The sequence below is a fragment of the Psittacula echo genome (assembly GCF_963264785.1).
Source record: "Psittacula echo genome assembly, chromosome: 6".
Lineage (NCBI taxonomy): Eukaryota > Metazoa > Chordata > Aves > Psittaciformes > Psittacidae > Psittacula > Psittacula echo.
Window position 1 is genome coordinate 57,381,571 of NC_137743.1, and position 72,089 is coordinate 57,453,659.

Here is a 72,089-nt window from a genome sequence, read left to right on the forward strand (position 1 = left end):
TTTCCTCCCCTCCCACTGCATCTAATTAACACACGGAACTCTCAGTTGCAGTTCACGCTGTGCAGGAGATCAGCTCACCTGGGCTGTACTCAGCCCAGCCATCAGCTTTGACAAATGCCGCTATGGGAAGAGCAAAAACAAAGGAGGCATCTGAACCAAAGATGGTGTGGGAGACAGAGTAGCTCCAGAGTAAGCTGGTGGCCATGCAGACAGAAATGGATCACCTCACTGGCCACCCATGAGGCAGCTCCCTGGCTGCCAAGTGATGTTTACCTGTGTTAGCCAGCCTGGTCCTTGGCTTCCTTCCCCTGCCTTTCTGATGAGCTACTCCTGAACACCTTGCCTCATGTCTGCTCAGTCCTGTGCGCTCTTTCCACCGACTCCAGCAAGGTTGCACAACTAAGTTCCTCCCAGTGGCTGTTTCGTGGTCTTAGTATCTAACAGTATCAGAACACTTTCTGCACCCCGGACTGGTGTAATTGTGTTTCTTCTAAATTCAAACCACAGACTCTTGTCCTATCAGGTTCTCCTGATTCACTTTCCTAATGACAGTTTAAAGAAAAGACATTACCTTAGAATTATTTGTAGCATCCTGATGATTCACATGACTCCTATATCTGCACTTTTGATGCTTCTTACTCCTTGAACACATGCAATAAGCTCTCTGTTCGCCTTCCACTTTTTTTATTCTCTAATATTCTATTTTCCCTTTTCTCAATATTAATTAGAACAGACCTTAGATAGTCACCATTGTGAAACAGAAAATTATCCTTTCATTATTGTGGAGATGGTGAAAAGTAGTATCCAAGAAGGGAAAGTGCAGAATGCACTTGAAGAAATAAAAATAAAAATTACATAAGCAAATATCTAATTAAAAATAATATTTCTGTTATTCTTACAATGAGTTGCAGTGGTGGGTCTGAACTAAAGAACAGTTGGGACAGATAATTTAAAGCATTTTACTACGTTTGAACAGAGTATTTTAACAGATATTTTAATACAATTAGAGCCAACTGGTCTCTTAAATCAAGGGAGGATGTCCTAAAATCTGGCTTTAGAAACAGCATCCATGCTACCCTGATTTCCTGCAAGAACTTTCTTGCAGGTGATAATTCTTGCTCTTATTTGTTTCATCCTTAACACTAACTAGAATATCCATGCAGATGGAGCAAACTAATAGCAGGTGTAACCACCATCAGCCTCCCCCCCCAAACAGATATGGAACTGAACACACTTTAATGATCTTGTTAGAAAAAATGTCAAAATAAGGGGTAGAGGACAAGAATCCAACAATCTGAATTAATGCTTTCAGAGCTTGTGGCACAGGCTAATCTTGTTAATCTATTAATTTGTTCATACACTCACAATGTTTTTCATGCCTTGGATCAAATTATAATAGAGATCTTTTCATGGGCGCTTCTCTTCCCATTCATGATTACTCAGTTTCCCTCTGGCAACTACCACAAATTCTCCTATTAAATAGAAGCATTCTGAATGTATTTAAGTTGTCTTTTAATGCAGTTTTGCAGCTGGAATTAAAGAGATAAGAAGCCAGTACCAAAGAGTAACAGCTAGCTGTGCTGTTGGGGAATCTTGCTGGGCAGGACCTACCATGTGATTAACTACACAGACAGTAGGATGAAAAAGATTGTACACACTCTTGTTCAGTCTCTGCCTAGAATCATGTGTTGGAAGTATGCTTGAAAAAAATTGCAGTTAAAGATATGAGTGATCTGTAATAACAAAGGAACTACTACCATCCTGCTACGGTATTCTATTTCCTCCAACAAATATTTTAAAAGAAGTCCTAACCTGGGATTTTTACTACATTGGCTTAATATATTACGTGCACTTTAATTTTCAGGATGGCAGAGGAGCGATTAGCTTGGCTTCTCTTTCTGGCAAGTTATTCTTTCCCTTGCATCTGTCCATGACCTTGTGGTAACTAAGAGGAAAGGAGAATAGGTTGACTAGTAATCAAAAATGGGATTTATATCCAGCTGTTTCTCTGATTCACTAGGCCCTTATATGGTAAATATTACCTGTATTCAAAGGCTTCATATTCATGGCTGATATACTGCCTGATGGAGAAAGGTATACAGATGTTAAGTAACAAAGACTTCTGATTTGCTGCTGTTTATCATGACTCGTGCTCAGCAAGGTGTTATTCAGCAGATGAATAGCTTCTTAGATATTAGTTGCTCCTTCATAGAATGAAAATGTTGGTCCAATTTTGAGTAATTATCTCATTTAATTGGTGTGTTTTGCAATATTGATTTACTAAGGACTGAGTAATTCTAATTTGGGAATAATCAAGTACTTCCTCCATGAGTATTATTTTCTCAAATATTATCTGTCATGGACTCACAGGTCTATTTCACATTTTTATGTGACTCAAATGGGTGGATGTAAAGTTATAACAGCAAGGGGATCCAGCCTTCTGTAATACAAAATGTAGCACATATTATCAGATCACCATGTGTGCAATATAAAACTGGGAGTCAAGAGTTTCTTGCTGAGTCACTAATTTAGCTGGGAATATAGTTAATCCAGCTTTGTTAAGACAAAGCTTTCATTTCTCTGCACTGGGCAGGTGTGTCACATACCGTATTTCCTAGAGGTTTCAAGGCATGGCCAAGCTTCATAAGATGCGTGAAATCTGTCAAATGAAACAACCTAATAACTGGTTAAAAATACAAAACAAACAACATTGTGCACCAGTATTCCATGTGACCCACCTTTTCCTTCAGTTTTCTGATTCAGTTTCCTTGCAGATGATTGCTCAAGAAGCTGAAGCCACAGATGCAAAACAGCCTGAAGCCATCGGATGCTTACCTAATGATGGCAAACAGAATGCAGCCTAGTATGTTGACACCAAGATGACACATTAATTCCTGCAGCTGACTCACTGCTGGCTTTAGGTGTAGTACAAAATGTATTGTTTTGTAGAAGGCTGGATCAGTTGTCTGCTCCATGACACGTAAGTTAGTTAACTTCTCCAGGGAGGGTACAATTAGAAACAGAGCTGATCTTTACAGTGCCTCATATCATCAACCATGTGATAGATTTTTTTTTTTTTAACAGTGTCAAAGACCACACCTTTGTGACGATAGCAGGAGAACTTCACACTTTTTTATGTCCCTTGCAAATCAGTATAGTAAACACTAGTACAAGTCGATATGTAGCAGATACGTAACAATCCCTGGAGAGGGGATTGCACTGTCACAGAACCTGAAGGTATTCACATTGAAGGCTGCAGCACACAAGACCTGTAACACCAACTGAGGCTATCCCATGAAAAACCTCAGTGGAGCTGTCAGGGATGTGGTGCTAAGAATCACTACTATCGAACACTTTAAATGGCAACATCTACTTCATTCTGGTGAAATCACAACTACAAGAGGCCTTTCATCTGTTCACCAAACAGATGTACCAGTTGCAGAGCAAGCTTCTGCTTCCCTTAGGAGCAGTACACAAGCTCCATACCTGCTCTGTGGAAATCAACCCCTCCAGGTAACAAAATTCTGCTTCCACATCTATTCAACTATTGTTTCAACCCAGCAGCCAGAAACTAAGTAAACTGACTGAAAATAATGTACCTCTTCTAAAAGGATCACGAACCAAGCCTCATTTTACATAAGGTGTTCAACAGCCTCTAAGTTGCAAAAACTTTTGGTCATGAGCAGCTAGGAGACATTAAGCTTGTGACAACAGCCCAAGGAACCTCCAGTCTTCAATGGACACAAATCTTCTCCCAGGGGCAGATAGGCAGGACACAAACCTTCTCCCAGGGGCAGATAGGCAGGACACAAACCTTGCACTGATTTCATCATCCACCAGTGTTAAATCCAGAAGAGAGATAATTCTGTTTCATTTCTTTCTCTTCAGTGTAAGGCGCTTCCCTCTTCCTACAAGGATGAGTTTTCCACTATATTTTTGTTCCCTGAAGTTATCTCCACTTAATCTTAACTTCCCTCTGTCTCACTTATAGTCCCACAGGACTGCAGTACAGTGCACTCTAGTTTCTGCCAAGTGTATGCTCAGCTATATCGTCTGTCAGCCCATGCTGAAAAATTTCATGCCCAATAACAGTATGATCTTTTTCATGTGGCAAATTTCCTCTGCTGACACATGCCTTTGTTTATTCTGTTCCTTCATCCTATACACTGTGAGATCACTGTGCACTTAATTATTGCTTTTGCCAAGCATTTGGGTAGTCCAAGAAAGAGATACAGAAAAGCTGTGCAAAAAAATCCCAAACCCACTCCCAAAATAGACTTAATCCTTATGCTTGCTCTCCCTTTCAGCAGACTGATTGCTGGCAAACATTCACATCCTTGTTCACTGGTATGCTTTCTTTGGCTGCTGGTATCTTGGGAACATCTCAACAGCTGGATTTTATGCAAACCTACTTTCATATGATCTCATTATATTCTCATATATGGACATTTCCACAATGAATGTGCTGAAGAATGCTTTCTCTGATAGTAATCAGTTACTGACTAACTTCTCATAGACAAATAGGTTTGTATCATGTTCTTTCTGCTGCTCTCAAATCTTGTCATGTGCTGAAAAAGTCTGCTTTGCAATGTAACGATTCCTGTCACACTCTGGACTCTTTTTACTTTATGTTCTCAGTTGTCGTCATCTGTAGCTTCATTCTGAGTATTTATAAATAACAAAAGTAATCTTAGGAAATTAACTAAGAAAATAAAAATTCTCAGGACAGGTAGCCCTACTGAAAGCCAGAATCCTACTTGGCAGAGGTATTCTTTTCTGGCTGCATTTCTGTGCAGTGGAAAAGACTTCTCTCTCATTACCGAAAACAACCCCTGGAGTACAATACTAAAGAAAACCCTCACTATTTTGTTTAGTTCTCCATGGCTATATTACCAATACCTCACTATGGTAAAACATAACGCAATATATAAAAATAAAAATCAAGTGCCTTGGAGGGACTGAACTCTTCCAGGGGCCTGAGAGCAAATCAGGAGAAACCTTGAGGAAATGTGTTGTAAAGGGGGTGAGTAACCTCAGCAGAGGTGGTCTGAAATGGAAATTGCCTTTTTTTTAATAGTGTGTTGAAAGGAAAACCAATTCAGTGAATGTTCACTGCTTTTTAACAGTATGGCATAGATGACGGCAGAAAAGAATCCACAAACAGGCTCCCTTTGCAGTACAGAGAATGCTGAAGAATGAGGTGATTCTGCTTAAGAAAGGACAAAGATAAAGCACAAACATATTCAGAAAACAGCAGGCAACTCTTCATAAATGTTCTTCTTCCACCCCTCAGTCTACTCTCTCCAAAGCACAGACAACATACAGATAATCTCTCACATCGAAAATCATAGCTTACCACATCAGCGTCGCATACTCAAACAGAATAAAACAGGGAGTGGACTCACTGTCACCTGTCACAGTTCCTCTCTAGCGACCTGTTTGCAACAAAATTAAAATTTATGTAATTTTTCAGCAGGAATGATCAGATTTATTCCTAAAACAACAGTCCTTTACAATTGCAGTATTGAGATGTAGCAATTTAGGCCAAAACAACCAGCATTCCCATAGCCTATTTCATTTTTATTTTATAAAAATGTTGGCTCACTAGCACCAGCCCTGAGGGCTCAATACACACCAAAGATATTCTGTGCCCTGTTTAGGTTAGGGCCTCAGCAAAGTTTCTAGCTAAATTCCAATCACAGGATCTTTATTACTGAAGCTATTTTGCCTTGCAATTAAGCTTAAAATTGAACTTGATTTGGAAGTCACTGAGGATTACTATACCTTGAACTCCGTGATAACACCTCTATAGGCTCACTTTCAGATATTTTGTACAAATAACTTGATTTTCTGACTGCTAGGGAGGTGATAAAGACCAAGGAAATCTATTCTAGTTTGCAGGTTAACATTTTCAACAGTGAGAACACTGTTTATCCTGTACAATGGCTTTTAGGACACTTAATGACTTTTCAGCTTTTACTTGCAATAGTCTGGAAAAAGGTAACTCAACTAAAGTGAATATGAGGAACAATACTAGGAAGGAGATATGTTAAGTCTTTGAACACCAGTCTAGTTGGGTTAAGGACTGACACTTATCCAGTCAGCACCCATGAACACTCAAGACAATTAACATTTAATTAAGATCCTGCTAAAAATCACAGCATTGTCAGAATACCATTAGCAGAGCTATTTTTGCACGTGATGTTACCAAGTCAAACCTATTTCAAAAACCTTCCAAACTGAGAAGAGCTCAGATGGCTCCTCAGGAGTTCCTATGATACCATGCAAACATAAAGCATCACAGACAGTTGCCACTTGCCCCAGCACCGCTACGCTTTGTACTGCCCAAAAAAGGTGTTTCTGCAGTCTTCAAAATGAACAAATAACAGAAAAAGCCCTGTAAGCTCACAAGATCTAAAGATACTGTGTTCTGCAGCGTTCCTGCTTTCCTCACCCTAGATGAAATTCTGGAAAGAAACATACAGCACCCCTTCCTCCTCCTTTCTCCCTTCCTTTTCTTGCCCCACTTCTGTATTTACAGGACCCAAAGCTCTTCAGCACGTTTCAGTTGTAGTCTGCATAAATAAATACAAGGGTAAAAAATGTAGCTTTGGGGAGCCTGGATAACTGCCAGCTTGCCTGGGTAACTGGACTTCGCATGGAGCTGGAAAGGGTGTGTTTTTAAAAGGAGGAAAAGCAGAAGAGAACAGCTCAAGAATCTTGGCTCGGCCTGGGCATATTTCCTCCTAACTCTGGATAAACCTCAGCACAAACGGCTGGACGGAGGAGTCGATACGAAGCCGGGAGGGAGGCTGCAGATCTCTCCACTAGGACTACAGCAGAGCTTGGAGAGGCTGAAACCATGCTTTTCCTTTGGGCGCTGGCATTCATTTTAGTCCTGCAGGAGCAAGATCTTTTAGGTAAGTGATTCCAAGCTTGCAAAGCAGAAACTGTACCTTAACTGTAGCTGGTCAAAGCCTTTGAGTACAGTGGGAGGGAGAGGTAAAGAAGTGCTTAGTGTATAGGTTTTATGTGAAGGTGACACAGGTATGTGTTGCAATTCTGTGGGAATATTGCTTTCAATAGGAAAAACTCAATTTTTGTGCTATTAGAGTCTGTCCTGGAGGCATATTGCTTTGGTCGAGATTTTTCACTTCTCATGGGAGATACTATCACTGTATTTTCAGAAATCTAGGAGCACATTCAGGTGCTGCAGCCAGTACCCTGCATTTTTATAATTAGTGTTCCAGCAGCCTTATTAACATACACACTTGGAAATGAGATCAAAGTTCAAGGTGAACAGAGAAACATTTTCCCTGATTCAAACCCTTCTTTTGAGGTTTGTTGGTAACAGCACCACGTTTTCTCTTTTCTGCTTTGCATTACTTATTCCTGAGACTGAGGCACATAACGCCTTCTTCAAATGCCTTGGGAGTACAAACACAGAACATCTGATAAACTTGCATCTGAATTTTACTTTCATTAACAACAGATTAGTGATGGAATAATTTGTAATCATGTTGTAGCTGAGAGTGTGGCTGAAAGCTATTCACTTTGGCTAGTTCAAGGGTTTATAGTCCCCGTGTAACCACAAACCTGCCTTCCCAGCCTGTTTGCATTACATGTTTTCTGCTAGCTGAGGCCCAGCTTTATTTTCCCTCGGCTCTTGCCTCTTGACAACGCACAGTGTTTGTATTTTGTGGCGGGGTCATAAGTTTCCATTACAATCAAAACGTTTCCTGAAAAACTGCCCCCAAGTCTTAGTCACTCTTCCTTGCCTTGATTCCCTCCCATCCAACTGGCTTTGTAATGTTTGTCAGTGATGGACTGAAATATCAATATCATAGCAAGGACACTCTCACTTGTTTTCACTCCACAAGTACTCGCTATCCTCTTGCGAGTTTTGTCAGCATCACATAAAGAAAAAAATAAAATAAAAAATTGTGAAATTAAAGAAGAAAAATAAAAAATGCTGGAAGAGCATTTTTGTTTATTCCCAAAAGTATGGTTTTAAGCTGAAATCATTAGCAAAATCAGATAAAATCCAGCCAAATGGAATAGTACCTGAATAGTAACTGCAGTGGAGACTAGTAACCAGTAACACACCAGGTGGTAGCTATTCAGTCAGGGAATCATTTTTAGTGTCTCAGGGGTGTACTGAAAAGAGGGGAAATTGTGCCTGTCACAGACAGGGCAGTATCCTGTCTAGCTGACAGGCTTAAAAATAAGTCATCCCCACTTTCCCTTTGCTACTTATGAGCTGGGGAACCTAACTTTTTATTTCCTTACAGGTCCTCCCTCCCAGCCCTCATGGGTTCCTCTTAAAATGGTTCACAGTTGGCCAAAGCAGAATCTATGTTTTAATTCAGCCATTAATATGAATAGTCTCATTGTCATAGAGCTCAGTCTCCAAACAGCTCAGGAGGAGAGGCTGGTGTGAGAGCCCTTCTGGTTGCAACCACATGCTTCTGCTTAATGGCTGTTTTTTGCTGTTGTTGCTGGGTTAGTTTGTGAGGTGCTGCTCTAATGTAGCATACAACATAGCCTCTAGCACAGAACATAGCCTGTAGCACTGGAGCATTCAATGTCTGCCCCATTTAAATATGTTTCCATTCTTACAAAAACATCTGGGCAAATTGTTCTGTCCCCAACAGCAAAGTCTTTGCTGTATGATTATGCATGTCAGAGAGGTGACCTGGAGTCCTCAGGTAAACAAATACCTGGCAAGCAGGCCAACAGGCTGGCCCCACTGATGTGCTCCATTTAGCTGAGCAAACCAAATACTGAGCATGCGACTAGGGAAACAGCAACAGAGGAACTCCAGTGGAGACATCGCTACTCAATATTCCGCACTGTGGCGTGATTTGGTTTTAAACAGAAGATGTTTCCTTCAGTTTTAACTACAAATTAAAGTAAACCAAGTGTGAGAATGACTTTTTTATTCAGCTAACATATTATGATTTCTCAGACTATTTTTGGATGCTCTGATATCAACATGCAATATCAAAGCTGAGCTCTATAAGCTAGACCATTGCTTAGAAACTGGAGAGAAATAATCCTTTCAGAACATCTTATTTTTGCCCAAAATTGAGGACTTGCACTCTCACAGAACAGCATTTTGCCTCCAGAAGATTAAACTACTGCATATAGAACTAAATCCACAATAAAAGCTTATGAGAGTTGTCCTATCTTAAATCAGATGTGAACTCATATTTCTCTACTAATAAACTAGTAGTGCTTTAACCTATACCCCATGTTACAGGTATTTTCTGTCCTTACAGAAACCTGCCAGTATCATTGTTGCTAATGCAAGGATTACAGGCCTTGCAAACGCTTGTCTCTGAGCTCCACCAAGGAAGAATCGAGAAAGTTTGTCAGAACAAAGTGTTCCCAGATGTAGGTGTGGTTTTTAAGACCATGAGGCATCTGAAGATAGTGGTTCTGTGCGGAAATGAGTCTTTTCATGGATTTAAATATCTGTAAAACATTATGTTTTGTTATTTTTAGTTAAAATGAATTTATTAAGTTCTGTAGATGTGATGGGTTGACCCTGGCTAAACACCAGGTGCCACCCAAAGCCACCCTCCTCAACAAGACAGGGAAGATAAAATACAATGAAAGGCTCATGGGTCGAGATAAGGACAGGGAGAGTTCATTCACCAATTAGCATCCTCGGTAAACTAGACTCAACTGGAGGAAATCAGTTTAATTTATGACCAATCAAATCACAGTAGGATAATGAGAAATAAACCCAAATCTTAAAAGCACCTTCCCCCACTCCTCCCTTCTTCCTGGGCTTAATTTTACTTGTGATTTTTTCTACCTCCTCCCTCTGCCCTCATCAGCACACGGGGATGGGGAACGGGAGTTGTGGTCAGTTCATCCCACGTTGTGTCTGCTGCTGCTTCCTCCCCATTGGGGGACTCCTCATGCTCTTCCCCTACTCCAGGCTGGGGTCCTTCTCATGGAAGACAGTTCTTCATGGACTTCTCCAACATGAGTCCTTCCCACAGGCTGCCGTTCTTCACAAACTGCTCCAGCAGGGGTCCCTGTAGCACCATCACCCCCCTCAAAAACCTTGCTACACAAACTAAATACCTCCATGTATAAAGCAAAGGTTAATATCAAACTCAAAAATGTTTGGAAACACAGGACTACTTCTGTTCATCTGCAGGATGCAGCTATATTTATAAACGCAGCTGATCGGCTTTGGTTGAAGCAGTTGTGAGTCTTGGCCATGAATGCCAGGATCTAATATGCATGTATATATCTGTGTGTGTGTATATCTATCTCACTATTTTGCTTCCTGAGTTGTTGCTGAATACATGAACTAGCTGCCAGAGGAAAATATGTCTTCAAACAAGTTCTTAGACTTAATTATTAGAAAAAAACTACAAGGATATTCTTTCATTGAGCTATCATATTTCTTTCTACTACCATAACTGACTCATATGCAAACTACATAACCACAGAGCTGACTAATAGGTCACAGCCTCACCTCACCAGCTCCCCATGACTGCATCTCATATTACAGACCTATTACAGACCATTACACAGACCAAAACCCATGTCCTCATAAAATTGAGAAACTCTTTATCCCCTGATACCAGTGGTCATCCTCAAATTGATGGTGGCATCAAATACTCATGTATCTCACATCCTCCATTCTCAAACTGGACTTGAGGTCACTCATTTTACGTAACTTATATTCTTTACACATGCTATGACATGGCTGCTTTCTAAAATGGCTCATCCCTTTCACACACAAGCGTGTCCTACTTTAACCTACTGGTTAAAATCCTCCTAACACTTTGCCTTAGTTTCCAAAACAAATATATATTCACACAGAAACAAATACATTATAAATGGAGACTTTTTCTGCATCCCAAAGCATCAAGGTATCCCTTTGTAAGTCACGGCACAAATTAGCGTAACCTACCTGTGAATTGCATAGCTCATATCTCAGTTTAGTTCCCTGTAGTCATTCTCCATTGCAGCAGCAAACAGGAGAGGCTATTCCCTGGCTGCTGGAAACATAATCCAAGCCAACAGCTCTCTTACAAGAACATTTTACTGTCATCTTCCTTCCTTTGAATGAAAATACACAAAACTTAAGTGCTTCTTATAATCACAAATATGGTAACACATCAGAAGAAGAAAGTGGTTTTTCAAGTTGTAATTTTGCTTTTGGCAGATAGTGATAGTAGGGGCCTCAGATTTTTCTGGGGCTGAAAAAAGAGTGCCCACTGGCAGCATGAGCTACCTCTGGCCTTGTACACTCCCTCTCAGTCTCCAGTGCTGGGTTAGTGAGAGCTGAAGCTCCCTTGTGAAAGCAGAATGAGACAGATCATGATAGCAAAAACTTCATCCAAACAAAGTAGTTTTACACAGAAATACATGGCAATTATCTGCTAATCAGGAAGAACTTTTATCAAGTCCCATTTCTGATTTTGCATATTTCACAGGCACAGGTGAGGCAGGGTATGAACAGAACACAGCACTATGTTACACCTCGTGTGTAGGTTGATAGGACAGACAAAGTAGAGAAGTGAGAACTGGTAGGTTGATATCATCATCCACCTTCTTGAATGCAATACATCCCACATCGCATGAGATTTCCTCTTTGGTCCTTCTCCTTCAGGGAAAAAAAGAACTATAGTAAGTTCAATCTTAACTGATCTAGGATCTCAAATAAAATTCATGGTAGCATATTTTACATCTTGATAAACAGAGTATGAACTGAGTTTGCAAGTTTAGAACTTTACTTTCTGATCTGGTTATTTAGCTTCTAAAATGAATGTAAAAACAATTAATTTCAAGGAAGAAACTTATTTCAAGATACTTTCATTATTATCAAAGGCTCATGAATCTTGGATACCAGAAGAATTCCTTGGATTTTGTTCCATGTTTGAAATTTTTCCAAAACTTGGTATTCAGGTAGCAGCTGAAGTATACTGTGAATGTACACATAACAGATTGATCTCTAAACAGATATTAAAAACTTTAAACATACCTTCTTGAAATCATTAAAAAAAAACCCAACAAACTGCAAACAAAACCAAAAAACAATCCCTCATCCCCCAAATTCCGGAAGAGCTTTTCTACTGATAATTCTTTATCTGATATACAATGCTTGTTTTCCATCTCCCACTTCAGATATTCCACATTTGCCCTGTATGGAATTTGCAATATTGTCCTGCCATAAAAGCTACAGCCTAATAAAGGTGTGATCTCTGTTTATATATCTACACATGTAAATATATAAGCAAACTACTGCAGTTGCCTCAAGTGTAAAGCATAGTAAGCTGTGACAGTCTATAAACAGCAAATAAATCTTACATATACATTACAGTTACTGCAGTCTTTACTGCAATCACTGAAGGCAAGTATTCCCTTATCTGCCATATTTGAAAAATCATGGCAGTCAGGTGAAGTTCCCGACGACTGGAAGAAGGGAAATATAACCCCCATTTTCAAGAAGGGGAAAATGGATGACCCGGGGAATTACAGACCAGTCAGTCTCACCTCTGTGCCTGGCAAACTCTTGGAGCAGATTCTCCTGGAAGGCATGCTAAGGCACATGGAAAACAAGGAGGTGGTTGGTGACAGCCAGCATGGCTTCACTAAGGGGAAATCCTGCCTGACCAATTTGGTGGCCTTCTATGATGGGGCTACAGAGCTGATGGACAGGGGCAGAGCAGTTGACGTCATCTACCTGGACTTGTGCAAAGCATTCGACACTGTCCCACATGACATCCTTGTCTCTAAACTGGAGAGACATCAATTTGATGGGTGGACCACTCAATGGATGAAGAACTGGCTGGATGGCTGCACGCAAAGACTTGTGGTCAATGGCTCGATGTCCGGCTGGAGACCGGTAACAAGTGGTGTCCCTCAGGGATCGGTGTTGGGACCGGTCTTGTTCAACATCTTTGTCGGTGACATGGACAGTGGGATTGAGTGCGCCCTCAGCAAGTTTGCCAATGACACCCCAAGCTATGTGGTTCAGTTGATACGCTGGAGGGAAGGGAAGGGTCCAGCCATCCAGAGGGACCTCGACACGCTTGTGAGGTGGGCTGATGCCAACCTTATGAAGTTTAACCATGCCAAGTGCAAGGTCCTACACCTGGGTCGGAGCAATCCCAGGCACAGCTACAGGTTGGGCAGAGAAGAGATTCAGAGCAGCCCTGCAGAGAAGGACTTGGGGGTGTTGGTCAATGAGAAAATGAACATGAGCCGGCTTCAGTGTGCACTCGCAGCCCAGAAAGCCAACCGTATCCTGGGCTGCATCAAAAGGAGCGTGACCAGCAGGTTGAAGGAGGTGATCCTGCCCCTCTACTCTGCTCTCGTGAGAGCTCACTTGGAGTATTGTGTGCAGTTCTGGTGTCCTCAACATAAAAAGGACATGGAACTGTTGGAACAAGTCCAGAGGAGGGCCACGAGGATGATCAGGGGACTGGAGCACCTCCCGTATGGAGACAGGCTGAGAAAGTTGGGGCTGTTCAGCCTGGAGAAGAGAAGGCTGTGTGGAGACCTCATAGCAGCCTTCCAGTATCTGAAAGGGGGCCTACAAGGATGCTGGGGATGGACTCTTCATCAGGGACTGTAGTGACAGGACAAGGGGTAACGGGTTCAAACTTAAACAGGGGAAGTTTAGATTGGATCTAAGGAAGAAATTCTTTACTGTGAGGGTGGTGAGGCACTGGAATGGGTTGCCCAGGGAGGTTGTGAGTGCTCCATCCTTGGTGGTGTTCAAGGCCAGGTTGGATGAGGCCTTGGGTGGCATGGTTTAGCGTGAGGTGTCCCTGCCCATGGCAGGTGGGTTGGAACTAGATGATCTTAAGGTCCTTTCCAACCCTAACTATTCTATGATTCTATTCTATCTTTAAGCAACTAGAAACTCTAAACTCTAGAAAGAGGTTCAGAAGTGCATAAATCACAGCTAAGTGTTGGGCAGAGGTTTATGGGTTACAGCCTGGAAGACACTCTATGTCCAGTTAAAGATATGCTCTTGAGCATATAAGAATTTGAAGACAATCGACACATTAAAAAGCATTTCCAATGCAACATATTCTATCCAAATCGATTATCTTTTGTGTCCTAACAATAAAATTTGATACGAGTTAAATTATATATATAATACAGCTTGAAATTGATTTGGGCACACTGGTGAGAATGAAGCCAGTAGTGGTACAGAGAGTTAATCCAATACTTCCATATCTAAGTATGCCAACATAATTAAGAGCTGACATAGCCAGATACTAAATTTGATGCCTTTGAGTACAGCCCTCAAAATTAAATGTGACTAACAATCTTGGCTTAACTTGGTCTTAGGTCTGACAATAACTGATAGCATTAGTATCAGTTCAGGTTCAAAGCAATTGAGCCTCTCCTGTATTCAGCTGCAAGTTAACTTCACCAACTACTTTTGTAAACCATGTAATTCCTTGAACTAACACTTCAAAGTTATACGTAACTGTTAAAGTGGAGTCCAACACTTACATTTAGACAGGAATAATTTAAGCAAATATCAGCAAATCCTTTCAAAGGTCTGTTGCATTCTTCCCAAACTGGTTAATGGGTTCATCATTTGAACCTGATACTCAAGTTCATGACCTTTTTCCTACTGGAACATAAATCCATTACTACTCCATTTTCTCATTAAAAGTTATCTGACTACCTTATGCCATACACTCCAGGAATAAAAGGATACTTACTGCTAAACATAAGGCAGTGCAAATAAGAACACACAGCATAGCACATTTTCCTGAAGAGCTGTACATGTTCTTTATTCTCTGTAGCCTGTAACATGATTTCAGCCTTCCTTATTTGCCATCTGGTTCTTGTTTCAATCTCAGTGTCTTTCATTAGGCTTGTGGCCTGCTTAGTTTTACCCCTGCCCTTCCTACTGAGCAAACATGAACTTTCAGTTAACTTTCAAAAGCACACTGTTCACAAAATGGTGCAAAAGGAATTTTATGGACTTTAAGGACTCAGCTTGACCATCTCCATAACACAGACCAAAGAACCCAACCCAGTAATTTCTATATCAAGCCTGTAACTTCAGTTTGACCAGCAATGCATCTTTACTTGCAAAGACCTTTCAGATGTGTGTGATTGTGTACTTCAGCTCTGTCAGTCTTAGTAACAGCAGCAAATGACAGTGAAGAAACAGTTACTCAGGTTTATTCTGATGCTTAAAATGAGCAACTACTTGGAAGATCAAAAAGAACCATTTAACAGCATCTGGATAGACAGAATCCTGATGATCCTAGATGAGGACTTCTTCAGGGAGTGTGCAGAAGCAACATCTTGCGGAGCTGGGGGAATCTATGCACAGGAGGCAGAGGACCTTAACCAAGAGTTACTCTAAAACTAAGGCCTTTGCTCTTAACCTGTTTGCTAAGGTTGTTTCAGGTATTACTTCATTGCTCTTTCTATCCCTTGCTATAAGATCGAATTCTGTACAGTCAGGCTGACCACGATACATGTATCCTTACTCTTCATTATGCTACTTCTTTCAAACATTAAGCATATTCTTTTATTAAATATACCCTTATTAGCAACCAACTCAGAGATTCTCCATTTTCCTGCTCCATCTGCTGGTTTCTGATTGTATGACAGCATTGGTCAGTTAGAACTACCAACCCTCATGGGCACCATCAACATAGCATAAAAGACTTAATCAGAGGAAAAAAGATGCAGGTTGTTTTCTTATCTTGAACAAGAGAGTTCTCATTCTTGATGGAAAATAACTACCGATATATCAAATAGAATGGACTTCAATAATTGAACGCCTTACTTGCAGGAAACATGAGGTGGGAAATTGCAGATGGGAAATTAACTGAAAGATAATGCTCTTTCTTGAAAGGTAACTGCCATACTGAAATGTTACAATAAATACCTGCCTGAAGTAATCCTTTGTTTGAAATGAAATATTTAAGACATTGAAATATGCCTCCTACACACTTGCTTAAGTTATCAGAAATTGCAAGTACCCACACATTTTAAATATGTAATTTAAACAGCATACAAAGAACAGGTTACTGTTAAAAGCTCTTAGCTTTAGAATTTACTGTGAAAGTTTTCTGCATTTATGCATATGTTTTGACACACAGGCAAGTAAAAATTGTAATTTACATTTTTAAAATGTTTCCTCGGCAGCAAGAGAGCAAGCACATTGAAGTATCCTAAAAGGTGTTTTGCTTACATGGCTTCCACTGCAGCCTTCCATTCTTCATTTCGTTTACAAGGTGACTGCTATTATCATGTGAGGTAGAGATGCTGCTGGAGAAGGTCAGTGCCAAAGGCAGATCGTGTCATTTTCTTCCATCAACTGCGATACAGAGAAAGGCAGCACTCGTAAGCAACATGTGATTCTCTTAGAGCACATGGAAATTATTGCTTCAGCTGAATTGTTTGACCATAGCGACCCAGATACATGCCTTATTTACAAGAGACCGGATGTGTACTGTGAGCAGCCCATCCTAGAGATAAAGGCTGTGGGTTAAGAGCTAAAGCCAGAAAACAAAATAACAATCAGGGATTTTAGCAGACAAAGCCTCAAGCCAGGCCTCAGAAAACAGAAGAAAACTACATTGAACAAGCACTGGCTGCCAGACAGCAGCAGCAACCACCCACATCTGGTATTCTGCTCTTCTGGCATGGTGGTGAAGGGGCAATCGCAAGTGCAAGACCACCTCTGCTTTGGTGTGAAAATCACTAACTAAAGACACAGGCTGTACCTGAGAGGGTTTCTGCTGCGTCATCCCCCAGCCACCTCCACATTGTGAGGTCTGGGCATGAGACATTCTTTGGTTTCTACTAACTCTTACCACTTGTTAACAACAGTGATCAGGTACTTCCTGAGACACTTAGGCTCAGGCTATTTCTCAAATTCTTTAGACACTGTGCTAGTCCTGTGGTTCTGAGTAACATCTTATAGTCCTATCAAACTTAGGTGAGACACATCCTCCTCCTCTGGTAAGCCCATTATAGTTTACAACACAGCAGTGCACCCTGAGTGTCAGAAAGCTGGCTGTCTCCATGTTAGAAGAGACAACCCCACCCCAAGGAACAAACCACCTCAAGGAACCAAGTACTACTGAGCCCTGTGTTTCACAACACCACCTTCACCTAGTTCTCTAGACGTGCATGTGCACGCAAAGCTGTGGGGTTTTGCTAACCTCACAGTGAGATGCAACAACCTTACCTTGGCTGTACATACCTATCATGGCGCATCCTGCTCTGAAAAAATGACAGTCATCCATCATCTCTAACCTCCCCATCTACATACACCTGCTTAAAGTAGCAGTCAGGCCAATGCAGAAGTTTGTGCTGAATGAAGTCCTCTTTCACACAGAAGGGCTAAGCTAAAGGACTGATTAAAGTGGCAATTTGGGTTAAGACCTTACATAATTTCTGCTTCAGAAAGTCACTCTGCAGATTTAAGGTCCTGTACCAGGAGAGGTGAAAGGAGGCCCTGCACAGTGCCAACACACATGCCCACCATGCTATTTAGGCAGTTTGGAAAGGCTAGCGTGGGTCAGAGTCTGATTAGGGCAGGACAGACAGCTGCTTCTGCTTCTCCTGCAGCACCAGAGCTCTGGCCTTTCTTTAATGGATCAGTATAATAGAAGATGCATGACCAGAGAAGTGGCCAACACTAACTTGAGCTAGACAGCATTAACACTTTTGCACTTCCATTTCTAGGGAACAGACAAACTAAACATGTAACTTAGGCTGGCATACAGCTCCTTTAACAACCACATACAACTGATGCTGGCCTTCACCCAAAGTGTCTATCCAACCTTATGATCCAGGCATCTACAGTGAGGTTAATATAGTCAAAAATAGCCTCCTGGGGGATTCTTCAATTTTCTGGTTTGCTCTTAGTCCACATAATGATTTCTGCTGCCTCTTTTCACAGTTCATTTGTAGTTAGATCTGGGAATATTCTCATCAGTCAATAACCAATCCACAGTTACATCGTCACCATGCCTTCTGCTTGCCCTTGTTCTCTCTCCAACACTACAGATGGCAGGTCAGCATACAGTTGGAGTCAGGCCATCAAGCTTGATGCTGAGAGCTAGAGCTAGAAATATTGGAAAGGTGGTTATTTATTAATCTTTGACAGTAAAATGGAGCTTACCTTCCCATTCTTAGGAAAGCCAAAGTTTGTAGACAAAAAGTGGCCACTGCTTTGTAACCTCCATTCCTAACACAGAATTTCAGTATCTCCATGTTGTTCCAGCCATGATGGAAAAAACCCATGTAAACAAGAAATAATTTTGCAAAGTACCATGGTTCTCTTGAGCACTAAGTTACAAGGTAAGAACACTCCTGAAACACCAATGGGGGGGTGGGGGGTGGGGGGGGAGACAGGAGGGGGCCAACTGCAAAGCAGTTTAAGTACCTGCTGTATTTTATCAGTCTGCTGCTAACAGGTAGCTGTAAGCCTTTGGGATCCTGTTCTAACAGCACCACCTCCTGGTGAAGGTACCAAAAAGCCCCCGTATCAAAATCCAACAAATGAACAATCAAACATTCTCTCTTCAGCTCTGCCAAACCAATTTCTAAATAATGCCTAGTACATTGGATCATATTTTAATCCTCCCTCCGGCCTCCAATTTCAAGGATATTGGATATTCAAGGATACCATTCCAACTCCAAATACATTTGTCATCCCATCAAACTGCAATAGCTACAGTCCTTACTGACGCACTCACCATCATCTGATATCTGCACTCCAGAAATCTTGGAAGACACCTGCGATGAAACACAGCAACAGCTCCAAATCACTGCTCTCACACAACAGTACTGAAGACAGAACTAGTTGATTTTATGTTCCTTAGTGTTCTTTGTAACACAAGGTCACAGGTTCCTCTGTCTCTATTACAATCAAACAACAACTGAATGAGTTACTGCTGCTTTCCCATTATCATAGGTTCCTCAGGCCTCAAACAAGAACAAGACCTCACTTGCAGTATTGTGTGCAGTTCTGGTGTTCTCAACATAAAAAGGACATGGAACTGTTGGAACAAGTCCAGAGGAGGGCCACGAGGATGATCAGGGAACTGGAGCACCTCTCGTATGGAGACAGGCTGAGAAAGTTGGGGCTGTTCAGCCTGGAGAGGAGAAGGCTGTGTGCAGACCTAATAGCGGCCTTCCAGTATCTGAAGGGGGGCTATAGGGTTGCTGAGGATGGACTCTTCATCAGGGACTGTAGTGATAGGACAAGGGGTAACGGGTTCAAACTTAAACAGGGGAAGTTTAGATTGGATCTAAGGAAGAAATTCTTTACTGTGAGGGTGGTGAGGCACTGGAATGGGTTGCCCAGGGAGGTTGTGAATGCTCCATCCCTGGCAGCGTTCAAGGCCAGGTTGGACAGAGCCTTGGGTGACATGGTTTAGCAGGAGGTGTAACTGCCCATGGCAGAGGGGTTGGAACTAGATGATCTTAAGGTCCTTTCCAACCTTAACTATTCTATGATTCTATGACCTAACTTTATATGGAGCAAGATATGCTATCACTTTAGGGGGGTTTTAAAATACTCTGTTACAGTTCTGTGTATACATATTAAAAACTAAATGTTACTGACTGAAACACAAAAGCTATGAAAGGAAATTAGCTACATTACAGTACTGACACCAGTAGGCACTGACCTTTCATGGAGTAGAACCTGCAGAATGAAACATTCAAAGAACAAGAGCTCATGAGTACTGAGAGGTAAATAGGTAATTGACAGAGATAAGTGACTTCATATCTAGCAGCATATATGGGTGACTTGGTCAGTAAATGGCATGGGCTGTACACATTTTTGTTACTTCCCTTCTCATTGCAAAATCAGACTGTTATGAACAAGTTTCTGACACTGTGGAATAACCAGCTATTATCCATTTGGGGTGTAAGTGGATGAACTTACTTACTCTTCAAAGCTTTATAGTACCAGCTGCTTCTTAAGAAAGTCTCGAATAAGCTGATGAGTAAGGCAGATGTTCCCAGCACTTAGCTTTTATACTTGTAAGAGACTGAGATACAGTCTATAAACTTATCCTACACAGGTAGGAAAAACCAGATTGTGTGAAACAAACACATACACAAACAAAACAAAAAAATACCCCTGCCAAGAGAAAACACCTTGTTCCAACCAATCCTGACAATGTGTATGGGCAAGGAAACACAGCACAAGGGTATAGGTGTAGTTATTGGGAGATTCAGTTACTACCTGGGACTCTTACATTTGGTTTCATAAACAACATTGTTTAGCAAGCAAAATACCACTTCAGAAGTCAGAAAGGTAAGGACTGGTATTAAAAACCTCCTGCTAATTAAATGCGGTTCTTTTTCCAGCTGCGGCTGACCCTGTCAGTGTGTTACCTGGAAGTCTGGGAGGAGGAAGCTGGTGTAATGAACACGATGCGATCCACGAACGCTTAGATATTATTGAAGAGGTACCAGCTATTGCACTAGCTCCTTGACCTTACCAGAGCTCTGCCCCGTCCTTTTGACCAAAGAAAGAATGCTGTTTCTAGACACCATCCCTTCTTGATTTTATTCTATTCCAGGTCTGACTGTTTTTTCAGATGTCAGTTTACAACTCTCCAAAAAGCCAATTAATGCAAAGCTCCCCCCAGGAAGTCAAATTATGGGTGATGCTTTATCCAGAACTGCTGTAATTGAACTCTTGTGAAACAAAGTTTTAATATTTCATGCCACTAGAGGGCAGCATAAGACAAGAAATATTTGTATCTGCACTACACAATATAAATAAAATTAGCTGTTAGCTTTAGATTTGCACTTCTGCTAACAAATGTGGTTCATCTTCTTCCACTTGACCTTTTGACTATCTCCTTTCCCCATATCTCCCTTGTTTTCATTAGAAAGTAATAAAAACAGTGGAGCATCTAGAATCAGAAGTCAAATCACTCCTCAACATCATCAACGAGACATCAAACATCCCCATTGCTCCAGGAACCCCATTTATAGACATTTTGGATGGTAAGTATCTAGTGGGATTTAACCTAAGTTGAAAACAGTGTTACATATGTTACTGCCAAATACATCATCTTTTATTCTTCCAAGATGTGAAGTAATTCCCTCATTGAACTCAGTGCAGCTAAGACCCCAGATGAAATACTAGGTTTAGTTTTGAACACCAGGTTTCAACAACTGCTAAAGGTAGGGGGCAAAGGGGAAGGTGAAAAAAAATCCCACCAAACAAAACACCCAGCCAAGGAGCTGGATACATAAGCTACACAGAAAGATTGTTAAACTGGGAATGTCTAGATTAAAAAGTACTAAAATAACCCACCAGAACGAATAAGGCTGCCACAAAGATGAATGGTGTGTTTTCTTCGCCAATGCAAAAGGGAGTAAAACAAGAAATAATGCAGCAAGAAACACTCAAGCAAAACACACTGCAAAGCTTTCTTACAAAGAAAGTGAACCACTGATATGACTACGGTAAATGCAGTTCCTCTCTGGAAGGTTATGGGAGACCTGGTCACCTGGGACATGGAAAAGGTCAAGGTACTCAACAACTTTTTTGCCTCCATCTTTACCACCAAGAGCTCCAGCCAGATTGCCCAAGTCACAGAAAGCAAAGGCAGGGACTGGGAGAATGAACAGCTCCCCACTGTAGGAGATGATCAGGTATGAGAACATCTAAGGAACCTCAAGGTGCACGAGTCCATGGGACCTGAAGATACACCCATTGGTCCTAAGAGAACTGGCAGATGAAGTGGCTAAGCCACCATCCATCATATGTGAGAAGTCGTGGCAGTCTGGAGAAGTTCCTGCTCACTGGAAAAAGGGAAATATAACCCCCCATTTTTAAACAGTGAAAAAAAGAAGACCCGGGGAACTACGGACGAGTCAATCTTACCTCAGTGCCTGTCAAGATCACAGAGCAAATCCTCCTGGATACTATGCTAATGCATATGGACAGTAAGGTCACAGCCCACATGGCTTCACTAAGAGCAAATCGTGCTGACAAATTTGGTGGCCTTCTACAACAGGATGACAGCATACCAACCCAGCAATTCTTTACTGGGAGGGTGGTGAGGCACTGGAACAGTTTGCCCAGAGAAGCTGTGGCTGCCTCATCACTGGAAGTGCTCAAGGCCAGGTTGGAAGGGCTTTGAGCAACCTGGTCTAGTGGAAGGTGGCCCTGCCCATGGCAGAGGGTTGGAAGTACATGATCTTTAAGGTCACTTCCAACCCAAACCATTCTGTGATTCTGTGACTGTGGTTTTCCCGGCAATGGAAATGTCAAACAAGCATCATACCTTAGAACAGCAGGACAGACTAAGCAATCTCAAAATCTCTCCGTTTTAAGATGATTCTTAATGGTGATTCTTTAAGGTGATTCTCTTGTTTCATGTATGACAAATGAAACAAGAGAGGGCAACAAAACACAAAATAAGATATTGTAAGTATTACTGTTTTGATAGCTTAAAACCATATAAAACCTGCTCCTGGATAAATATTTTTTGAATAAATTAAACCACAACAGAAATCATTTTGTTAAGGCCACCTGTTCTACACAGCTTCTTATAATGCTCTGACCTTCTCATTCTCTGCCCAATTATCAATAGCTCATTTCACATTATGAGACACACTCCTGGTGGAAAAACAACCTCTTGTGGAAAAGTATAAACAGCCACCCACAGCCATGTTTATGAAGTCAGTTTCTTCAGTGCTGAGTTTTTCATGTGTTTAAGATAGCTATACATGGGTACGTACACATATGCATACTCGCATTAGTGCACTTACATGATATAAGGCCAGCACAAAGTAGACAGCAGGAGAATTTATGTTTATTTTTACTTCTTTCAGTTGGCTGTATGGATCTGGTCACTGTGGCTGATATGTCCTCACTAATTTTGTTATTCATTAAGATTACTAGTCTTCTGTGAAGGGCAGTTAATAGGTAACAATTAAGTTACACCACTGCAATGGTAATTTACTTAAAAAAGTATTCCAGTAAAATGTTACAGTAAATTTAAAATGAAAATCCTAAAACTAACCAAGGCATATTCACAGCACATCTATGGCTTAAGAATTGCAAATAGGACCTTCCTTCTGTGATCTGGTAAAACAGTGTGACAATTCCCCACTTCAAAGTAGCCGCTTCATGTTTTAAACAATGTTTATCCACAAAGATTGATCCTGATCTTGTAACAAAAATTAATTACATCAACTCTTCTCCATACAGATACCAGCTGAGCACTGCAAAGACCGGACGGCTGAATGTAACAGTATATTTGTCATGAAGAGTTGCACTTTGATAAGCTTGAGCATGGATGAACAATCCCCAACTGTAGTTTGCCTTCTGTGATCCTGTGCTTTATAATAAACAAGTATTTGCTTTTAGACACTATTTCAAAGCTTTATATTTTAAATCTTTCAGCAGCCCACTTTATCAAAACTGCATTTCAAATACAGCATTCTCAGTAAGAAAATGAGGTCAGGTGGGGTCTGGAACTGAAGCGCAGCTAACTTCCTAATGAAGATACACTTTCAGCTGCCATTTCCTCTCAAGATATGCTTAGATTGTCTGACAAAAATGAGTGCACAGAGTTGTCTGGCTTTGGACATAAGTCATGTTGCTGCTATTGACCAAAACAGGAGTCCTATCTGCATGTTCTAGTCAGAACTGGGTCTAGTCAGAATTTGTCATTTGGACACACAGCCACCTTATTCTGTAATCTTTACACACTTTTGCCCCAGTGACAATGCCACTCAGAATTAATTCCAACATTTGTTCCCATGACACTCTCATGCACATTTTCACTGACCTAGCTCCAAACCTCTTCCCCCTCCTTGTACTTTTTTTTCTTCACATGTTTCTATTTTGGGAACAAGAAGTTGAAGAGATGTCATCCATGCTAGCAGAGGGCAAAAATGCAGAGGGCAAAAATTCAGAGTTACAACAGTTAGAGAAATTACAACACGCAAAATGAAAATACTGAGCAATAAACTACAAATTACCTATATCACGTACAGACAATTGCTCATCCACAGCACACAAGTCCCAGGCTCTCGTCAACACAACTATCTGAATAATTCTGTGGATTCAAGCAGAAAACTTCTGTGTCACACTCAGTCATCACTCACAAATAAATCAGCATCAACACTAAAAAGCATAGTCTGCAAACAGTTAGAAGACAGCTTTAATTTCATAATATCTTCTTACATACATCTATTTAAGGCACAATCCAAAACCTGAAAACATTAACCATAGAATCTCTGCTACTGTGAACATTACTACTGCGAACATTACTATTGCCTTGTGACAGTTGCCCTTGTGAGAATGAAATGTGGAACACATCTTCCTTAAAAAACAATCAAGGAAAGAAAAAAAAGGAGTTGACAAAACTTCCTTAAAACAGTCTTAACTAGACACAAAACCTCAAGGCTGTTCTCTCCACATATCAGGGAGTCGGCTAGCATGACTCCAACTCTGCATACAATATATATATAAAACGTGCATTAAAATGACATGATTGTTCATACAAAATAAAGCTTAAATCATAAAACTGTGACTTTTTTTTTTTTCCATAAAACAAAGATACTATTTCAGCATAATATAAGCAGGAAAGAAATGACAACCTGTCATTCAAGGATTGCTGGAAGTGCTATAACAGAATCCTGAGCAGATAGCACATAAGCTTTATATGTACTTTTTTCTTGGCATTTATTACCTACTATTTTTAAACTGAAAATACAGGCAATATTATCTTTAAAGATGTAACTGCTGTAGGAGAAACAGGTCATTACATATTCACTTCTGGAGAAAAAAAAGATGTTTTAAAGTACAGCCATGAAAATAGCAGCTTTTTTAAAAGAAAAGCTCAAAGCTCTATTTAGTCATTTCCACCACACAACTTGAGCAGGATTTTCCGGTAGTCTCCTGAAGTATCACCCTGAAAAGGAACCCAGAAGAAGAAAAGTTGAAGACTTGTGTTTTGAAGTAGAGGAAATATTAAGCATTAGCATCCTAAACATAACATCAACAATCAAAAGAGATGAAGCCAGGGCTGAAAGAAAGAAATTATTATCCTCCTAAAAAAAGCAATTAAAAAGCCTACTAATTGGAAACCACACCAATACAAGTACACTGTAAAATCTGCTCCTTTCACAACTGGAACTGAATGTGTACATAGAAATATATTTCTTCAGCAAGCTGAATTCAGTATACAGGTTCAACTACTTCTTGGGAATAGTTCAATTTAAAAAAAAAAAAAAAAAAAAACCAAACTCACTGAAAAGTTGTGTTCCAGGAAAAGTATGAAAATACAGAAAAGTTAATATAGAACTCCTTCTCCTTGCCATTAATGTGGCTATTTTTCCAGAGGCAGCAACTAAAAGTTTCCTCTGTACTATATTCAAACTTTAAAAACAACGCCCTGATATCAAAAGATGTAAGAGTTGGGGTTTTTCCCACAATTAGAGAACAACTCTTTCATGGTGTGGGCAGTGAAAATCAACAGGGATGCACCCACAAACATGCAATTAATCGCAAAAGGCCCTGAGTTTTGCCTGATGCTCTTGTGAGTAAAAGGTGTTCCTGGGAGCTACTCATTTACTAGTTTTGGCCACTGAGGCTTGCCAATCCTTTTCACAGAACAGCTTCTGCTCATGCATTTATCTCATCCTTCATTCTCACGTATAACTGAAAACCGTCCAAAGCAAAATTATTACAATAGGAACTATGAGACATTTCAAAGATCAGGATAAATCCTGAGTATATGTAAAGCACAACCTGCAAAATGTGAAACATTCCTGTTTATATATGCACTGAAAGGAAAGAACTGCTGTCCACCAACACACACGCACACAAGGACAAACTTTCTTTCCAAGGATGTTGGAAAAATCAAACAAAACAAAAATAAGAACTACAATTTACATACATCAATATAACTGCCCATGCATGCCCATATTTACTGAAACCAAGTTTTGAGGAAGTTCAGCCCATTAAATGGGTATGGTCTGTTCCTGAATGGTAGAATTATTTTAATGCCAGTGCAAAAGATAATAAAAAAAGGGGGCGAGAGCGTAAAGGAGTAAAGGAAAAAATGGGGAGAGGGGAAAGACTACAGCTTTTCCACCAATGTCTCACTGTTTTTTACTCTCACATTGGTGGTTCCAGGGCACAACTACTGTAGTAGAAGCACATCTTCACTCCAGATTTATACACTTGGAAAAAGCTTCTGCTAGACGACCCTCTGTGATACATGGGCAGAAAGACCATATAGCTGCTGGCAGAAAACTCACACCAAGACTTTTTGGTGCAGCCCCCGTGCCAGCAGCAGAAGAAATAAATAGAGACTTAATGATTTGTCACCTTTGTTACAAGGTCAATGAAGGTGCACTACTTACTCTCCTGCAGCTTTTATTACCCTCCCCATTGGCCACGCATCCTCCTGACTGTTGCTACAGCTGTCAATAGCAGTAGTAGGGTTGATTGACTAATAGCTAAAGAACGTGAAGTTTAGGCTATTTTCAAAATCTTGCACTTTCAAGAGAAAGAGGAGGCAATCTTTTAAAAGCGTATGAGGAGCTTTACACTCTTTCAACACATACATGAGGTAGAGCACCACTGTTATCAGGAGGACTTAGTGGTTTCTACAAGATCATATACAGAGTTTGGGACAGAAACCAAACTTAAAACCAGGTCTCTGAAAACCCTCTGGACCAATTTTTCTTTCCTTCCTTGTCTGTTGGCTTCCTTCCCATCTCTAGCTCATCTAGCCCCCACACAAAAGCAAGTGCTGTCTGTTCTCTGGCTCTTCAGCTTCCATTCCCCTGACAAATGCAGCAAACCAAACATAGCCAGCTATACTCAGTGCTGTTAATAGCTATTCAGCATAAGTATGCATGTTCTACTAGCAGAAAGGATGTCACTTGAGGGAAAATAAAATCTCCAAGACTTACAGTGATGTCTGCATAGAGGGATCTGCCATACATCCGCTTGTATTCTGCACGTATGTCCAGCAGGTCAACCTCGCTGCGTGATACCATGATTCGAATCAGAGTTCTGTCCTTTGTTCCTGCTCCCTGAAACAAAGAAAACAACATTATGATGTACTAATAATGTGTGGAAATGCTTCAGCTGAACAATTAATTCCAATAAGCTGTACAAGCATTAAAAAATCCAAACAAACCAACAAATAAAATCCCAAAAAAACCCAAACCAAAACCTCACCACACTATAAGTTTCTGCTGTCACAGAGACCTACCTTCATAGCCTTCTGTAATCTCTCTGCAAAAAAAGCTGGTGTGTTCTTGAGGCACTTAACTGCAAAAACAAACAGCATTATAGAAATCAGGTATTCCCCCTCAATCAGAACTCAGTCATTATCCTAGATAGTTACATGCTTTAATTTTAAATAAACATACACTTCATACAATGCAGCTTCCAATCCTTCAGTTAGTCACCAAAATGATTTTTAATTCAAACAGTAGCTGCAATAAAGTTAAAGAACCTACAACATAGCCCAAAGGAAACTTTTGCATCACTAGAAACCATCTAGTGTGAACCAGTCATAATGACCATATTCTTGCTTATCAAGTGAAAAGAGGGGATGGGAGGGGGCAGATGGCTTGAAGGAACAAATAGTGTCCCAGGCTTTTTCCTAATTTAAGAATTTTTAGCCCATGCATCTGCAAAGTATGACAAAATTAAGTCCTGCCCTAATGCAAGTTGGGAAGCCACCTACAACACAAACCTCTTTAAAGCTAATCACAATTATTTTTTTTAGACACCAAGTTCACCAGGACTTCTGAAAAATTCTTAACCTGTTTATTTAGTAATGACTGGATTTTATACTTACTTTCTAAGTAAGTATTAGTTCATTAGAAACCTGAAAGAGCAAAATCTAAATCAAATTACCGTCATGTTAATCAGGATAATGAAAGAATCCTCTATCACTCATCAGAATTAAAACCTATATATAGATCCTATGTTGGTTACAAGCACACAGTCATGCAATCTGTGGCAAACTACACAGAGAACAAACCACACCTTTCCTATATTTTATAGCACAAAAAGGTATCATAAGCTATTACATAAAATCAGTATGAAACAGGTAAGCCTAAATATATATTTCACAGCAACACACATTTTATATGGGAAAAAGTACTTCTCTGAGTAGGAATATGTAGATGAGAGGTAGCAGTTCACCACACACAATTCTCAATGATATGTATAATACAATTCAAAAATGAATGACAAATGAAATGCATGTTTCTCTATCACTGTATTTAGCTAAAACAACACACTTGCACTTTAAGATGTTTGAAGATGTTATTGTAAAAGTTACCAGTTGCACAATCCAGAAAGCTTTAAAGAAAGCAAAATTAAATATTTTCAATTAGAAAACCTTTTTTTCTTTTCTGAAAATAAGGTTCATAGAACAAATGATGCTACCATCAACTGATACAGATACATATATGCGTGTGTATACATATATATACACACACATATAAATAAAACCACCAAACCAAAATCTATTCAATAAAGGAGTTGTTCAAGGAATAACTCAAAAGATTGTTGACTTATTTGTATGCTACATTCCCAATTCTGAATCTGTATCTACATGGGACCTGAAAAATTACTGCAGACCTCCATGAAGTCAAAGTGACAACACATTCTCTTTGCTGGGGTGATCTTTTCCTACAAACACTGGAAAATATTTATTCTCCCTAAGATTTGTTTTCTAACAATACTTTCTGAGGTGACAAGTTCTGAAGGCTGGAAAAGATCTGCCAACATATCACACCAACAGAGCTGGACCCAGTTTAGTTAATTAAAGGGCTACTATAGTGACAGCCTGGCCAAGCAGAGTAAGAAAAATAGTTACATAGTTCACATATGCACAAGACAGGACTGAAAAAATGTGGCTTTTATAATTCATTCCCATTTTGCAAGATTTTGTTACAAAACTCCATGAAAAATATCTGTTGTGGTTGAGCCAAATGTCCTCTCCCATCTTGTTTCCCAAATGACACAAGTATGTTTTGGGATTTTGGGGGGGAGTTTTTTGTTTTTTTTTTTTTGTTTTGTTGTTGTTTTTGTTAGATCACTTTTCTAGTCACTACGATATTCAAAAACAAAGAACACCACTTTTAAAACAGCAGCAATAGATATCACAGTAAATTCACAGTAATAAACAGAAAAATAAATGGAGATGTAAAGAAGCAGCCTTGTCTAAGAAACAACAGACAAAAGAAGAGAGAAAGAGGTCCACAGTTTTATGTAGAATAAAACATTCCAAATAGAAGTACTGCACAATTTGAGACCCTGTCCCAACCTCAAGGACACTAAAGACTACCTTCCCAAGGACAATAGTAAACTTAAGGTAAGAGTCTTTATTCTTCAAAAGTACTGGAGGCACTTAAAAATAGAGATTTAACAAAGCTCTAACCACAAAAAGGAAATGTGGAAAAAATTACCCCTTTACAATCAAATTTAAGTTTTCTTTCTAGTAAAAAGAGGTAGAGGTAACTAATTACATGGTTGATGTCTGTATTTTGCTTGATTTCCAAAGCTATCCCAAATATTCCATTCTCACTAACTCAGCAGTTGGTACAAGCTCTCATCACTTCTGAAAACAATGCCAAGTACAGTTAATAATCTTTTCCCTACTTTAACGTATGAAATTTAAATTCTGCAGCTGCCTGAAGCAGAAGTTTTAGCTGTCATTTTGAGGTGAATTAAGTGCCCTGCTTTACTAACCCCAGGTGACTTCACAGAAAGCTCAAAATAAAATGCAGAAAACTGTAATTATTACTAACAAGAACATCCTTAGCTGGAGACACAGATGCCATCATCTAAGCCAGTTGTAGCAGAATACCAGGAATGAACTTGCTAAGACAACACATACCTACTGCCAGCATGCCCTTTTCCAGATCTCCAGACATTTCACGGCATATGCTTTTCTCGATGTCCCGGTTACACATCCTCTGGTACTCACTGAAGACTGTTAATGGAAGAAAAAGATTTCAGGAGTCAGCCTCTCAAAAAGAGGTGGCACTGGTGCACGCTGGATGGCTTTGTTTCAATCACACTTCTCAACTAGATATTACAGTATACTCACTCAAGTTTTAACATCTCAAAGATTAATACTATTTTATCAACCATGCTGCTCCATTTACAGGTGGTTGTGCTCCTTCTAGCTCGTCTGGTTCTGTCCTCATTTTTAAAGGGTTAGACCAATAAATCACTGTAAGGTATACAGTGAAAACTGTTCTAGGAAAGCTCTGGGTGTCAAAACTAAGAAGAAAACATCCAGGTTCTCACACACACCCCATCCCTTTCCTCTCTACATAACTGCCCCAGTATGTAGCACATTTCTACATAGTTACTAAAACATCTCCAGCATTACTATATAGACTGATGTAACACCCAGTCACTAGCAAGTAAGAGGGGAAGGGAAGGATTTCAAGTGTCTTGTGCACACGCAAGCATGCAAAATTGAAACAATCTTAGTTTTTCAATTCTTTTATCAGAGAAACATTTGAACAAGCATGACCTCTACCTGCTCTGATATTTAGGAAAAATGATTATAACATCCAGCTTTTGTGTGTTTTTTCCCTCAACAGAATTTACCCTGCTTTTCATTGAGGTATCATTACATTAATTTTACAGACAGGGGAAAATTCAAGCACAGAGCACCGTGGTACATTTATATCATCACATGTAACAGAATTAAGTTACTATTTATGTAGGGGACACAATTACCTGCTCTGAGGTGGGCCCTGCTTCTTGCACACAAAATGGCATTGAATTTGGATTCATCAGTTCCTAGACGGTTCTCTCCAGCTGCATATAGTTCCTAAACACAGAAGGGAATTCACATTTCATTACTCAGAAAAGCAGTAACGCTTGAAAAGCTGAGTTACACATCTGCTTCCTTACAGCTTCTCCCTTGTTTTATATTTAGTTCTTAGTCTATGTACTGCTGGAAAACAGAAGCAAGTAGTAAGTAGCAGCTAGTTCTAACCTTCCTAATGTATGCTATGCTTGCAGTCTTTCTAGCTTACTGATATGTAAGTGTTCTAACACAAGAGCTCCAGATTACTGAAGAAGGGAAAATTGTTTGAAAGGTATCTGAATATTGTTCTTCCTAGCAGGGCTTATGTCTACCTTTTTCCCTACTCCCCTAGGTGTGTTCTGGGACATTCTCATCTCTTGCTAAGGCATAATATGTAGGAAGCTAATCACATTACTATTTATGTTGCAGTAGTGTGCTGAAACGATCCAGGGTTTTCCTCTTTGCTATGTGGTGAAATGGAATATGCAAAAAAAATTAACTGGGTTACTGAGTTCAATTACTTTGTTTGCTGCAGAAATCCAGAGTTCTTTAAATAGCAGGCAAAGGCTAATGCATGTGTTGAATACATTAAAACTTAATCAAAACTCTTTTAATCCTCAAAATTCTTTGATACATTCCCTTAAAAAGCAGCACAATGGAGCCACCCAATAAATGGAAAAGTCAGATAGCTGACAAAATGAGAAATTAAAAAAACCCCTATGGACTCTATTTCCAAGAACTTCATATCTCTGTAATGGAGCTACATGGCTCTACTGCTGTGTCAGGGCCTTTCATATCACATCCACCCACTGAAACATAAGCACTACAACAGAACTCCCAAGGTGACCAAAACTAAGAATAAGCAGAAACCACACAGTCAAATTTCAGTGTATTGAGTTGACTATACTTAGAAATGATGAGGAACTTCTACTGACCTGCACATCTTTTTGGACAAGAGCCATGTCAACACTTGTACTTTCATCTCTGTTTCCCTGAAAGAATTTGAAGATACAAAAGTGTTACTGGTGGGTGTTTTCTTTTTTTTTTTTTTTTCTTTTCTTTTCTTAAAAAAAACAACCATCTGCAAACACACACACACACACACAAAAACCAAACTCCAAAATACCAGCATGCAAATACCTGAGAAAGTGAAACCAAAAGCCTCTGAAAGTGTCCAGAAGTATCACTTTTTATTGCTTCCTCCAGAGTTTTCTTAAATTCTGGAAGAGACGCAGAGTCACAAATCATCATACAACCCTGCTCATTTTCTAACTTTATGTTTTCAGCCAGTGATTAAGAAGAAAAGGGAGAAATCTGTAATGGAACTGTAACAAATCTAACCTGCTTTGTAGACCCTGTTGAGTTCCTGAATATGCTCATTACTGCGAGAAGCTAAGATTTCAATGAGACAATTTTCATCTGTGCCAATGCCCTGAAAGAAAGCGTAAGGAAAAAACATACTTCAGATTCTCATCTTAATTACACAATCTAGTATAAAAGAAATGGAATAAAATTAAACAACAAAATACAACTCAAAATATAATCTTTTTACAGGGGAAGTCAAAGCAAGTAGTTTAAATGCTACTTATAACGTATTTCCAAGACAGAGATGTATTAAAGACACAAATTTGATAGATAATTAAAATAATAATGAAAACAAAACTTCATTCTAAAATGTCATCCTTCACCCCAGATTTCAGGCATTTTAAGAATCATTTTTTTCTACCATTAACAGTGATTTTAATTCTAATAGGTAAATTTCATTCACTAATAAATAGCAGCTGCAATTACAATGAAGTTAAAATTATTTCATCCTCTTAGCTACTTGAAAATTGTGGCCAAAGAACATGTAAATATAAGGATTGACTCAGAAATTTAAATATTTATTTCACCTTCATTTAAACACTGTCTTGAAATACAAATGTTTCATTATCTTTATTTTAAAATTCTAAATGTTTATAAACTCCTAAATGTATATAAAATAGTTTCACTGTTTTAAAGAGGAAGTATAAAATCACAGAGTCATAGAATAGTTAGGGTTGGAAAGGACCTTAAGATCATCTAGTTCCAACCCACCTGCCGGGGCAGGGACACCTCACACTAAACCATGTCACTCAAGGCTCTGTCCAACCTGGCCTTGAACACTGTCAGGGATGGAGCATTCACAACTTCCCTGGGCAACCCATTCCAGTGCCTCACCACCCTTACAGTAAAGAACTTCTTCCTTACATCCAATCTAAACTTCCCCTGTTTAAGTTTTAACCTGTTACCTCTTGTCCTATCACTACAATCCCTAAAGAATAGTCCCTCCCCAGCATCCTTATAAGCCCCCTTCAGATACTTCCATAGTATTTTAGAAGAAGTTCAGCACAGGCTAGGAAAATATGCTTTTGAGCTGAGGGAAAAGATAAAAAGTACAAAAATATACACCCTTCCTGAAATCTTTATGAGCCTAGTTTACTGAACTATTCTTGAGCACTGAGTGTAAAGTCGCTGTCAACTGTTAAGTTAAGCATTGTCATAATCAGTTCCATCACAGTTCAAAGCAAAATCCCAGAAATAAAGATGCAGTGGCTGGCTTAGAAGATGGCTGCCTCAGTGGCTTATTCCAGACTATGTAATAAAAGAACCGCAGAGACTGTTAGAACTCAATTTCTGACTCTTTTTTTGTATGTATTTATTTGCTAATATATTTTTGTTACAACACAAACCTATCAAATAGTCTTTAACTTCAACCTATGGGAATAATATTTCTCAATTTTACCATCATGTAACTCCAAGAAATGGAGTAGAGGTCAGACAAACAGCGGGTTCAATATCTGGATAGAGAGGAGGAGATGTAAATCAAAGCTTTTAAATGACTACCAAAAATTTTATCAGCTCAAATATTTCTTCTATCTTCTAAACTTATATCTCCTACACAAACCTTTATAGCTTCCTTGATTTCATAAGCATCAAACATGACAGGTGTCTTCATCATTGCTAAGATTGTCTTCTCAAAGTTACCTGAGAGCTCAGACTTGAGATCCTTGATCAAATCCTAATAAGAAGTAAAAACAGGGAAAAAATTGCATAAAGACCAAAGCTGACATAGCAATGACCAAAACTGTGCATTTTAATTAGAATTCTTTATGCATAAGCATCAATAATGTATCTCCAAATAAAGCTATTCCACTTAACAACACTAAACCCAGCATAAGGTAACATGTACATCTAGGTAACTAAGGTCCAATTAAATCGACTGAACAGACCAGAGTCAAAGGAACCATTTAGCAAAGAAATTGCTTTAAGTATTTCATTTGAAACACTGCATGAAAAAGTCATGAGTAGGTAAAAGCAGAACCCTAAACAGGCTATGATTTGTGAACCTTCTTTCCCTTAAGCAGCTTTCAATCTTTTTTCCAAACACTAAGTCTTCTAACTTCCAGTGAAGGAATGAAGGCTCTTATTTCTTCTTCCTTCTGTTCTCATGATGTATTTACCTTTCCATAAGCTGTTTTGAAGGACAGGATGATCTGTTGCCGTTGCTTGTTTGAACGACTTCCAAGACAATCTATAATCGCCTGCTCATCAGTTCCTAAACACACACACAGACACCACAGAATGAGCATGCATGTCATGTCAGGACTCAACTTTCTGTTTTCATTTGATCCTATCTCGTCTAAACCGAACCGAAGGACATGTATGCTTTTAATTCATCTAAAGTATCTATTCTTGCATATGATCACAGAACTTCAAGCTCTACTCCCAATCACAAACACAGTACAAATTCAAAAAGAAACCAAGCCCAAGGCCAAATACGAAACTCATGATGTTGTTTATGCCTAAATGAACTACCAATAATTCTTCTGATTACCAAGGACAACTACATGTAAACTAACCCATTCAGTACATACGCAACAACGGAGAAAGCTCAGTGCTGAATCAAAGCTGCAACCCTTCTTTTATATGAAAAAAAGACTAGACTGCTCACCTAATCCTTTCATGGCCTTTCTTAAGACTTCTGCATCCTTCAGAGGGTCAAATCCCGGTGCCTCAGTGATTGTGCCTCGGTTTCCATGCTAAAATAAGACCAAGTTGAGTTGCATATTAATGCTAATCAGTTAAAGACTATTTTACTACATAGGAAAGGTGACCACTAGAACCAATATTCTTCACGTTAGAGAAGTAACACAGAAAACTCAAAAAAACCCTACCTGAAACAATTTGGAATTTCTATTTCCAAATTATGAGAAAATGCAAGGTCATAAGCATTCACTGATACAAATACGCTGTCCAATTAATTTAAGTTTTGGTGAAACCGTATACACAACTGGCAATACTTTGTTAAGTTAGGGAAGGCAAATTTCATTACATTTGAATTCACATCAAACCTTTCTTCTTGGACAGAATGGTAAATCAGCATTTATTTCAAATCCTGAGCCTATATTGCTTGCATTTGTAAAGTATCTATCTCTTTAGTCAAACTTCTTTTCACAGGTTTTGCTTTTGGGTTTATTTTTTTTTTTCTTTCAATTTTAGAGCCAGTTTATATTCATATACACAAAGAAAATATGGAGAAACACATATATGATCACATCTCAAAACAGCAGCACTGATGCTCTTACTGTTACAGGAGGGATTGTAGGTGCTGTACTTCCTCCGTAAGAGGGCATAGATGGATTCACAGCTGGGCCTGGTGGATAATTTGGCATGGGCTGCTGCCCTGGGTAAGTTGCTGGTGGTTGTCCTGGATAGTTCATAGGTGGTGGTGTGGGCTGGCCTGGTGCAGGGCCACCTGGGTATCCTGGATAAGATGGCATTCCTGATGGTGGATTTCCTCCAGGTGGAGGATACCCTCCATAAAAGGGCTGTTGTTCTGACGGAGGTTGCCCAAAGCCACCTGGAGGGACTGGGGGATAACCTCCAGGTGTTGAAGGATATACGCCTTGTGGTACATATGTTCCACCAAAGGTCCCTGCCAGATTGGATGCCTGCAATGACAGCCAATAAAGCAAGAGGTAGAAAGGTATACAAACAGTAGAGATTCACTAACGGGCTTAATACAATACAACCTATCCCCTTCAACACAGATAGGTAGCTCTGAATCCACAAAAAACTTTGTACTTATGTCTTACTAGCATACAAAATGTGAAAAAAAACCCATGTTCCGTTGACTCTTGCTTTACTGTAATCATCACCTTCCATACATGAAGAAGAAGGACCAACAGTCACATACCTGCCACAGCATGACATACCATTCATACGAACAGCACCAATAGCCACCACCTCTTATTCTAAGAACTTACACTGATTAATCCCTGCAACACAAAACTGTGCTTATCCCTTCTCTGTCCATGGCTGCCTTATATGACCACAGCATCATCTGAGTGCAGGGATTTACTATGAGCAATCCCTGACTGCACTAGATGCATTAGTAGTTAGTTTACAATGAGCAAGTTCCTGGACTATATTTGGAAAGACATCTGCAGAAACTGCCACAAAGATACTCCACTCCACATGCAGTATCATCTTTCACAACATACTGAGACCCTTTTCTATAGGGGAACCAGATGGACTGACATTTGATGATTGCAGTGACCACAGAAGCTAGTTGCTGCAGACATTGCAGTGTGCACCCTAGGTAATTTGTTGCTCAGTTTGACTGCTGGCTGCCAAATCACTTAATGTAATCTGCATCAGAAAGGCATCTGTAACGCAAATGTCTTCCTACAAACTGTGTATTTGTTATGCAGCATAACAGCTTTCTGAAGACTAAGTTGTCAGAAGTGTGACTCGGTTATACTCTATGAAAAAAGTCACACTGGAAATGTCTGCACTTTCTTCAATCAATGTAGAAGGTTTTTACTGCCATCTGTTAAACATCAGTGCTTGTAGGAGACAGCTGATTCCGTAATTCTGTTCAGGGATGAGTCACTGATACCTCAAATTGCACAGCCTTGTTCCTTACTAAGACTGGCCAAAATCCAGGTAATAGGCAAGATATGGACTATGTTTGTCAACGTGAATATATTGACAATGGACACAGTTTCAATAGTCTGTTCTCCTATTCCTCTACACAGCAAAAGCCAAGTTATATTACTTTTATACCCATAACTTTTGATGGTAGGCTCTTAAATCAACATTTAACTAGTGGTCTCGTTTCCTAAAGTAAAGGAATAGCTTGCGGTAATAGTTTTCTTCAATAGATGATATTGAACGCTCAACACCTAAACAGACCAGACATAAAAGCACAGAATTCAAGTGATAAACCTCTCAGTGACAATGCCAGAAACACATCTTGCACTTAAGGAAGTCACAGTAAAGTACACAAAATGAAAGCAAACTCACCATTCCAGCCATGTAGTTGGGGTTGAACTGAGTGGCATAGCCAGCCACATTTTCTAGGCCAATTGGAGGTGGATTTGAAGGTGGACAGGCAGCACCACCCCAAGGATTGTTACCTGAAATCAAAAACAGCTGTGCTGAAACAAGAAACTAAATCTTTTCAAACTCATTCTTCACTACTTATATTTCTAATATAAAGTCTGTTCAACACCAGCAATTTGGGAGAAGGAAACTCAACTGAAGAGGTGAAGGGTAGCAGTGCAATAATGATATAAAGAGAAGCCTCATTCGATATTTCTAACCACATTAGTTACTGTTGAATCTATAAAGTTCTCATTTAAAACAACTCTAAGCATATTTCAAGGTTAACACTCAAGAGTTAATACTGTAAACACCATGTTTTGATTAGAGAGCAGTTTCTCTTAATCTATAAATTTGTCTTGAGTATTCCAGTAGGAAGACTATGTTAATTCTTTTTAGGCTACTAATATGAGATGCTTACAGAGCATGATATAATACATTCACAGACACCTACATTACAAAACTTGGTTTCACACAGCAATACAGTTTTCTCTGCACAGCAGTCTAACTAAGCCAGAACATTCAGAGGGATGTTCTGGGAGGATAAATCCTGCAGAGAAACTGGATTTATCCTCCCAGGCCAGTCAGGCTTCTCACGGTACACTGCTGCCCCTTCCTGAGTTTACTTGCCTAACTCCACATTTCACCACACCCACGTGACTCCAGTCCTTTCTTTCTGCCAACAATATCAACAACTGTGAAGTTCATTACTGACAACTGTGAAGTTCACCCTGATACTAAGCATAATTGATCAGCTTTATATTATTATAATTGATATACTTTTCACCAGGCCTCTCCCTTCCATATACAACCATCTACCTAAGAACAGTGAATTAGGAATAATGTCATCATTAAAGCCCTAATTTTTTGTTGAATATGTTCTTAAATTGTCTGACTGATTTCTTTCCAAACTCTTTTTTCTCACCAGCTGTCTTCAAGTATCAGTACTGACAAGACTGACATTTATTGATTTTGGCCAAATTATGACCATGCCCTAGTGCTATGTGCTTCATTTGAGATGAATGAAAATGGACTTCATATGAGCACATGGTAGAGCATCCATATTATATAAACCAGAATTTCCACCCAAGATAAAATAGGATTTAACAAGAGAGCACAGAAAGTTTTGGTAACTCATGAAAAGCCTCCACAGTCTTCTTCTTCATACATGCCATCTTTCCACTCCAGATAGGACCACCTCAGCTGTTTAACGTTTACTTCATCTAAACAACTTACCTGGGGCTGCTGATGGATATCCATCCGCTGGGGGATAGCCAAGGTAACTCATCACAAAGATCTGAAAAGTTATGTGTGATACAGTTACCTTCTGTAATGTCTCTCTAATTACACCACACAAAATTAACAGGCAACATATCTGCATTAGCCAGTTCCCAAAATTTATACATACTTCGCTCAAGTGGCACGGGCTTTTTCCTGGGAAATCTCCTCCTATTACCTTCTGCTGAACCAATAAACACATTCAGATATCTCAGTGGCTGTAGAGTCACTCCTCAGACAACTTTATTTGTTTCACTTACTACTTATTACTCAGTCTATTATGTTGTTAAGAATGTATTACTTGAAAATGCTTGCTTCATCATGCTATTAAAGTCTCCAGAAGTTTATAACCTATACAAGAACAGTCTTCCTAATCAAGAGCAGAAAATCATCTGACAAACAACCCATATCTTCAATTGAGTAATTTTATGAGAACTGTTAAAAGGCACTTAAATGCAAATGTCTTCAAAAGTGCAACATCAGAGTAAGAAGGAGAAGGGCTACACCTCATGCTTACAGCATTGCTATAAAGTAAAAAAGGCTTACTGAAAGGTTTACTGAAAGGACCAGAACAAATTGGTGGATAGTGTCTTTGTCAGCACAGAAGTGCACAAAGTCATTAGTTCCAAAACAGAAGTGAAGGTCAAAAAGGAAAGCTACAAGAAGGACAAAACAAAACTTAATTTCTAGAATTCATTAAGCCTCATTTTTAAACATAATAATTATCAGGAAGAATGGTAAAGTAATTAAAGGAAGATTGCTCCAGATGAAGGACAATCAGTCTTAATTTTTTCAAAGCTATCTTTAGCTACAATTCTCAGTCTATTTTTAAACTGCTGTGCAAAGATCATCCCTTTCCTTTCTTTCCCCTAAAGCACTACCTTTTGCATTTGGCTCCTTTTGCTGTGTTTAGGCTTTCAGCTGTGAAGTTTTGTTTTGGGTTTGGTTTGGGTTGTGGGGGATGCTGTTTTTGTGGGATTGTTATCATTTTGCATAATCATGCTAACTTCCCTTTCTGGTTTGCACGGCTCTTTTGCATAACAACAGAGGAATTGGAAAATATTTGTTTTGTTTTGTTTTTCTTAAAGAAAAATCTTAAATTTTCTTCTATTTATTTAAAAACTCTTTGGAGTTCACACTGCATGTACTCATTTAGATTTAAAGAGAGAGAAATGAATGAACAAAAACTGCAATGAACAGAGCAGACTGTTAGTAAAAACCCTACCTTACCTCTACTCCAGTATTTAAAGCATCTAACAAAAATGACCAGTTTCTCAGCATAAAAACTTCTTTATCAGTAAATAAAGGATGCCTTTAACAGGAAAATAATTATTTCTGTGCATGCAAATTTACGCCTTGCCCTTCCATTTATGCCATTTTTTCATACTCATTCATCTTACAAACCAAAGTGCAAGGTGGGGTCAGGCACAAGTATAACCATTACCCCCTTTTCTGATGGGTGTAACAGAGTTAACAATTCACCCAGCTCCGCATGTGAGGCCACCAAGCAGGACACACAGTTGGGAAACTTGCTGACGTTTTACAGAATTGGGCATTAAATCAGTAAACTGTCAATCACAAAAAGCCACATTTAAACCTCAAAAAAGGTCCTGGGAATTCAAAGCCACTCAAAACCATCTTGGCCCAACTCTGCATATTCAAGTGAAAGAACAGACTACAGCTTAGCTCACATGACACCTTTCATAGCGAGGTTATATCTAGCTCAGAGAAATTTTTATATTCTAACAGATGGTTAAAAGATGTTCTCCACAACACAGTAAATGTTTTTCCCACATTCTCTTCAGCCTTGGTTTTCAATGAGATCTTTTGCTGCAGTCTACCTAGGAGTTTTAGAATAACTTAAATATCAAGGCTGTTGCTAGCATTTATTCCACCACCTCCACACAGGGCCACATTAAGAAACACCTAAATGTTCCAGAGTGGATTCTTGAAAGTTCAAAATAACACCACTACCTACAAAACTGTCACTCTTCCACTTGAGAGAGAAGAGTCTGCTGAAAGAAGTAGCATCAGATCAGCTGCTACAGATGAAGAGACAAGCTTTTGATTATACAAGCACTTCTCTACATGACTAAGCTCTGTGGAGTTTTTCAAATTTTTCAAATGCAAACACAGTGCTAAAACCTATAGCACCAAACCCAGCATACAATTACTTGCACAATGCATATATATGGGATGGCAAACAGCATACACAGCAGTCACCATGGAGAACAAATTTATTTTTCCAGGTGCATTATTCCCCAATGCATATCCTACAGTAAGATTTGGTTCCTGTGTCCACTTTATAATGCTAAAGCTAAATCTTGGGGAACAGTCTCTGTTGGTTCATCCCTGCCATCCACTGTTGAGCAAAACAATGTATTTTTACTTTTGAATATTCACTAACATCAATAGCATGAAGGTATAGTGGCAGCTACCTTGGATCTTCTTCAATGCTCTAAGAGAGACAATGTCCCAGCCTGAACATCTTCAAAAAGACACTGCATTTCACTGCAACTCAAACATGAACCTGGTAAAGCTAAACATTTTATTAAAATAGATACAAACTCAGATTGTAAAACCCATACAAATAGCACTTGCAAGATATTGCTATCTCAAGGGAATCATAATTGCTGTAGTCAATGCCTGCTGTTACCCACCCAAGGATCGTTAAGACTCCAAGCTTCTGAAGCAAAAATCAAAACCAACAGTGCTGGTTAGAGCTGAAAGCAAAACCCATATTCTCCTCCTCTGATGGAAAAAGAGAAGGCTTCCACCCTCCTGGTGCTTCATGCTCTTAACAGTTTGTGTGTTTGACTGCAGGAGGGAGCCACCAGGCCCCAGCCATGTGTTGGGATATCATAGGCAGGCAGCAGAAAGCGGCTCAGCCTGATGCTTGCAACGCCCATGCTGCCAGCTCCGCTGCCCCACTGCCTCTGGGAATGCACGTGTGCATTGAAGTGGGAGAGGCCAGGAAAAAAAGAAAACAAAACCACTAAACAACCCCATCATCACCAAAACAAAAAGCCAACCAAAAGCCAGAAGGCAGCTGGGTGCTTCAGAGCCTCACTAAATTGGTAATTTGATATATGCAATAAATCCAGCCATGGTACTAAAATAAAGAATAAAAAAGATTACTACTCAAGATACCCAAAAACAAACAAGAAAACCCACATTCTTAACATGGATGATGTCAACAGATTATTACAGCACTTAAATTATTATTTTTTTTTTCATACGCAACTGTAATTGTTTCTTTTTAGCTTGCGTAAAAACAAAAATGACAGGATACTGCCCCAAAAATGATAAAATGCCTTTTCAGTAAGCTCTATGTACAAATTTAAGGCAGAAAGGTGTGGAGTTTTGGTTTTGTTTGTTTGGTTTTTCCTGTGGTAGAGAGTGGGGAGCAACGGAATAGGCATTTTTTCTTAGCAGGGTTAGTATGTTTGTTATTAATCCTATGTAGAACGTTCCTTTCAAATTGGGAAAGGAAAAAAGCGAAAGAGCCTTTTGGCAATTAAAGCTGAAGTTGAGTAATAATGGCTAATTTCATTGGCAATCTGAAAAAAATGTTACTATATATACATAAAAACATTCCACTGGCTTCTTTCAAAGGCTGCATTTATCCAGGACTTTTCCAAGGGGAAATTTTCCCACACTGGTTTGATCCAAAACCACACTGACCTCTTATATTCAAAAACTTCCCTGATCACTACCTCTTTCCTACCCCATCGAGGCTCTGCTGGCCATTTCTCTAACTTTGCAAATATTTACTCCTCTAAGTTAACTTTCCCAACCATTCCCATAACCTTGTCTCTATTTCATCTTCTAAGCCCATCTTCCCAAATTTCTTCTGCTACATCCACAGCATTTTACTAAAATTGTTGGTGATGAGCAGCACTTGCCTGCTGACAACAAAGTGGTAACACAGGCCAGGAACAGAACATGCACAAGTCCACCCTGCTACACAAATACTGTGTGGAAGGATACAGGAACAGCAAGATCTGTGTTTGCTCAGCCATGAAAGAAAGTTGCGCATAAGAGAAGAAAAAAAAATCCAAATCACCAAACCACACACAGAAAGAGGGAGTGCCCTGAAGGAAATACAGAACAAAGACTGTTAAAGTCCTTTCCCCATTCCCACTCTGGAGGTCCACCTCAAAACTCTAAATAAAGATCTGAGGTTTTTACTCCTGTAATGGACATTGCTATCTCAATTTACATTGCAAGCCGTGAACTGCTCAGGCAGCATTTTCCTGTTGCTCTGGCAGCTAAGAGAGAACAGACCTGTTCATAAGAGATGGGAATCTTAAAATAACCTCCTCTTAGTCACAGCACAGCAGAAAATGACAACTGGAGATACTTATAATAAAAATACACATTACACTAACATGGCAAAAGTAAAAAATAAAATCTTCAGACTGCCAGAAAAATTCTGTTTCAAGGTGCAATAGAAATAAGCACAGCAGCTATATTCACACCCATCCCTGGAATTTTTTTTAGTGGCTGCTGTTCGGGCTCCAGCTATGTCAAGGTCCAATAATTTGAGGGTAAAAAAAGGATGAAAAGACCATGACCTTCAAAATAATCTGTTTAATTATGCCTGTTTCCCAGGGAACACTGAGTAAAGTTAACCTTTGGCCTTTACTCCTCCCTCCAGGTTAATTACCAGGATGTACTACAAAAGGCTGCCTAAAGCTATAAATTACAGAACCTGCTCCAAGACTGATCTCTGATTGTGAAACCAGCAGAAGAGAATTTGTCACCTTACAATATGCTGGGGATTTTTATCAGAGGCAAGCTGAGTCATCCACCACTGTGCTTTTACAAGACAAGGACAAGCCACAGTCAGCATCATGCTAGCTAACTGATATTATACCAGCCTGAGCAAGATTTACCTTTGACTTATGCACTGCAGCATGAAAGTTGTTCTCTCCTGCATGATGCAATATTTTCCATCCTGACAGACAAAAAGCCCTGCAATTTGGTTTTCCATTGAGTTTTTTAAGTATGTGACTCCCTGCCTTGCCTTCCTCTGACTACAAAGAAACTAATTTAGTAGACTGGGTTTCCCTTCCTCCTCTGAGATCATCTAGTCCACATGGAATTTACCAGACAACTCACTCTGACCTACAACTAATACCTTTCATTGGCTAGTAAGAAAACAAAACAAAAATTACACCTTATTCAACTCAGACCTCAGAAGCCTACAAAGGATAATTCTGATGTAACAGGCAACTAAGCCACTTCACATCGAAATTCTTTAAATACCTAGTAACAATAACCAGCATCTGCCATGCCAGAGGAGCAAATAGGCACCAAAAGCTCCAATAACCAGCCTCCTTGTCTCCTTTACGAGACACTCTCATGGCAGCTCAAGCGTACTCTCCTCAACAACTCAAGACCCACATCCTTCACAGAGGGTCAAAATTTGAAAGGGAAAGTAGGCCAACCTCATATTCTAGTTGCTGGACCTTGGTCTGCTGGAGATGGCAATGTAACACCATTCACCAGCACTGAACCACAGAGATGGCAAACGGCTGAACAGAAGGAAACATATTTCTGGGCTTGGTTTTAACCTTTGCATTAGTGGTCCAAACAAAGCAGACAGCAGGGGACAGGTAAAAAGGTAGTACAGTGTTACCACTCAGTGGCAGGACTTCATCATTGTTAAGATCCTGCTTGTGCAGCTAAACATTTATTCCCCAGGAACAGAGTTTCATTCAGCATCTGTAACATTTTTAGGAATATCACAGACCTTTTTGGGTTTACATATAGGTCCTATATATATACCCCAAACAACAAACCTCAGTGAACTTTATTGAGTTACATGGACTCTGAAGATCCACACAGAGCAAAAACGAGTTAATTCCAGAAGGTTAACTTCACTTTGGATTCCTGCTCTGCTTTGACTCAAACGTTTCCTGTTGTAGCACACTCTTGCAATGTTCTCTTTGGAATATGTACAATACAGACAGTCAAAACATAAATGAAAACACAGATAAGGACAGTTTCCTAACAACACAACAAGTAAGAAATAATACTGAAATAGGTTTATATTTGAAGAAATAATAGAATGATGTTTTTCTGCTCATAACTTAACATACAAATAATTTGCTGCAAAAAACAGTCATCCTATAAATAGTCTGAATCATGTTGTCAGCTGACTAATGGCTCGGGTATTTATACTCATCTATTTTAAGTTCTACCATGCAAGAACAAACTTTCACATCATCAGTGCAAGTCAGAATAGGTAAATACCAATTACCCCATTTCACAAAGTACATTCTGTCTGGGAAATCCTACAGAACTAAAGCAATAGCGTAACATTCAGTACTCTAAAACAGTTACTAGAAAAATACCCAATTGTTCATTTCATGCCATCAATTTTTAATTAGCTGCTATGCCCAAGCCTGAAGGGCAGAGCCAGGCAGTGGCCCCGCTCCAAAAACAGAGAGCTCCAGCATTCCCCAGACCTATGGAGGAGCAAAAGGACAATGAAAGTTTTCCATTAGGCCCTGCGACAGTACTTCCTACATTTACATTGCTCAGGCTGCAGAAAAAGGTGAATAACACCAAGCTGTTCAAGTGACAACTGCATAAAGAAAGGCACTCTTACAGGACCTGCACAGGACCCTAGGTTAAAAAACTCTTTGGACTTACCTTATGTTGGTCACAAAACCTCTATGCTCTGCACCAGGCTGACAGCCTTGGGCCTCCCCAGCTGAAAAAGACAAATACAAGTGTGTAAATACATTAACTTTTTCTTAAAGTTGACAGCTTTCATGCTTTCTACACAATGAAAGGCTTACACACGCAGCTGTCCAGCAACGCTAGAAGATTACTACTCACCAGTGAGCAAGTGGACACACTTCATTCATCCCTGTCTATACAGAAATACTGATTCGCAGCTAATGGATTAATTCTTTCCAGGAACTGACTTATTCAAGGACGGACCAATTCAGTGTAGTAAACTAGAAAGCCAGATATTTCACAACCACCATAAACAAGAAAAGTTAAGAGAAACCAAGACTATGGTGTACAAATCCAGTTCATGCACGGCATCAGCAAACTTTAGTTGGTAAAAGCTTATTGCTGAAAAATAAGTGGATTTCCCCTCTTAAATCCTAACATTTGTGAGATACATTTATTCTCTTAACTAATGGAAAACTGAGTATTTTCAAAACATTGTCAAGTGCAGTAAGTAACCAGTTATTTGGACTATAAATAGGTGCAGTGTTTACATAATGAGGGCAATTTTCCAAACCTGGAGTTGCTCCCTCTAGCAACAATAAAAGGGATATTCACACTGTCTGCTTTAGGAAACTTAAGCACTTAATTTAGAATAACTTGCTACACCAAAGTTAGAAATCTAACATGCTTTTTTACCCAAGCCACAGGTCTTTGGGAACGTGAATGAGATGCATAAATTAATTACAGTGAGTATCCTTTCACGTGCATTTTGACTGAATGGCTCTAGTAAAGTTTAGCACAGAGGCCTTGTGAAGATTTAAAACTCATGTGGATCTTTAATATGGAATTAATTCAGTTGACAGTTCTAAACCCTGACAGAAGCTGGGATTCAAAAGCCTGAATCAGAGGCCCACCTCTCCTAATGATGAAATAAATGCCAATTAATAGCTCCAAAGAAGGAAGGAAACGGGGAAGTCCAGTGCTTGCCCAAGACAACAGCTGAGCTAAAGCTAGAACAGAGCAACTTATTGGTGACACTTTCCCAATGCCCTCAACCTCCCAGCCAAAAAAAAAAAAAAAAACCACAACAAAAAACCACACCACACTTTGTAGTTAAAAATATTTATAAAAAAAGAGCTGCTTTAATCTTCCCTATTACCAAACAGTATCTTCTCTCTCAAACAGGTAACATATAAGGGAAAAAAAAGGAAGTAATGTCTGAGAAGGACAGTCAGGTAGGAGGACTGTGTGAAGTTGCGCAAGTCCCTGCACAACCTGTAACTGACTCCAGGCTTGCCACAGACAGGATCTAACCTCTTACCAAGGTTTTGTAGTAAGCTCTGATAAAGTCTGGAAGCAACATGGAACAACAATGAAAGTATACACTCTATATACTTCCTGCTGCTCTCTGGCTTACTTGTCTACCACTTTTGGGAAGCTGCCTGAAGGATGTTCAGCATCTACATCAAACACACCTGCTTTCAGATCAATGCCAACAGCAGAAGCAAAGGGATCACCTCACTTCAGTGCATGACAAGTTTCAAATGGCTGAAAGTTGCTCACAGAGGCATAAACATGCAGCCTTTTTTTTTTTTTTAAGGCTTTTGCTACCTTCTTCAAAAATTACCCAAAACAAAAGTCACTACATACAGCCAACAAGAGAAATTACATCAGTGCTGTTACTCAGTTGTACACTTAATTCAAGGGAAGCCTCTAACTGCTGCTTGAAGCTGACAGAAAAGTCTATGGATGATTACACAGAACCCTGGCTAAAAATAAATGAAACTTTTGATTTGTTCAAATACCATGACGGTACCACCATGGTGGCTACAAATTCTGTAGCCACTATTAAACCACCTGCTCTTCTTGATTACAACACTGTTTTAACTATAGCTTCCTTCCTTTACCCTTAGATCATTATCAAAGAACTAATATCAGCAATATCTCAGCTCTGATTAATGCAATGTTATTTATCAGACCGTCTAGATGGTCCATCTTCTGAAACTTGCTAGAGGTCTAGGAAACAGCATCTCCTGTAACCTTCAAACCAGACAGACTTTTTGGCTGGACTTTTTCTAGTAGATCAGATGATGGATTTTAAGTTGTTAGCTAACACTACAGTCTCTACAATGTTTTTTCCTTAGTATACTGTATTGACTACATAAATATCTCCATGAAGTATCTCCATTCCACTGTGCTTCATTCTATCTCTCAGTGACTTTTGACATTTCACAGATTTTTCAGTCTGATGATTCAAAATTTCTTGTGACTATAGAGAACAAGCTAAAGAAGTGACATAACATATGAATGAGTGCCATGATTACTCCCCAGAAACTGACATCCAGATTCACAGGTATGTTCTGGCTCCTAACCTCATACTGAGCTCAGGCAAAAGAAAGATACATAAATATTCTTGCTGATACAGACATACATTCGTTAAGCCCTTTAAAATCTTGCTGAATCTTTATTAGCTATGTTACACTGTACTGCATATGGTACTTTGGGGGCGGACAGGAAGAATTCACAAGACTAGCCACAGAGGCACTTTCAGGAAGAAAAAATTTAGCAGAAATACAGCAGGGTCCAGGCCAGAGGTCTGGAAGCAATGCCCAGTGCATGTTATCTGCTGCATCAGTGGGAGGAGAGCGCTCCGCTTGACTCTTACAGCAGCTCAAACCCCAGGAAATTATAGAAACAGCCAAGCTGTGGGGAAAGCATTCACGCGCTCAGACTTTACATCAGCCATCCATTCACACTGGTTTTGTACCATTTCTGATGTTATCATGTGTGCTCCAGAAAAGAACTGACTGCAGAACACAGTGTCTGCTGGGGGGCTGTCAGTGAATGAACCCCTCAGCTCCTACAGCAGCAAGGCTTTTAGACACATCAAAACCCACTACTCGGCTCCTTCATCAGAACACTGCACCAGCACTTTTTACTCATCAGTCTGTTTTCTCTCCACTCCTCCACCTCAGGTCTTTCTGCCTCCATGCATCTGTCCTCATTTTTAGTTGAACTGCTTTGCACGCCTCTGACACTCCCTCAGCTGCTCCTCCTTACCAGGAAAAGGCTACCAGGAACTACCGTTAATCTGATAAACAAGATGAAAATGGCCAGAGAAAATTCTCCCCACTGCCAAGTCTCTCCAGAAACAGGATGTGGACAGGGAGAAAACCTGCTTTTCTGAATACTGAGATGTTTATGTTGTTTTCTGTCGTATGAATGGCTAAGGTATAACAAGAGTTTCAGAGTTTTGGTTTTAAGACACTTCAAATAGACATAGCATAAGAAAAAGTAAAAAGTACATTACACGCAGTTTGCAAAAAAGGGATATTTCGTAAAAAAAACCCCAAACACTGTGTAATGGCTATGACAAGACTACAGTCTTAGGCTTACTCCTCATTACCATACACATCAAAATTAAAGTTCAAGATAAAATAAGGATAGAGGCAAAGTATGGAACTGCAACTAAAGGAGCAATACACGTAGTCTCTTCTGAAACCACCTCACTTGCCTAAGAAACAAGAACAGCTTTCTACGAACTGAGGAGCCGCAGCGGGTCCCGACCTGCCCCTATACCAGCCCCCAGGCCGCTGTATGCGTCTGTCTCCGCTGTACCTCTGCCTCCCCGGGCGGTATCCGTCACCCCGAGGGCGTCACGGGTCCCGCCGCCCCGTCCAGGCGGACACAAATTCGCCGGTACCCCGGGGACACCGGCCTAGCCCCAGGCATAGGGTCCGCTCGCCCCTCTCCCCGTCCTGTCCCGCCCCGTGGGTCGCTCCTACCGCGGGTCCCTGGGAGCCGCTGTTGCCACCGCCGTTCTCAGATCCCGGTAGCGTTGCAAGGCGTGGCGGGGGGCGGCAGGAGGAGGAGCCGCTGTGGCCGCAGCTTCTTCCGCCCGGCGCAGCGCCGGCTTCGCTGCGAGGGACGGCCAGGGGGACAGCGGGCGAGGCCGAGTAGTGGAAAGGGTGACAGAGAACGGAAAAGGTGACGGATACGGTTGGTCCCGGGCGGCAGCCCGCCCGCTGTGGCAGCTGTTCCGTGAGGCGGAGAAGCGTTGCTCTGCCCCACCCCAGGCCCGGCGCTGTGTCCTTGGGGGAGGTGGCGTTCTTTGGCCACCCGCCTTGGGCCGACTTCCGCTGGGGAGACCCTCGGCGGCCTGGAAACAAGAGGGGAGTTCCACAAAACAGGTTTGTCAAAAAGGCGAATTCCAGCGAGAGGTTCGTTTCGTGAAAAGCAGAACAAGCAGGAAAATAAAGTAACTCCACCCACCACACGGGCAGCCTGGGCTGTCCCTGTGGGTACGTCGTCCTCTGAGGGAGGGATGACGCAGACCCCGCAAAACCAAACCAGGGAAGGTACGGCCGAAGTCACAGCTATAAGCGCTCAGCATATCACCGGATTTAAACCCCCAATCCTGACTGCTTTCGCCAAGAGTCCATGAGACATTTCAGAAGACATGTTTTCAAGGCAAGGTGGAACAGAAAACCCCATTTTGTTTTATGTAAGATATATTTCCTTCAGTAGAATCCTAGAAAAATTTTAGAGGAAGATTTTACACATTGACCTTTTCTAATACAGTCTGTACTAGCTAAATACTCCAATAAACATCTTTTTTTCCTACATGCATTCTTTAAAGATGAGTGAAGTTGCTCATATGGAAGCATTTAGAGATATAAAACAAAATAATAAAAATGAAAAATAAAAAGGCCTAGTATTTTGCAATTAAATTTCTTTTGCCAAGACACTCATCACAATAACACTGCTGACTGAATCATAGCATTATACAACTTGGGCAGAGAATAAACTCGCCTTTGCAGTTGGGATTTTTGCGAACAGGGTCTCAGAACCTTTCCAATGGTTGCTTCCCTCATATGTGTGTTCTGTATCAGGTGATTTCATTTAGAACTGAACTGGTTTTGGTGGCTGCATTCATACATACGTCCTGTTTGCCCACCAGCTCCTTCAGTGGAAGGGCTGTTTTCTCTTCCATGCAATTTCTAGATACCATCATGGCCAGTCACTGAAATACTAAAGAAAAGAAATCCCTTCAGCCCTTGCCTCCAATCAAAAATTTAACCGGCAGCACAGAGGCCAGGGCTGCACTGGCTGTAGAAAGCTAAACTTAAAGTAGTCCAAAGCAGGTGAACATGCATGTTTCAATTGAAGAATGGCTTATTATGGTTTAGCATAAATTATTTATTCCCAGCTGATCTTGTCTCACTGAGAAAGGTATTTATGATTAGTAGGCAAAGCTGAACATTAACATGGGTTTAGATGCAGGGTATAGTCTGATATTTACTACGCAGGCAGTTGGAAAAATTAAGATGTGCCCACAGAGTAGCTCACATGTAAAGAAGGGCGGGGATCATTGTACTCTCAGTACGCTGGTAGATCTCCTCTTGGGAGTAAACGTATCTCACTTGTGCCAGGCAAAAAGGGCCATGTTAGCTCTAACAGGAGAGGTTTTCTAACCGGAGTAATTTTGACTAAAACAGATTTGGAGCCATTCAAAGGAGCTGCTGCTCCCTTCCCATGAGGACACTGTGACCTGTACAAAGTGTTACTTCTGCTTCCATCAGGATATAGAAAAAAAACCCCAACATATTTCTGCAACTTAAGTGCTGTTATTTTCTGATGTCGAAAAGCCCTTTGAGTATCATGCCTGGGCTGGAAGGAATGCATGAGGAAGCTTGTACTGCTGCAATCAGCCCATTATTTATTCCAGACCTGGTTGTGCTTGGTTTGGAGTCAGTTGCAGTGTTCCACAGATTTAACTGAGGTCCCTGTTTGGCTCACTTCTATGAATCCCTCTATTTATCCAGCCTGGGTGACTGGAAGTCCCACACCTCTAATACTGCATTCATAAACAGAAAACTGGGTTAGCTACAGCAGCATATGGAATACTTTTCTGACAAGGAAATCATTGTATGAAAACTAAACTTGCTGCCATTTTCAGACAGTCAAGGAGTAAGGAATTTGCTTAACATACTTTGTTTCTGGAAATTTTTCCACAGGAATGATAACCTTCAAGCCCACACTTAGAAGCTTTGGCTGGAGCAAATCCGTCTTCCTGCAAAAGCTGTTATGGGCATCAAATGTTCTTGTCAGCAAAAGAAAAAGATTTCACAGTGCAGGAGCTTTGGCAGCATATTATATCAGTAAAAATTCATCAAAATGATGCAAATCTGTGAAAAGCGATCCAAGTGTAAGCAATATAGTGCAGCCTACTTGGAAGCATAGGTAGCCCAAACCCACAGCTTTAACTTCTGTACACATCTTGATGGAGTCTGAATTCCCAAACTGCCTCTGAGGTAAAAATAAGCACTGGGGGAAATTTTGTTAGCAATAGGAGTGTTGTGACTAAATCTTCACTGTTCATTCAGTGCCACATTCTCTGGCTGTTGAGGTTCCTGCTCTGTTTCTCGCACACCTCTACAGGGGAACAGGATTCTTGTTGCTCTTGGAGAGAGGGACACCCATGTTTCCACTCTTGGAAGAAGGCACATGTCTCCATTCGTGAAAGAAGAAAACAGGTGACAAGCAAGGCCCTTTTTTTTTTTTTTTTAGCATAGGGCAGAGAACCTTGTCCCCAGCTTTGTTCAACTTGATAAAATCATTAAACCCACTGAATTTCACAGCATTCCTTGGCAAAAATTTGAGATGGTGAGAATCACAAGTACATGAAGAAATAAAAATGGTTTCACGCGGATCATATATTTTAGACGTGTGAAGGAATTACATGGCACAGATAAGTCAGTTTCTGAAATACAAGATAGGATGCCCTTGTGCAATAGTAAATATTGGTCATGCTTTTGGTAGGTCCCTCATAAAGAAGAAGCTCATGACTTTTAAAAAACAAACAAGACAGTTTTGGTATATTACTATGTTCCTTTTTCTGTGGAGATGTGTGACTTACGGCCACGTAACTGTACAAGTGAGCATTTGGGGCATTAAATACTACAAGTCATTCTCTTGTATTTTATGCAATGGTGAGTATCTAGTTCCAGCAATGTAATTATGTAGTTCCTTGACTCACTATTTCTTCCTTTTAATATTATTTAATACTTCATAGGTGTTTGTTTCAAACAAGTGGCAAAGTGTAACCTGAAAAGTGCCAATTTTTGTCACCCCAAATGTATAAAACCATAGAGTTTCATACAATTTAGAAAGCATTTTGAAAAGGAGGATATGTGAATTTCAGAGTTACAGAGCTAAATGTAACTTACACATTAGATTACTGCTTCACTTCAAGTTTATTAAAATAAAAAGAGATGTTAACAGGAACTTGACACAAAGTGCACTTCTATTCACCTTCAGCAGCATTACAGCTGATACTCCCACAGAGACATTCAAAGTACGGTTGCTGCCAAAAAAGGAGAAGGTCTCTGTCTCTCTCCTTTCCACCCTACACTTCCAGCCACACTTTCTTTGATCGTTGTTAGACCAGCTTAGCTATATTATGGATTCCTACCAGGGGGGTAGATCTAAGAGCCTTAAGATTTCCGACTAGGACTCTCCTATGTATCTTTGTAACACATTTAATCTGAAAAGTACCATAGCACAGTTTAGTTGAGGAAGTAAATATTATGTCATAATTGGACTGACCACTTCTCTAGAATAGAATGTAGTTGCAGCCATTTTCCTAAAGAGTTAACAACATGAAAAGTATGCAGAAACATGCAGTATAGAGTACTATATTACATATACTTATTATATTATATACATACCTTTTAAGATTGGGTTTCAGTCAGCTCAGGTTAGGAGACCTATGTCCAGCCTGGAAGTAGAACCACTCCAGCATGCAATTCCTAAGGTAATCACAGAAGCCATGCTGTGCAGCGGATAGAGAGGAACACAGGGTTATTTTCTCCAGTTAAATTTACAGGAAGTCTACCAGCAAGTTTTGATACTTTTTTTTTTTTCAGTCTTTAGGATTTTAATATTTAAACTGGTATTTAGCCAGGATTGAACCCCCAAACCTCATGTGCTATGCACTTTGAACAGAGGTTTACTTTCAATCATATTAACAACTGTCATTCTGTATTAGGATTTCAAAGCAAATGCATATGAACAGTGATGCCACAGCCAGGATGAGACAGAGGCAAACAAGGCCTAGAATCCTTGGTGTCAGGGTAGGTGAGAGTTTGCATATGATCTCAAGCACGGTCATACTGCTTTCTGACATTGTGCTGCTATTGACTTAGACCAATTCAAAGAAAGAAGCCTTTGTGGGAGAACCTACAAAAATCACAGCAGCATTTCCTGCAAGCACTTCATTTTCCTAGTGCCCCTTCGAAAATTCAGTTCCAGCCTCTTACTTGTCCGAGTGGATTTGTGCCATAACAGCACACAAACTAGAACCAAGTGATGGGAACTAGTACGTTAATTCAACACAAAATCCACACGTGATTTCACAGGTGCTGCCTCCTTCCTTTTTCCATATCCATTTTTCAGCATTTCATTTCCATCACTGAAATATTCCATGGTGAAAATTCAAAGATAAAATGCCTGAGAATTTACACACTAAAGGCAAGCAAAAACTACAGTAAAAGATTTCTGAAAATATTAAAACACTGCCTTTCAGGCAGCCTAGGAACCTAAAGTACCAGCCAGCCTGTGGTACATTTTTGGGAGTGCTAGCCTGGAACCTGAAAAGTCCAGGTTACCCCACAGGCTTCTTGCATGAAATTGATTAGGTTCAGGTCCTCTGAAGGTACACGTACATACCGCCTATATTGATTTTGACCTCTGAGGAACTGGTACGCATAATTTTTCAACTACTGCTTATGAGAAGGGGAGTTCTCTCACAGTCATCCTGTTAGTTGATGGGAGATCAAGAGAAAGACAGCCTCCCAAATGCTTTCACTGTTTTAGCCAACAAAAGGCATTCATTTTCCTTCCTCAGTTTTAGTACTACCCCTGAACATTCATTTGGGTTTTTATTTACTTTTTTTGCATGTGGTTTCCAAATCATGCAGTTTGCAACTCTTTTATGCACCCATTTTCCTTCATAACTGGGCCTTCAGTAAAACCAGATTCCTGCAAGACAATATAATGTACTTGTATTCCTTTCCCTGCTTGTTCCTCTGCAGGATCCTAGCATATCATGATGATACTTAAGAAAAAGCATACCCTCAATTTGTGTTACACTCCTGAGAAAATTTTACTGGCTAAAATCCATTGCCTGGAAGCAAGCTTAACTGAACTTTCTGCAGCCCAGCTTCATTTTCCCGGTGGATTCATGTTGCAATTGGGAGACAGGAAGACAGCAATGTTTAATAACTCTGCATTGCCTCTAGTCTGGCATATAGGTGATACAGCCTATGGCTTGACTTGATGTATCCTAAGGAATGCAACAATACTGCCATTTCATGAACCAAACTAGAATTTGTGATGGACTGTACAGACTGTGTTATTAAAGGGCCTTAGACCTGTATAGGTCTTTAGTATGCAGGATTTTTGCTGAAACAATTTTTGTGCACGTATTTCACATTTTTCCCAAAAGAGTCGTGCTATGAGCTTTGATCTGTGGGGCTGTCAACCTGAACAACTTCCAGTGTTACTAAATACATTCAAATTAAAATAAGAGCTAATTCTATGCTCCAGGCTATACAAGCTATGGAGTGTTGAGCATGCATTTGTATGTAAGTCATTACCCTTCACGTGCAGCAGAATGTAGTCTTGAAATAAACACTTTGATCAAGGAGTAACAGATGGAAGTGCTTTAGTTTCCATTTTGTTTTAGCATAAACTTGTCATTAAACTCTTAAAGTGTTACAACTGGATAGCTCAGTGTTTTACTGCTTGGCGGACTTAACCCAGCTTACTTTGGTGGGCTGACACCTTGCAACACACACTCACAGAAGTCACTAGTTCAGCCCTTTGCAGGTCAGATTTTCTACAGTTTGTTTAGATCTCCTGCTTTGGATTGTATGTTGTGCAAAATCAAACTCTGAACTCCAATTAACATTTCCTTCCAAGTAATAGAGTTAGATAACAGGAACAGACAGAGATGGCTCTTGCAGACACACTCCACCTACACCTGCACAGTTTAAGCTCCCAGTATGGGAAAACAGAGAAATATTTGCTAGAATTTTAACTACTTCTGAATGCAGTTTAATTGAGTGACTGGGAAACCCATCTGAATGAGTTCTAGAATGGCCATTTATCCCTGTGTGTGAACTGTGGCAGTTTGCAACACCATTTTAAACTGTTTGCTTCATCATAATAATTGACTTCCCAGCCCCACAAAGATTCTGGATAGAGCTTAATATGACATAAACACAGATGCCTACCTTTTTATTGTTTTCTTTTAACCCCACCTCCAGGAAATAGAGAATGAAGCAATTCAGGCAATCCAACATTCAGCAGTATCACAGAGCATTTTCAAACGATAGTCAGTAGTTGAGCACAGGATTTCTTCCTCTTGGGCCAAAGAAAGGCAAGGTTCCCTGAGAAATTCACAGGGAGCTGGAGAGGCTTACCCGACCATATACTGTATTTCAACAGCACATTTCAAAATATTACCTTCGCTTTTTCAATTGAAGGATATTTGGCCTACCGCAGAATTTCTGAGAAAATATAAACCAAATAAAAGTGAAAACAGTTTTTCTAACACTTCCTGTACTCCATTATAGTCTGCACAGGGCAAGGGGGTTTGTACTAAGCTGGCAGCAGGTAATTCCAATGATTGTATGATTCCCTATAAGTGGTATTAGGTTCATGCTGTTTACTACTGGTCTTCCAGATATTTTCTATAGCAAGATATTGCACTGCTTTTCCTATTACTCAAGCACTCCTAGTTTCTTTGGGATTTTCCATACTGCAAATGCAGATTAAAATATTAAAGAAAGACTTTCATTATAATTTGTATGCAAACTGAAAAAGTGTGAGCTATTATGAGTTCCTACACCTATGATATCAGAGACCTAACAATCCTTGTGTTCATACACCATACTCCATATTTTAGAGGTTTAGAAGACAAAGTTTGTATCCCACAAATATTAAGAAATTATTAAAAAAAGGAAAAGCACCAATGTTTTGTGAAGTCACACAAGTGACATTTTGTCCTCTTAACTGAGGATTGACTTCTGTATGTCACAGGTGAGTTATTGAGAAGTCATCATTGTGGGGTTAACCAAAAGGTTTTAGTAAACAAGGATTAAATGATGACTGAATGATGATTAAACAATTATTAAATGATAAATAAATGGCAGTCAAACGCTCTACTACTTATTACACTTCTAATGATTAAACTAGCTTGTATGTTTTAGATTTAGTATCAAATGTTGCTTATCTTGCTGTAGATATTAGATGCCAGATAACAGGTCTCTTAACTTCAAGGACTAACCCGAGAGGTGTCCCTACTCAAGAGGAGATCACTGCCATGAAGCCTGCTGCCATGCAGGAGAGCTCATAGGGCTGTGAGGGCTACAAGTACTTGTAGCACAGAGCTCAACTTACAGTCAACCACCCCTTTGGCGTATGTGTGGGTTTGCAGCTGTACCAGCTTTAGTTTTGTCTGGTCTCAGCTTGGGCTGGCCCTGTTAACTCCGGATAGAATATGACCTAAATTCTTTAGATTCCTGAGGAGATATCGCTTAGCACCATTTCTCAAGGTTTGCTCAGCAGGGCTGGCTTATTTGCCAGTGCTGCCCACACCAAAATATCGTTACCTTGGGTGAACCCATCACACAATACAGTTTGAGAAACAATTTTGGAAAACAAATATCTTAATTCTTATATCCCTTTGACTCCTATGTAGCTATTTCATACTCTTGTCTTACAGCAGTGTTTACAGAATAATTACCTCCTTCTTACTTTCTCATGACTGCACTTCTAATAGAAAAATAAGATGGGAATTGGAGTCACTCACTCACAAAGCTCTGTTTAGCCTTGATTCTGGCTCTGATACCTTACAGCTCCTCCTGTCTGGCCATGCATCCACAGCTTTTCACCTTTACTGTGCTATTCACTAGATCTGAACCCCTTCTCGTATCTTCTGCTCTTCTCACCTTTAAATCTTATGTTAGGGTACACCATATTGAACTATCCTTCTACTCCCTTATCTACTATATGTCCCTCTTTCTTATTTGTGTGGTAATTTTATGGGGAAAGGAGTGTCTATAGCTTATTCATGTATTAAATATGTCAAAACAGTCGTGGAGCTGAAGATATGACTACTCCCTGAACATCAAGATTTGGGTAATTTTAGCTCGCTATAGGCGTAGTATGTCTGCTAGTATGTAGAGGACTACATAAGTATCTGTCGTGGTTTAAGCCTGTCAGCAAGTCAGCCACACAGTTTCTACTCCCCCCCCCCCGCCCCGAAGGATGGGAAGGAGAATCGAAAGAATGATGTAACTCCCACGGGTTGAGATAAGAACAGTCCAGTAACTAAGGTGTAACACAAACCACTGCTGCTACCACCAATAATAGGCATAGAATCATAGAATAGTTAGGGTTGGAAAGGACCTTGAGATCATCTAGTTCCAACCCCCCTGCCATGGGCAGGGACACCCCACACTAAACCATGCCACCCAAGGCCTCATGCAACGTGGCCTTGAACACCTCCAAGGATGGAGCATTCACAACCTCCCACAAGGGAAGAGAATACGATACCACCCGCTGGAAATGAGCCCGACAGAGAAGAGGACGTGCCCTTCTGGGTAACTCCCAGTTACATCCCCGGGCATGACGTGCTGTGGTATGGAATACCTCTTTGGCTAGTTTGGGTCAGGTGTCCTGTCCCTGCTTCCTCCCGGCTTCTCCTCCTCCCTGGCAGAGCATGAGACTCACAAAGTCCTTGGTCAGGGTAAACATTCTGACCAGCAACTGAAAACATCGGCTTTATCAGTATTATTCCCAGGCCGAAAGTCAAAACCACAGCGCTGCACCAGCTACTAAGGAGAAAAACTGACTGCTGCTGCTGAACCCAGGACAGTATCCTACATCTACAATTCTTATTTCTAATAGTCCAAATTGTAAGGCTTAATAAAAAAATTAACCAAACACTATAGTGCTATAGTTCGAACTACAGTTAGAAGTGTAACTTGCCAGACCTTCTGATCATTGACTCTGATACCTGTGGGGGTCATCTGTGCACAGCAAGCTCTGAGGGCTCCTCCACCTCAGTAATGAGTCCCTTCAGCTGCAGCAGCATCCTGCTGCAGCAAAACACTTTTTGGGGCATAACTCTTGGAAGACAGTAAACTAAGTCTCATACATGGAAGTAGCATAATCTTCCCATGACTCAGCCCTGACTCACTCAGGAGCCTTTCCTACAATCAGGGGAAATCGTGTCATTCAAGCCATCTTTAGCACAGATGATCTTTTATGCAAGATTTCTCAAAATATTCTGCAACCATTAAGAAAAGCAAGCACTGAAAGACTGCCTTTCATAGCTGTCCCAGCCTCCTAGTTAAGCATCCTAACAGCGGACTAGGGATCAGATCTTGAGAGAGCTGGATGATGAAACATTTAAGTCAAACTGAATAAAATCAGTTTTATGCTCTTCATACTGACGAGGCACTATTTCTATAAAAGGAAGAAGGCAAATTCAGATCTAAAGTTAGAGAGTTTTCCCAACAAACATTTCCTACTTAGCTGATATTTTGAGTCAGTACATACTTCCTTCTTTGCCTTTAAATTGCAGGGAGCGAGAGTCTCCTGGTGGTGAGCGAGCAGCCCAGCCATAAAGCATTGGATGGTTGTACCGCACCACATGGGTCTCTTCTATGGTTTCACACAGGATCCCGACAGTGTCCTTTCACCACAGCTCTGCGCATAGAGCCAGGGGAACATGTGGAACAGGGGAACACCGGCTCAGGTGTGATGGTAATTCACCCTTGCCAAGGAATTCTCCCTTCTCTCTCCAACTCAACCTGTTCTAGATGGTTACAGTTGCCTCAGACACTTACATTGTTGTTTTGTTTTGCACCCCTCACCCTTACTTTAAGCCCTGCAAACCTCCTTTGATTGAAGTTGTTAACAGAGACAGCCCGGTGCATCAAGAACTAGACTTGCACTTTCATATTTAGGAGCAATATGAAAAAAAAAAATTGATGTTTACAAAGCAGCTGCCATCAGCAAAACCTATTGTCTGATGTGGCTCAAAGCACAAAGAAATGACAGCTCAATGCAAACATGTAAGAGTCAGGCCTTGGGTGTATTAAAATACATTACATGGTGAATCAGAGCCCTCTTCTGGAAATAGGGAAAGACATTTTGTCATTTTTTTTAAATAATTTTGCTATTCCACCTCCACAAATACTTAACACCCACAAATACAAGCCACTGACATTCCCACATCCTTCAGTTTTGATTTAATCCTTCAGTAGTGAATGAAAAATGTGTTAAGAGAAAATACTGTATGCGATGCTCAGATCTAAATAGACCTGAATTACAGAGTTTACAGTTCAGTTGCAGATTGTAGCTGGTTGTTCTTGCTTGTTTGTTTGCTTAATCTCAACTGTGTTGATCAAATTGCTAAGATTTCACGAAATTCAAGTATCCCGGAAACATACGTGCACACAATAATTCTTATTTTATCTCGTAGTTACACATAGATTTGCCAACAGATGGAGTCCTTTTACTGTCTATTAAAATTTTATCGAAGTGAATATTCACAGCGATTTCAAATAATGACTGTGTCCCTGCTGTGTAACTATCGTTGCACTAATAGCAAGAATAAAAAAGGTTTTCAGAATAAAGTCACCTCTGGGTATTTAGCAGATCAAATCATGGGGTAGTATCACCCATCCAATCACTAGAAGTGCACTGGAGGACTCAAGTGGCCGCTTGTGTCATTACAGCAATTATATCTAGGGGCACAGCTATGAAACATCTATGAGAATAATTATTTTTAAACACATTGAGAAGAACTATGTCAGATAACTATATAATTCCCCTCTGTTAGCAAATCAGTGTTTAACTGTAAAACTCGTTTGGGTTCTTTCCTGGTGTTGCAGTCAGAACTTGTCAAACAGCAGCTATTGAGTTAACCTCTGCTGTGGTTTGAAATAAAACGAAAATATCATCTTTCTTCTACACTGTAATTTCATTAAAACATTGTGCAATTTTAATCACAACTAAACTAACCTGTACACAGTAAGACCTCTCCAACTTCACTTGCTCTTTCATCTCAACATGAACTAAACTTTCTTTCGAACTATGAAAATGTTGATTTAGTATTTCGGAGCCAATGTTTAGATCATTACCAGTTTTGCTGCTTACCCTCTACAGGAAGTGGCCAGTTCCCTTCTGACTTGATGGGAGGATTTCAACAGCTGAGCCAATGATGAATCATGTTCCAGATTAGCTTAGACTCAGCATCTTAGTGCATTGAAAGAAAAAAAAATGAGCAGAAATAACATACTTACTATACTAAATTCTTTACAACTAAACAATCTTTAATGACACATTCTTTACAATGTTAAGTAACCAAACCAAGAACTGAGGGGCAATCATGTTTACTAGCCTAGAGGTATTGTGACTTACTAGCAGTATCGTAGGGACAAAGCTGTGAGCTTACAGCCACATATGTATGACAGTAGGTCCTCCCTTCTCACAGAAACTGCATTTTTATGGCAGTTAAGATGTAAGCACTCATGAAACAACTCCTAAACTTCTGGGATTTTTTTTCAGCTTGACATATGACAGTAGGCCCCTTCAGAAAATAAATAAATAACAAAGAGCATTAAAACGGCATCGGTCCCCTCTTTTCACTGGGACCTGGGTTTATACTGAGATTCCAGCAGCAGTTCTAATCCCAACCAATTTTCTTCCAAAATCAGTTCATGATGGGCCAGCCAGTGCCAAGGAAACTCAGAACTGAAACGAACCTGAACCTAATTGCTGATGGGAGCCAAATATAAGGGGTTTTGTTTTTTTTTTTTTTCTTCGTTTTCAAGTGAGTGAAACTCTTTGTTTTCTACTCCTTGGCACTGCAAACAGATCAGCTTTGCAAGTTTTGGACATCTGGCCATTTTAGGTAAACATTCCAACCTTTTTAAGTGTTTACAGACTAGACTGCAGAGCTAAATGTTTATATTGCATTGAATAACTTCAGCATTGTATTTAACAGAAAGGCTCCTAAAGTAATATTGGTTTAATCAGTAGGTTAAGACACACACTACTGAAACAACCAAGATTTTAGATGAAGATTTTAATACTAGTCTGTCCATAAATATTTAGCACACCTTTATGTAGCAGGCTTTACAGTTGGAATATAAAAATCTCACAAAGTTTACGTGGTGTCTCAATTTAAATCTATTCCCAGGCCTCTAGAAAATAATTATAACTTTGCTTATATGAAAATCAGAATGTAGCTTTTTGCATTTCAAATAGTGTATTTCTCCCCTAATTCTAGTTTAACATGAAATAAAACTTCATCTTTGAATTTTAAGGAATGTAGCATGAGATATTGCTAGGAACAGTGATATTACCATACCTGTGCAGGAGAAGAGTGAAATGTTACTTGTTTTTAGGACTGCCTTGTATTCATTCTGACAGGTCCAAAATTACATAGACTGGAGAACTGATCTGACCCAGAAGAGAGAATTTCTGAAGCAAAATATCTGTTCTCAATCAAATCTGAGCTCAGTTTTAACTAATGATCTAGCTTTTGCCCAATGAGGTTAATGAGTCATGTCTTTCCCTCCTTGGTATTTACATTTTTCTTACTCTTTAGGGACAGCAACAGCATCTAATACTGTGTAAATCTGAAAGTATGTCATTCATTCTAAAATACCACTTTGCTTGCAAGATGAGAACAAACCAGGATATGATATAGCTTCTAAGAAGAAAAATAACATAAAGATAGTTGCTTGGTGGCATCAGTTCCCAGGCTGTTATTTGTCACTCAGCTTCTCATGTAAAAAGCTTTCGACATTAATGCATTACAATGCAGACAAGGATATTTCTTAACTTCTGTGGTTAACTTGTATGTTTCCATTTCATTGCAAGGTTCAGATGGATGTGTTTTCTGCAAGGTCAGGACAGTTTGCCCTGGATCACCTCCTCCGGGGTTCATACCATTACACATTTCCTGTTTTGCACATGACAACACAGTAAGCTTTCTCAAAGACACAAGCTGTATGCATAAGCCTTCTGAGCTGATTTACTACTGTGCTATTGCAGCAGAGTCAGACAGTACAAAGCTGAAGGAAAGCACTCTTGATTGAAACTTTTGTCATCTTTCTACCGTGTCCTTCAGAACCTGAACTCAGGCTCACAGCTGAAACAAGTTGAATTCAAAGAGTGACCACCTCAGGACTTAAACTGGGTTCTCAAATCCCTAAATGTAAAGTGATCAAGTATAGCATTTTCATTTTGTCTTTTGTCCATTGCTTGTTTATACAGTTTTCACTGTGTGTCAGAGTAGTGCCACTAGCACTTGTTGAGTCTAGTAATATAAAGTTAGCAGAGACTCACTACAGACACATCCTTTCTAACAAACCCAGAGGTAGTCGGGCAGCAGTTCCTGAACCAGCTGTTAAAAACTGGCATCATCACTATTCCTTTTCCACAAAGCGCTTCACCTGTGCTCAGAACATCAGGCTGCTCCTCAACCCATACAAATCTTCTGAAAGTTCCGAGTTATTTAGAGGTCAAACATGTCCAGTGATTTCCCATAACTCTTTTTCTCTGCTGTATTGCAGATAAAGTCGTGTTTTCAAAGGAATTAACATCTTCAAGACTCTTCAGTTAATATGTCGTATTTTAAAACGATCTTTTTAAAGAGAAGACAACACCAAAAGCAAGGAAATTACAAAGAGACGTGTAAAGGAAACAACCAGTGAGAAACATAATTTTGGGATTTTTTTAATCAGTACAAATGGAGATGCAATTTAGACATCCATCTGAACATCCTGATGGTGATCTACAAAACTGATGCAGGGGTGAGGGCTATGATTTTAAGATGGTTTATATCAGCCAAATATAACTGAAAATCCACCTTAAGACTTGGGATAGGTCTCACTTTTTCCTTGACTGCTGGCATTGCAATTCAAACCAGGATGATTAATCCCTCATGCACATTTCTATTGCTGTGTGGCCACAGAGCATCTTTGGAGTATCTTAAAGATAACAATGTTCCCAGTGTGGGACATGATCTTGAAATACAGCTGTTCTCTGGACATGAAACTGAATTACAAAGCCGGACTTTTGACTAACTGGTAGAATACAGTAGTCCCCAAAAATGGTATCATGATGCATAATTAACAAAACTCTTTCCTAGGAGAAGATTCTTGCAGTGCATAGGCCAGAACAGCAGGAGGCGATGAAGGCAGCCTTCATCTGAGAGAGCTGCAGCCACACAGAGACTGGAGGAAAGGCTGCTCTTGCATTCTTCCCAGTGCTTTTCTGTATTATTATTGTTGCCCCAAAGGAAGCTCTGCACTGGAGGTGCCTGGCCTGCCTGCTCCTGTGATCAGAAAAGGAGGACACAGATGAAGCTGAACCAGGAACAGTGCATCATCCTGCAGGACATTTGCTCTCTAAACATTTGGAAAACTGATTCAAAGCAACAATTTAAGAAAATATATAGAAACATTGTCATTTCTTTCTGGCATTTCCAAGAATTCTGGCAACAGAATATTTCCTCAGTAAGCCACCAGCTCCTATCCAGCTTCAAAGATGGACCATCTCACTTCACACACAACGAAAAACAGTTACAGGGAACAACATGATACCTCCTTAAATTCCTCAGTGAGCTCTGTGCAAGCAGATCCATAAACAGGGTGCAGGGGCTCCTTGCATGAAATTCATTGCAAGGACTGGAGCTGAATTCTCTGTTCTAACAGCTGTTCGGTGGCGTGCGAGACCCTAGCTGGTGAGCTCAGATCAATCCTCAACAGGCACATGCTCACCTCTTAAAATAGTACTTTCTGGCAATGGATTGTAAAAAGACCACAGATACACATGCTATAAAACCTAATTACCATTGCAGCCCACATCATGGCCTGCCATTGCCTATGATGCATAGCAAAGGAAGGTCTTACTCTCTAGGACTCTGACAGCTCAGCATGATGACTTTCCACCCCCTGCAGTACACTGAAGAAATAAATCAGAGGAGAGATTTTTATCTGGTTTTCTATAATGAAATATTTTTATAGGAGTGACATCATTGGTGCTAGAAATGGGGAAGAAATAGCATTGATTCATTTAGTTGTATTCCAGGCCAAAACAAGACTGATCCCAGCTGTACATTTACTCATGCTCCAGTCAAACTACTGTTGTATTGGAAAAAGTGGCTCCATCTTTGTAGTCTAATAGATTTCACCATCAGCAGAGTAGAAAAGTTTCCTTTTCCTGTCTACAAAGTGTTACTCGCTATAATACTATTATTTAATTACTCACTTCACTCACCAATATTTAGGTACGTCAAGTATTTGCTGGCATTTACCTTCAGTTCTCTGCAGGGAAACCTCAGCTGTTTGAGAGTTTGAAGAAATTAAATTCCCTATTCATGGCTGTATTAATGTACTGTATGAAATACTAATCAGGTGCTTAATCTTTCTTCCGAGTGTATTTTCTAGTCTGTCCATACTATCCAAATACAATAACTGGGTACTGAATACAATTCAATGACTAGTTTTGACACTACTTTCTACACCCACAACCTCAAGCTTGTACCATATGTATTTCATTGCTAGAACATTGAATAAATTTATTTAAGTTGCGACTTCATTTCCACCCTCCTGTATTTTTTAGTTTCTAACTATTCTTCCATAAAAGCGTAAGCTGCAGTGATCCACAGCAAATAAAATTTATTCATTTCTTAGTCAAGTATTTTATTTCCATAGTTATCTCAGCCCATTCTAACATTTAGTTTTCTCTCAATCTGATATTGTCTGAATATTTTACTAATATTTAGCTCCTGTTTTCTTTCACAGTAGGCTCATGACATACTTTTAATTCATATTTTTAAAAATCAGCAGTTCATCTATGTATGGAAGATTAAAAATGAGCATAAACGTTTGTTCAGTGTTATCTTCCACTATACCTTGCATTTACAATCTATTGTTTGAACCCTGAACCCTGAGTTCAACTCTAAATTTATTATACTCCAGGCTTTTAAAATTTGTTTGAAGCTTATCAATTGGAACTTTACAGTGCTAGTAGTGGAAGCTTAAGACACCGTTTACTTACCATCTGTGTCTAATCAGACACTGGCTTCTACCTATGTGATCAGAAGAGTTGAGCAACTTCATTTCTAAGAACTTTTTTTCCATGGTCTGGGGCAGCAGGGAAGGAGGGGAGGAGTTTTTTAAAGTGCAGCCATGTTATTACTTATTTGGAGGAATTAGTTACCTTCTTTATTGATATATAAGGATTAAGACACTATTTTTAAAGCAATCTAGCATTCATATTAGATACTAATGTCTCATAGGTAATAATAGATTAACATGATCAAATCACCCAAATCCAATCTGAGTTACATGGGTAAGACAACTTGCTTCTGAGTATTCTGCAAAGCATTTCCTGATGTTTCTGAAGAAAGTTTACATTCAAAATCCACTTCAATTTCTAGTCAGGAAAGGCCCAGTGGAGAAGGATGGATGTCCCCTCAAGATAACCCTTTAACAGCTCTCCCTTGGTAACTGGATATGCAGAGGGGTAGGAATAGAGTGGCAGAGAATGCATGCTTAGAACAAGAGAAAATAGCAGCTGCTACTATATATGTAATGCATTTCTGCTTGTAAGACAGCTTGAAAGTTGCAGGCAAGAAATAACACTACTAACTTTAAAAAATAAAACTTCTAATTCAATGACTAATTCAGTGTGTGTAATTTTAACCTCTACTGAATAACCAGCTGAACACAATGAAACAAGACCAAGCTAAAGAGAAGTCACAGGAGATTTAGGTGGGATTTTGAGCAAGGTTCTAACTCTACTCCCAAAGTCAAGTGAGCTCTTACTAATCCTATTCTTAATAATTATCACTTAAATTGGCATGGCAACTGATCCTATTACTGGTTAGGTACAAAAGCTACTTTATACGTGTAATAATTTCACAAGCATTGAGGTTTCCATTCAACAGGCCATCTAATGTCTGCAGTTCAAGATTGGGGCACAGCACTCTTGGCAGGGGAAAAAAATAAAATCTCAGTCCTCAGTGTAATTGCAATAAATTGACAATTAACTGTCTAATATGGTGTGTAATGAAAGGTCAAGGGTAAGGTGAAAGAGATGACTTTCACCTCTGCTACAGTTTGATAGCAGGAAGTCTGCTTTGGATCCTACAGAATAACATAGGCTTCTGGTTGAAAAGAAAACATTGTGTGGATTTCTATGGGGCTTCTGTCAGAGGCAACAAAAGTTGTCTTTTCTGAGAAATGTACCCAGAATGAGAATATCTCCTGCTGGACAGCTTGGACAAAGAACTGGAACTGCCAAGAGTTGAGGAAAGCTGCCAAAGGAGGAGGAAGAAAATTAAGCAACAGAAAAGCGCTAACATTTTATCAAAATCTTTAGGGTAGGGAATGGCAAATACTGACAATCACCATACACAGAAAACTCTGAAACTGCAAAGAGACAGAAATTCCAGCTGGGGAGAACAGTAAAAGACTTTGGACAGGAAACGGGGAGATCACATTACCACCGCTCAAAATGCAGGTTTTCAGAGAGGGCTCAGACAATAAAGCAGTTACAATCCTATAACCCTTTTTAATACTATGAGCAGTAAAAAATGTAACATATGAACTGGAGTTAAGATGCTGCACAGTCTAACCTGCAAGCACCCTTATGGATTACCACCTGTAAACTGCAGAAGGTAGAATCTCAGACTTCAGTCAGTACAGTGTGATGCACACATACCAGGCTCCAGATACTTTCAGGTTGCTGCCAGTATCCAGGCTTTGATCAGTTATTTCCTGAATTAAGAAAAAAAAAAAAAAAAATTGTGTAAATCATTGCATGAAAACAAGACTGTTATTAAAACTCCTGTGCAGAACTACAGTTATGCAGCCACTCAACTGTTATGACTATGACTTCAAAAGTAATACCAGTATTTTTTTCTTCCATGTCCCAGATAGGTAGAAGAACCTCAGAAACCAAACACCAGCATATTCCAGAAGGTTTCCAGAAAACACGACCAATGACATGGTAATGGTGAAGCAAGAGAATATTTAAGTTCTTTCCTCAAATAAACTTTTTCCCCATCCCCACCCCCTCATTCCAAGCAAGCATTCTCACATATGCTTTTATATGAGTTTGGGAAAGGATTTCAAATAAATATCTTTAGGTTTTGTCTATTCTCATGTGATCAGGCATGACTTTAACAAGAAGTTACACCTGGCTGTGGAAACTGAGCTGCTGTGTTATTGCCATGGAGAGATTAGATACTACTAAAATTAAGAACATTGAGCCACATGCCAATGTAACTATGCTTTGTGGCAGTTACTTCTCCCATTACAGTCTTCAGCATATGTTTCTTCAGTAGTATGCAATTCAGTGTAGTTACATGGAGTGTATGTCTATGTATTTGATTATGCATAGGCATATTCTATATTCCAAATAAATGTGGCAGTTATCATATATATCTGCTACTGGAGTTTTTATTTTAGTCTTAGCTGCACATGGCTAATAGGATCCTGCTTTATTGGTTGGAATGTGCATATAAGGGAATAAGAAAAAAATGACATCCATTTCTTTGCATGATTAGTGAAAGCAGTCCTATGAAAGGATTCTTGATTACCATTGACTGCATAAATTTGTATAAAAGACATACAGTAGCTGGCACTGAACTCTACGTGGCGGTAATGTACCAGCTCAGTCTGTACAGCCAGGGCTTAAAATAGGTAGGTGATTACATGATGCAAGTGTAAATAAGGAAGGTATTAGCACTGGGTCCAGAGAACTCAGAGGAAAAGAAACAAGCCCTGAAACAAATGTAAAGAATTTATGATTTACTACAATTTAGGGAAAGTATCTTCCCCTCTCTCCTGCACAACCAGCAAAAATTGACCTTCATCATTCTGAGAACATATTAATGCCTGGTACAGTCATAAAGATCTACTTATACATTTGAGGTCATCCTGCCTGGCTTTGTAGGATCTTTTGGAACAGAGCTCTGCAATTTTCCATCCTAAGACATCTGATAGCTACACTAAAAATAGCCCATGGCAGTTCCTCTGTTGAAGATACACCTACTGGTATGTGTCGTGCTGATCATAGTTTAGAATCCTCTTGGACCCTCAAACTACTGCTGATACCCTAGGGGCTGTAACAGAATGAGCCTCTGTGTGCTCTTTAAACCATCATTAATAAGTTATGCCCATAATAATCCACTTTAGAAGTGTATCTATTTTCTGCATATCAAGTATATATAACTTACTGTTCTCTGACCACATTGGGTGTGTGGGTGTGTGTGTGTATGTGTGTGTGCAAATCAATGAGGAGAGGGTACGAAGAACATCTTAGCATTGTTTGCCCAGCTGTGGTGTCAATTTTTCCCACTTGCATTACATTTCCCAGTATTCCTGTCCCAACCAGTTAAGTATACTGAATAAAAATCAACCAATTACCTCTGAACCAATGGTTAGAAGAGCTAGACAAAGTCCTGCTTCTGTGAATATCCACTCAGACAGCTCGGAGAAATTTGAAATAGTTTCTGACTAGGGTTTTCCCTGAAAACCACCTCACCAGTAGGGCTGCTACAGGAGTACAGGAGTAACTCATGCCCTGGTACCTCAGGAGAGTTCCATAGTTAGCCTATGGCAGTTAGCAGCTGTTAATGGTGTTGTAGCAGTAAGATTTCCAAGCAGGTTTTGCTTTAAATTTTTCTTCATAGACATCAAATAGTTGCATTCTATAAACAGTATCAAATATTATATCAAAAAGAACAAAAAAGCTTAGAAAAGACTAACTTATCTAGTAGCTTTACAGCATCTAGCTTCCTATTCTGACTAAAACATCTTTCTTACCAAAATCAAGAGAGTACAGTGCTAAAGTCTAAATTTCTGCGTTGCAATAGGATCCAGCACTTTGTTTACTTTTCAAAAAGATCTCCCTGCTTTTTTCAGCTGATAAAATAGAATTTCTGGAGCACGTAAACTGATTATTTTTTTTTTTAACAGAAATATATTAAAGAAATCAGTCTTCGTTATTCTATCACCTCCCTGTAACCTGAAGATATCAAGACACTATATCCAAATTCGTCACTTGATATCTCCAGTCTTGCTTTGTTTTTCTTTTATTTTTTTCAGCAGTGTAATTATAGCATAGATGAACTTTCCAAATAGGAATCTACACATCAGCACAGTGAGACTTAGAAAAGTCTAGCCCATTTCCTTTCAAACAGAAATTTGTAAGAATTGTCTTATTAGAGAAGCATGGAAACTGAAGCCAGCTCAAAATATGAGCAAGAACCAAGCTAATCATATTGACCACAACCTGATTTACCATGAAATATAATATTCACCAAATTTGAAGAGAGGAATGGAGTAGGCATCTTGAAAAGTGATAGTATGTTTGATAGCATCTTCCCATAAGGTGCAGAATATCACCTCTGCCAAGTAAGCCTTTCATTATTGCTTTCCAACTATTGGCTTCAACCCAGAGTTGAGGAAGGTTACCCATATATGTTCTAATTTGAACAATTTATTCTCCAAGAGTTGCTTTGATTCAATATTGTCATGGTTTATCAAATAATAAAGCCAGAAGTTAACAGCTGCATGTACTGAAGTACATCAACCATCTTCCTATATTTCCATGCACTTCTTGCTGGTGTGGTATGCAATTCATTATTATTACCTGGCTTTAAACTGGTGACATGGAGAAGGCCTGTCCTCAGCTGTGAGACTAATGGTACAGAGAGACACAGAAGGGAAGTCTATGTAAGTTTTTAAAGGACTGAGATTCTAGAGACTTTAACTTCAAGTTTTACTTTAAGATGATTTTTGAGAAGGTACAAAGCTTTCATATCCAAAGGCAAGCAATACAGTTGGACTAATAAGTTTCTGTTAAAACAAACTTAGAAACAGCATGAAGCTTCCATCTGCTCCAGACAATCCAATTTCTTCAATATGCAAACAAGAGTAGATGTGCTGATTTTTAGTGTGAAAGTGAGGTGAACTGAATACCATGTACAACTGACATCCACGTTTTATATACACCAGCTGAAGTTTGGAAAGCAGGGTAGCAGAAAGGAAACACTTAATCTAAAAGAAGAAAGCTTTTGAATTAATTCTTTACTTCATAATAAAAGGCCTCAAACTATGTATTCTAGCAAAGTGAAAAGGCAATGTGTTACAAGATGAAAGAGCCTCTACAGAAAGAAAGCACTGTGTAATTAAAAAAACCCCAAATAACAAACTCTTTACTGGGAGGCAGGGAGGGTAAGAGATAAAACAAAACAAAACCAAAAAACAAACACCAACACCACCACCCAAAAAACCAACCCTGACAATAACAAGAAAACCCCAAAACTGATAACTAGTGACTGAGGCCACTCTTAATCTTTTAATGCAAAGGGTAATTTATCACTGAAGTCTATGCCCTACCTTTTCCAGGGGTGTTTTTCAGATCAAGAGGATATTTTTAGCCAAAGATATTAGAAAGATTATATAATTCTTGGCTGAATTTAATAGCTTGCATACTAGAGTTGGTCAGAATAAACATTTCCATAGTCTCTGCCAGCTTTAAATTCTGTGAAGGTTAGACCTTCCTCACGGCATTTTGAAGTGAAGTTTCTGATTCAGTTTTCTACACAAAATCGTGTTATCCAGTAAGGTATCTAGTAACATCAAGTGTATTTTTAGTAAGGTTGCTACTTCACAGCAGTAGAAGAGAAGAAATATGAGTACACACAATGAAACAATTAAACCCAGTGCTAAAATGCAAGCCCGAGGGAACTGAACCGTATTCCAGCCATGTCTGCAGGGCTGAGTGGTCAACTAATTAGGTAAGTCTTTTTGTAGACAACTAGCAGAGTCATATAACAGGGATTATTTTTTTTCCTATTCCTTCCCAAGATAAATACCAACTACACTGAAAGGGAATAAACTCACAAATTAATAAAATACACCAGAAAACACTCATGAAAAAACACACTACCAAATCCTTGACCAACAAGTCTTTTGTGCCTAAGCAAAGCTGCATACTACTGCATACATGGCGGGGGGAGGGAAGGACCCAAATGAGTGTCAAGAAAGTGGTATGTAAGAGAAGGCAAGCTTCTGAACACCTACTTGACTACCAAAAGGCAAACAGTCTGCATTTTCTGGGTACAATAGACAGCATTCCCTTTTTCTTTTTATTACCATATTTTTCCACTGATTATTTCTGGCCCTGATTCTTCTGTTTGTCTCATTTGATCAGCTAGGGCAAACCCTGGCACATTCTGGGTCAGGTGCAAATTATGCTCTGTGCTCCTAATAATTTGAAATGGGATGAAGAACTGCTCACAGTTTAGGGCTTTTCCTTTGATGTGGATTGTTAGGGTTTTTTTGTTGATGGTGATTGGTTGGTTTGGAGTTGTTTGTTTGGTTTTTTGGGGTCTTTTTGTTTTATTGTTTTTTTAAGGAGCACCTTTTACTTTTTTCCACTCTTCACTGTGTTTTTCAAACATCATGACAATACTTCAGCAACATTTGTCAAGCCAAGGAATTAATCTGAAAACATTTAAAAGAGCAATTTATTTTTCCCTCCTATTCCTCTGCATCACAATCAACATAACAGTGAAGGAAACCTGTTATCCTGCTTTTCACGTGCCATTTTTCCCTAATCATGATCTTGCTGTATCTTACCTGTTGCATGTGCTGCAGATGAGAAGACCACCAGCTAACCTGGCTGTTTAAAAATTAAATAAATATTTAAGTATTTGCAATTCAAATGGCATAGTTAGTCACTGAAACAACTCTGACCCAAAGGGGGCGCCACAGA

The 72,089-nt window shown here is 39.7% G+C and overlaps 2 protein-coding genes across 5 annotated transcripts; one reads left to right on the forward strand and one right to left on the reverse strand.

The window, feature by feature from the left end:
- Positions 1-6,862: 6,862 nt before the first annotated feature.
- Positions 6,863-21,952, forward strand: PLAC9 (placenta associated 9; the record flags this gene model as incomplete). Its single annotated transcript, XM_080622020.1, has 4 exons — positions 6,863-6,920; positions 20,353-20,453; positions 20,883-21,000; positions 21,843-21,952. 4 exons carry the CDS (start codon positions 6,863-6,865, stop codon positions 21,950-21,952), a joined length of 387 nt encoding a protein of 128 aa, XP_080478146.1.
- A 2,197-nt stretch (positions 21,953-24,149) lies between these two features.
- ANXA11 (annexin A11) lies at positions 24,150-49,441 on the reverse strand. 4 transcript variants are annotated; one of them, XM_080621171.1, is made up of 17 exons: positions 48,986-49,441; positions 45,171-45,231; positions 44,315-44,459; positions 38,466-38,526; positions 37,152-37,264; positions 35,429-35,794; positions 34,795-34,882; positions 34,304-34,398; positions 33,748-33,861; positions 32,163-32,253; positions 31,962-32,041; positions 31,757-31,813; positions 30,749-30,842; positions 29,892-29,987; positions 27,246-27,304; positions 26,941-27,063; positions 24,150-24,929 (listed from the first exon to the last, which is right to left on the reverse strand). In XM_080621171.1, exons 4-17 carry the CDS (start codon positions 38,515-38,517, stop codon positions 24,870-24,872), a joined length of 1,488 nt encoding a protein of 495 aa, XP_080477297.1. In that variant the 5' UTR covers positions 38,518-38,526; positions 44,315-44,459; positions 45,171-45,231; positions 48,986-49,441; the 3' UTR covers positions 24,150-24,869. The 4 variants fall into 4 exon arrangements, with proteins under 4 accessions (XP_080477297.1, XP_080477296.1, XP_080477294.1 ...); XM_080621170.1 differs by having other exon boundaries at positions 48,819-49,441; XM_080621168.1 differs by lacking the exon at positions 44,315-44,459.
- Between the last annotated feature and the right edge of the window lie 22,648 nt (positions 49,442-72,089).

Bases quoted from the DNA above. Each gene is read 5' to 3' on its own strand.
- ANXA11 (XM_080621168.1), bottom strand. From the start codon at position 38,517: ATGAGTTACCTTGGCTATCCCCCAGCGGATGGATATCCATCAGCAGCC. The intron at 34,883-35,428 runs GTAAGAGCATCA...GTCTTATTTTAG, and splicing joins CTACAATCCCTCCTGTAACA to CATGGAAACCGAGGCACAAT. The intron at 27,064-27,245 runs GTAGGTCTCTGT...TCTTTGTTTCAG, and splicing joins GATTACAGAAGGCTATGAAG to GGAGCAGGAACAAAGGACAG.